At 37.3% G+C, this 52,997-nt stretch overlaps 4 protein-coding genes across 5 annotated transcripts; 1 reads left to right on the forward strand and 3 right to left on the reverse strand.

Annotated features, from left to right (window-relative positions):
• Nucleotides 1-11,486: 11,486 nt before the first annotated feature.
• On the forward strand, nucleotides 11,487-13,493 carry LOC114827014 (F-box protein At5g49610-like). The gene is made up of 2 exons (XM_029108327.2): nucleotides 11,487-11,751; nucleotides 11,993-13,493. Exon 2 carries the CDS (start codon nucleotides 12,031-12,033, stop codon nucleotides 13,270-13,272), a length of 1,242 nt encoding a protein of 413 aa, XP_028964160.2. The 5' UTR covers nucleotides 11,487-11,751; nucleotides 11,993-12,030; the 3' UTR covers nucleotides 13,273-13,493.
• Nucleotides 13,494-13,731: 238 nt separating this feature from the next.
• Nucleotides 13,732-16,912, reverse strand: LOC114827013 (uncharacterized). Its single transcript, XM_029108326.2, has 3 exons — nucleotides 16,671-16,912; nucleotides 14,082-16,507; nucleotides 13,732-13,962 (listed from the first exon to the last, which is right to left on the reverse strand). Exons 1-3 carry the CDS (start codon nucleotides 16,759-16,761, stop codon nucleotides 13,882-13,884), a joined length of 2,598 nt encoding a protein of 865 aa, XP_028964159.2. The 5' UTR covers nucleotides 16,762-16,912; the 3' UTR covers nucleotides 13,732-13,881.
• A 15,538-nt stretch (nucleotides 16,913-32,450) lies between these two features.
• LOC114827012 (uncharacterized) lies at nucleotides 32,451-36,014 on the reverse strand. Its single transcript, XM_029108325.2, has 3 exons — nucleotides 35,793-36,014; nucleotides 32,862-35,611; nucleotides 32,451-32,748 (listed from the first exon to the last, which is right to left on the reverse strand). The coding sequence occupies exons 1-3, from the start codon at nucleotides 35,881-35,883 to the stop codon at nucleotides 32,668-32,670; spliced, it is 2,922 nt and encodes a 973-aa protein (XP_028964158.2). The 5' UTR covers nucleotides 35,884-36,014; the 3' UTR covers nucleotides 32,451-32,667.
• Nucleotides 36,015-44,069: 8,055 nt separating this feature from the next.
• Nucleotides 44,070-46,519, reverse strand: LOC103443739 (protein IQ-domain 26-like). 2 transcript variants are annotated; one of them, XM_070805579.1, is made up of 4 exons: nucleotides 46,345-46,428; nucleotides 45,799-46,258; nucleotides 45,017-45,223; nucleotides 44,070-44,926 (listed from the first exon to the last, which is right to left on the reverse strand). In XM_070805579.1, exons 2-4 carry the CDS (start codon nucleotides 46,210-46,212, stop codon nucleotides 44,315-44,317), a joined length of 1,233 nt encoding a protein of 410 aa, XP_070661680.1. In that variant the 5' UTR covers nucleotides 46,213-46,258; nucleotides 46,345-46,428; the 3' UTR covers nucleotides 44,070-44,314. The 2 variants fall into 2 exon arrangements, with proteins under 2 accessions (XP_070661680.1, XP_008380848.3); XM_008382626.4 differs by having other exon boundaries at nucleotides 45,799-46,519.
• Nucleotides 46,520-52,997: the final 6,478 nt, after the last annotated feature.

Genomic DNA, 52,997 nt, shown 5'->3' on the forward strand with positions numbered 1-52,997 from the left:
AATAAAAACTAGTAATTATATGTTTCTCCTAAAACTTATTGAATAGCATTCCCATATCCATTTGATCTTCAAAACTGCTATGTTTCCACTTTTTATTGTAATGTATATGTCTTGGCGCAGTTAGTTAGACTCTTGCTCCAAGGCAATTAAGTATTCATGATCAAGCTACATCTTAACCCTAGCAAAGAAAAACTCCAATGTAGCTCTTCCTCTTTGCCCTTCATTGCCGCAACTCCTATGTAGACTTGTGCTTTTTTCTAGTTGTTGGCTGACTCACTCAAAAGGAGAATGAATCTCCTTATATTAACACCCACGGCAACATTGGAAATACCAAGAAGAAATGGTCAAATAAATGACCACTAATCCTAGCTCTAATGGACTTTTAAGTCCTTATCAAACAAAATGAAAAATAAACCAAAATAATAAAACTAGTAATTATGTTTCTCCTAAAACTCATTGAATAGCATTCCCATGTCCATTTGATCTCCAAAACTGCTTTGTTTCCACCCTTTATTGTAATGCATATGTTTTGGCGTAGTTAGTTAGACTCTTACTCTACTGGAATTCCTCTAGACACCCAGAAAGCTCGTTTTCCACTTCTTTTTCATGTAACTCCAATATTGAATGCCTATAAAATAAAACAATAGATTTTAGTGCATTTAGCCCATTCATATAAACAAAATCTAAAGGAAATATATGATAATAATATATGAAAATATGAGCACATCATCTTTCACAGTTGAATTAAGATTAAACAATTAGACGACCATAATTTTTTTTTCCCAAAAAGGGGGAAAACTGGTGGCAAGCCACAGTTACCCTGGAAAGATCACAATTTTTTTTTTTAATTCTAGGATCAAGGAGAACAATACAATTACTTCTTACTATAATCCTTCGATCATTTTAATTGGGAGCAACTCCCAAAAAATCATTATGAACTTCTCCTTGGTCTTATTTATCTCCTAAATTTCTTCATGAAAGAGAGTGAAGATGACTATTTTGTAGTGTTAATAATAATACTATTTTAATCTTCTAATTATGCTAATATAAACAAATAAATAAATAAAGGCAAAAGCCAAGATTTTCCCTTTTAAGTTTAATCTCTCATTTTCCGAATTCGATACCAAATTAGGTTGCTCATTGTGTGGCTTAGCCGAATGCCCCCTTCCCTTAGTTTAAAAATATCGATGTACTAAAAAAAAGATTAATCTCTCATTTTCTTTTATTCAAGCGATATGCAAATTATTAACCAAATCTAAAGTACAGGAGAGGAGCCACTTAATACTACGGTTTAATTTAATGGTATTCCTCTTCACTTGTAAGTGAGAGGTCTTAGGTTCGATTCTCGCCAAAGAAAAATTTGAAGTACATTATTGCTAGCTCATTATGAAGCTAAACCCACTTCCTCCCCTTTAATGTAAATAATATTATTTCTTTAAAAAAGACACACATAAGAGGAATATAAATTTGGGTGTTGAGCGAGATTCATACTGCTCTAGCCTAAATCCATGTGTCATTCCTATATTGGGCCTTTATAACTATTAGCCCACACATGGCCCAATAGCACAAAACATGACATGCACTTACTTCTAGAGGATTTATTACTTGAGTTGGTTAGGTTACATATCTTCCACACTTCAGTCTCAAAATCACAGAGAAAACAATTTGACATGGAGTGATTCCAATTTCCACCATTTTCCTTATTTTTCCTACGATTTCTGTTTGGGTGCTTAGCAAGATCATCCTGTTCACTCTTCTTCACCAGGTAAAACCCTAAATTTCCAGCTTTTTCCATTCATATTTTTAGTATCTTTCTATAACCCTAAACAACAAACCTTAAACCCTAATTCTTCTCTGAAAAAACCCTGCTTTTAGGGTTCGGAAATTCATCGAGTCAATGTAGTTTCCTATATATTATGATACGCTAAACAATATGGGCTTTGTGTACAATGGAGTGTTGTATTGGTCGGGTCACCGTGATGACTGTTTTTTGGTTCTTGGGTTTGATCCCTTCACTGATTATGAATGTAGTTTCACTGTATTTGATGTGCCTATACATGAGAAATTTGTAGTTGAGTGCCCAACAGTGAGTGGAGGGTTGGTGCGGATGAGTGACTATGACAGAGTTACTAGAACCTTGTTTGTTTGGAATTTGAAAGAACAAGATGTTGATTCTATGGTTGAGGGAGATAGCAAATTGTGGTTAAGTAAACAAGAGGTTTATTCCCTAGATCAAAAAATGTATCCAGATGATGCTAAAGTTGTTCAAAGGCTACCTTTCTACCCAAACAATGAGGATATTTTTTTATCTACTGGTGGATGGAAATATTATCATGTGCAACATTCATACAAGAAAGTGGTCAAAGATAGTTGAAAAGGTTACACTCAATGCCCCTTTTTACTTCTACCTATTCGTGCTCCCATGGTGGCTAACACCAGTTCCTAGCCTATCACAACCCCATGGTGGAGGAATCAGTATTTTGCAACAACCCCCTGGATTAAAAATGTCATTATCAGCAAGAAAAATATGGAATCGATGAATATTAGTATCAATGAACTTTCAGAATCCATATTGATGGAAATACTTTGTCAACTTCCTTGTGGTAAATTTGTTTTTCAATGCAAGGGTGTGTGCAAGCGTTGGTTTAGTCTCATATCCAGCCCTTCTTTTATTGACCACTTTTTTCATCTTAGGATTGATAACCAAACACCAGTAGTACGAACTTTGATGGACCGCAATGGGGAGGAATTCCTTGACAGGATTCATTCATCATCCAAAGTGATACCAACTATGTTGAAAAGACTCCAGAGTTTACTGGGTTTGAAAAGAGTGCCAGTTGTGGTAGGTACTTACAATGACTTGATTTTGTGCTCTGCTGACTGGTATTATCAAAATGATTACTACATTGCAATCCATACACTATGCAATGGGTTGCATTTTCTCCTCCCCTACCCAATGCTTCCAAATTATGCGAGCAATAATCATCTACCACAGTTCTTACTATAGGAAAAATGATCAGAATGGATATACTATGTATCTTAATGGGAAGTATAGGTGCAAAGTTGTGAGAATTCTTCCACCTAATGATGAATTTGACTTTGATCCTGATGGATATTCCTACGATTTCAATGCGAAGATTTTCTCTTCTAAGACTAGTAAATGGAGAGAATTAGTTGTATCATCCCCACAATGAATTGTATATGATACTCTCGATAATATGAGTTTTGCATATAATGGAGTGTTGTATTGGTCAGGTCACCGTGATGGCTATTTTCTGGTTCTTGGGTTAGATCCATTCAATGTTCATGAATGTCGTTTCATTGTATTTGATTATCCTCAAGGCGAGACTTTTGTAGTGGAGTGTGAAGGAAAAATTTATGAAAACTAGTTCATTTGAGCAACATCTATTCATACAATTAACAATTAAATGAGAAATCATGCTTGTAGGCACTCAAAAACAAAACTTTACCTATGAAATTCAAGGCCTAGTAGCTGTTGTGAACCAAGACTCAACTCAAATCTTGAAGAAAATAGTTGAGAAACTTTTATACCTTTGAAGTACCTTTTTGCTTAGCAAAGGACATTCACCCATGTGAATTGCCTTCTTTCCTTAGTCTCCTTGCTCCTTGGCTCCATGGATGTGGAAGGAGGAACTTTGCTTCTTAGCTCGATGAATTCTTGGATATAGATGAAGGAATGGATTCTCCAAGTTCCCAAGAAAGGAAACCTCTAAGTTTCCACACCAAGGAGAGCATTGAGGAAGAGACGAGCGACCTAGGAATAAATGAATGCTAGTGCATTCTTCCTAAGGTGGCCGGCCTCCTAAGAGAAGAGAGAGATTTTGTGTTTTTCTCTTTCTCTCTCTAGAAAACCCCTTAATGAGGGAATGGGTTATAATTTCCTTTCTATAGCCACTTACATTAAGTGGCATAATTGAAATTAAAACCAACTCTCCCTCACACTCTTTATGGCTGGCCATGTGGGTTCATTGGGCTTTCATGGCCTTTGGGGTTTTTTTCAAGTTGTCATACAACTTGAGTTATTGAACTTGACATTCGAAGCCTATTAGGCCTTAAGGCCCAAAACTAACCCGAAGTCTAAACCGAACTTATTCGTTTGATTAATTAACATATTAATTAATACTACCCATAAATAATTAAACAATTTAATTATCCTTACTCATATCCGCTGTTTCTTCAATATCTACCTTACACGGTGTACGATCCATTAGGTTCCTTTTAGCGAGGTAGTGGGTGATTAGAACTCTTCAAATCGATTGTGAATTGAAACTTATTTTCAATTCTCCCTTTAGTGATTATACACCTTTAGGGCTTCCACAAACCATGAGTGACATCTAGCAGTAAGTTATGGCTTCCTAAGCTAATCAGAAGAGGTGGATAACCTATTCAATTTGAGATTACAATGCAATACGATCTTTCTCTAATACAATAATCTTGACCACATTGTTTGGTTTGATAGTTTATTCATGTCCATTATCCAATGTGATTCTCTTACTTATATGATTACCTTGAACATGATTTGGAACGACTTCCTAAATCTCATTCATACTCTGGCTAGAGATTCTTAATTATATCATAGAGAATTCTCCCTCAAACGGTTTGAAGGTTAGAGGTCCCTTGTTGTGCATTCACTTGCCTCCATGGCTAAGTGGCTTAACCCCAACTATGTCGTAGACACCCTTTGACAAAGTGACTTTGACATAGTCAAAGATCAAGGACCTAACCATAAGACAACTATGATGCCTCAGTTCAAAGGACTACTGTGCATTATCCCAACCATGAGTTCGCATGTGACATGAGTATGAGAACTCCTTGTTGATCGCGTTCAGTAGACTCATTCTATACTGAGCACCTACATGCTTGTCTTGGTGTCAGTCACACCAATAACTTGAGACCAGTCACTCTCTCTAAGAGAAGACATAGCACGTACTGATCTTAACGGACTGTCAATGCCCAATTGGCAATCCTATGATCAGGAACGTTTAAGATATGTATACAAAAGAGAATGGTTTCATGAATCTAACTTCTTTAGATCACATTCTCCCAATTACATATTCATTCTTATCGTTTAAGCATATAACGTTTATATAAGACGGTTTTAAACAATAATATGTGCCCTTTATATTAAACCAGATTAGTTTAAAATGTGAAATGTCCATAAAGTATCATCATATGATTGACTTTAGGGCACATTCCCAACAGAGTGCCCAAGTGTGTGTGAAAGGCTTGTACGGATGAGTGACTTTCACAGAGATACCATAACTCTGTTTGTTTGGGATTTGAAATAACAATATCATAATTATAAGGTTGGGGGAGCTGGAAAATTGTGTTTGAGTAAACACGAGGTTTATCACCTAAACCAAGAATTGTATCCGGATGGTGCACAAGTTATTCAGAGGCTACCTTTTGACCCAAGTAATGAGGATTTTTTATCTACAGGTGGATGGAGATATTATCATGTGCAACATTCATACAAGAAGTGGTCAAAGATAGTTGAAAATATTACACTCAATGCCCCATTTTACTTCTACCAGTTTGTGCTCCCATGGTGGCCAACACCAGTTCCCAGATTACCACTCCATGCCCCTTAGCTACGCCATGGTGGAGGAGCTAGCAGCTCACTAGCATATGGGAAGCATCAAAAGTACTAAACTTTTCTTTATTAAAGTTGGACTATTTAGCTTTGATATAGTTTCAGCTAGCAGTAGCTGTGCACTTGTCATAGTTTGCTACAGTGACATGTTTCTTTTTATTACATTTACTTGGTCTACTGTGGCTTCCATCTTACGTTTCTAGGTTTGTTGTGAATTTCAGTTTATTCTATATTATATGCACCGGTTATTTAGTAAAGCGGAAGTTTCCTATCTATATCAATGTATTAAAAGGTGGAGATGTAGGCAAGGCATTCCATGGATAGCACTGCCTAGGCGTGAGGCGTGAGGCGAAGATTGATGGGACCTTAAATAATAGGATTTTATTGAGAAAAACAGGGGAAACATGGGACTCTTGTGGGTTTTAAAAATAAAAGAAAAACAGACTTGGCCAAAACATGTCGTTTTGGGCTGTCTTTAAAAAAAAAATTCCTCTTCTTCTTCCTAATCGTCTTTCTCGTGAAGACGCTGCACACCCTGCAACCCTAAACCTAGATGACAAAGCCTTCAACTTCGATTTACCCAGACAACAGAGCTATTCAACTTTGATTTCAGGTTGCAGATGGATCTAGGAATGCTCGCCAACCACCTTTAGGCATGCCTTGACCACTGGGCAGAGGTGTTATCACTCTCGCCCCACCTCAAAAGCCACCAAGGTGCGCGTTGGGGCGCGTCTTTTAAAACGTTGATATATATGCACTATGTTTGGTGGGATTGGACTTGCTATATTGGTCATGATGTGTTTTGTACTATGCTTGGTTGGATTGGACTTGCTATTGGTAGTGTTCTGTTTTGGCTTCGGTTTTGTTTCCGATTTCTGGTTTCTGGTGCTTATTGAGCTGTAGAGCAGCTCATGGTTTCCTTTGGTTTTTGGTTTGTTTAGTTGTTCTGGTTATGGCCCTCTTGTGGTCCTCGCAATTCATTTTTTTGTCTTCATGATCTTCTAGAAATCAGACTACAATTGAGGCTTTTGTAGTTAAGCACTCGTGTCGTATTTTGTTTTAATTTTTTTTTAGCCGAAGGTATAGAATATCATAGGTAGTAAAAGGAAGGAAAGAGTGGAGGAGGAAGGACAGAGAAATGGAGAATCCATGAAACCAAAATTTTGAAAAGAAAAACTATTTCAACTAGGTTTCGGTTTTTAATTTTGGCTCGACTTACATTTAGGGATAGGCAACGGTTATGGTGGGCGGGTAACCGCGGTTATTTATCCATAACTGTTTATTCTCATACCCACATAACCGTTTACCCGTTGGGTAATTGTCTAAACGGTTATACTCATACCCATAACCATTTATAAACGGTTAACCATACCCATAACCGTGTACCCATTTAACCGTAACTGTTTAGTACCCGTTTACCCATTTATCATTTTTAAACCCGTTTATCCTTTCTTTTTTACCATTTACTCCTTTTTCACCCTTCTACGTGTCTTTTTAACAACTTGAAAATTAAAAAAGAAAAATTTGTCATAATTTTCTTTTTCTAACAATTAAAAACCGTTATAGGTACATTCATCATACATTTTCGCATTTTAATTTTTTAAGTCCTTATATCATTCCAATAATTGAAATAATAGTTTATAGACGATATTTTTAACTGTTAGCAATGAAGGTAATATAAAATTTGCTAAGTATTCTTGGGTTACGAAAACTGTTAAAATATAGTATTCTTGTGTTATTTAACTCGTAATGTAAAATATTAACATCATATATATATAATGGACCATGAAATTTAAAGTGGTTAAGGAAAACTATATTATATTAGCTATAGAAATCATGCACTATATGTAACATCCCACATTGCCCAGGGGAGTAATCCTTATATGTATATTACCATCCCTACCTAGCACGAGGCATTTTGGGAGTTCACTGGCTTCGGAGTTCATCGGAACTCGGAAGTTAAGCGAGTAGCGCGCGAGAACACTCCCATGATAGGTGACCCACTAGGAAGTTCTCATGTGAGTTCCCAGAAACAAAACCGTGAGGGCGTAGTCGAGGCCCAAAACGGACAATATCGTGCTACAGCAGAGTCGAGCCTGGGAAGTGATCCCGCCCGGGCCAGGATGTGACACTATAATCAATAGCATTGATCTAATTTTTGTTCGATAAGGAACATGGTTTGTGTTATAATTTTACAGATATAAAATAAATGGGTAAATGGTTATCCGTTTATAACCGCGGTTAATACCCATAACCGCCAATTTAAATTTTGCGGGTAAACGGTTATATCCATAACCGTTTATTTATCTAAATGGTTATCCATAACCGTAACCGTGAATTTTAAATGGACGGATAACTGCGGTTACCCATAACAGATGGGTATTTGCTAGGCCTGGCGATTCCTGACACGACCCGATAACCCGACACGACACGACACGAAATTAACAGGTGTTCGGGTCGATACGATAACAAATCGGGTCGTTATCAGGTAACCCAATAAGCACCTGTTAAGATAACGGGTTGGTTCGGGTATACACATGGGTAACACGATACACGATAAGTAGAATATTAATTTAATAATTTTATAACCCTAAACAAATACTATAATTATATATATATATATATATATATATATATATATTAATTTAACAATTTTATACCCCTAAAAACTATAATAATTATATATACTATAATAATTATACCCCAAAAAATATTAACTATAATAATTATATATATATATATATATATATATATATATATATTAAATTTTATACCCCTAAAAACTATAACAATTAATATGCATCTGTCATCCGCCCTTTGAAAGAAAAAAGGGAGGGAAAAAGTTTTCAAAAAAAAAAAAAGGAGGGAAAAAAGAAAATGATAAGAAAAGGAAACAATAAAAAGAGGGAAAGATGGGTGTACCAGTACCACTGTACCATGTAGTATAGGTGAGGTGAGGTGTCCGTCCTTTGAAGAAAAAGGGAGGGAAAAAGTTTTCAAAAAAAAAAAGGAGGGAAAAAAGAAAATGATAAGAAAAGGAAACAAAAAAGAGAGGGAAAGATGAGATACGCATCCTACGAAACTAATTTCAACGATCCAACCGTTAAACATGTTTGTATATGTTTAGAGATCGTATACACTAAAAATTGCAAAAAAAAAATATTCAGAGATCAAGTAACGGGACAAAAAATTTTGACGATTATAAACGAAAAATCACGATTTAACGGTTATTTTAACTCCGATTTTGATAATTTTTTACAGCTACACTCCTTGACCCTATATGAATACAATGAATGAACTCGATCTTCAATTTAAAATATTTACACTAGTGAATACCATAAAAACTTATGTTATACTTAATGAAAGTATAAATAAACTCTTAAGTATTAGTGAATCTATTGTTTTTATGGGATATACATTCTGCGAAACTAGTTTCAATGATTCAACCGTCAAACATGTTTGTACATACTTTGAGATCACATACGCCAAAAATTGAAAAAAAACAAACATTAAGAGATCAAGTAACGGGACAAAACTTTTCAACGGTTATTTTAACTCCGATTTTGATTATTTTTTATAGCTACACTCCTTGACCCTATATAAATACAATAAATGAACTCGATCTTCAATTTAAAATATTTACAATAGTGGATACCACAAAATCTTATGTTATACTTAATGAAAGTATGAATAAACTCGTAAGTATTAGTGAATCTATTGTTTTTATGGGATATGCATTCTACGAAACTAGTTTCAACGATCCAACCGTCAAACATGTTTCTATATACTTCGAGATCACATACGCCAAAAATTGAAAAAAAAACATTAAGAGATCAAGTAACGGGACAAAACTTTTCGACCGTTATAAAACGAAAAATCACGATTTAACGGTTATTTTAACTCCGATTTTGATGATTTTTTACAGCTACACTCCTTGACCCTATATGAATACAATGAATGAACTCGATCTTCAATTTAAAATATTTACAATAGTGGATACCACAAAATCTTATGTTATGCTTAATGAAAGTATGAATAAACTCTTAAGTATTAGTGAATCTATTGTTTTTATGGGATACGCATTCTACGAAACTAGTTTCAACGATCCAACCGTCAAACATGTTTGTATATACTTCGAGGCCAAAAATTGAAAAAAAAAACATTAAGAGATCAAGTAACGGGACAAAACTTTTCGACCGTTATAAAACGAAAAATCACGATTTAACGGTTATTTTAACTCCGATTTTGATGATTTTTTACATCTACACTCCTTGACCCTATATGAATACAATGAATGAACTCGATCTTCATTTTAAAATATTTACAATAGTGGATACCACAAAATCTTATGTTATACTTAATGAAGTATGAATAAACTCTTAAGTATTAGTGAATCTATTGTTTTTATGGGATACACATTCTACGAAACTAGTTTCAACGATCCAACCGTCAAACATGTTTGTATATACTTCGAGATCACATACGCCAAAAATTGAAAAAAACAAACATTAAGAGATCAAGTAACAGGACAAAACTTTTCAACGGTTATAAAATGAAAAATCACGATTTAACGGTTATTTTAACTCCAATTTTGATGATTTTTTACATCTACACTCCTTGACCCTATATGAATACAATGAATGAACTCGATCTTCAATTTAAAATATTTACAATAGTTGATACCACAAAATCTTATGTTATACTTAATGAAAGTATGAATAAACTCTTAAGTGTTAGTGAATCTATATATTAAATTAAATTTAAAATTTTGACTAGTAGTGTATGAATGTTTTTTTATTAAGCTCTTATTTTCGAGTGTAGATGTAGTACTTAAACGATAAATATGTTTTAATGTTTTGAAGTAATATTTATGTGGCAATGTGTGGTATGTGCAAATTTAAGAAAAAAATATATTTTTCTTAACGGGTCGTAACGGGTCATAACGGGTCGGGTCACTTTACCGGTGACCCGATCTGTTAAGGACCCGTTAAGATAACAGGTGTGACACGACACGACCCGTTAAGTTAACAGATGTTACACGAAAACGACACGAACACGACAGATACGACCCGTTTGCCAGGCCTAGTATTTGCCCATCCCTACTTACATTTTCTTCCACCTCCATCCCTTCTCTCTTTCTTTCTCCAATACACCCTTCTTTCCAAAATGATAAAAACAAGGTGGTTGCCAAACGACCCCTAAGTCGTTAATTGCCAATCCTATTTCTTTTATATTCTTTTTAGGTTGGAACTTATCTGCTAATTTGGTTGGGTGTGGTTAGCTTCTGCAAAAACTGTCAATAAACTTTGAAAAATATTCCACTTGCGCTCGCATTCATTGCTCTCCTCTTCCCTCTTCGTACACGACACCAACAAACCTAAATAATGCTCCTTTTCCCGTCGGTCCTTGGACGTCGATTAGGATTGTCGACGACTGGCGTGTGAAAGCGATCGCAAAGTTTGTAGTTTCCAAGTATAACAAGACGGCTCATAATACTAATTATAACTGGGTTTGGAACGGGAAGTAAGTTTTTGAGGTTGTTATCGACGGTAATGATGTTTGAGCAAACACAGGAGAGGGAGTATTTTTGGAGGATGACAAGACTTACTGGGGAGTGACAATTTAAATCCCAACAAATTTTGAATTCATGCCGGGTACCATTTTAATTAAGTGATGGGTTATTTATGATCCGGTTTCATTTTAAGCTCATTATGCTGGATTTGTTTTCAACCATTCAATTTTAATCCAACGGCTCACATCTTGTTCACACGCACAATATGCACCTTAAAAATCGTGATGTTTTAATCAATCTAATCTAAACAACGAAGAAGCGAGTATCCGAATTGGAGCACATAGGGAAACAATGCCTTTTTATTAAACTATGAGCCCACATTCCCAAGTAATTATCCAATCAATTCACATTAAGGCCCAACAACCCAAATCATGACATGCAGATGCATTTACTTGTTGACGGTTTATTTACTTCTGAGCGTCGGTTACATTTTACCCTTCTCCAAACTCCACTCTCAGAATCCGTAGCGAAAACAATTTGGCTATCATGGATTTTGTAATCGTCTTTCTTTATATTTCTTGTGATTTTGCTCAACAAAATCATCCTCCTCAATCTTACTGACCAGGTAAAACCCTAAATTTACAGCTTTCTGTTTAATCCCAGTAGAATTTCTCCCCCTTAAATCCCAATTTCTAAATATACGGTTCATAAATCCATCGAGTTAAAGTAGTTTCCTGCATATTTTGATTTAATTTCATGTTTTATTTTCTGATTCTGACTATGGTTAATTTATTGCTCAATTTATTGTATTGAAATTTGAAACCCTAAGTGTATAACTCTGATTGTATGTATATGTTGTTGTATAGTGAGAGGAAGCAGTAGATCGTTATCAGCAAGAGAAAATATGTCGACATTGATGAACATTAGTATTAATAATCTCCCCGAGTCCGTATTGGTTGAAATTCTTTGTCGACTTCCTTGCGCTAATTTCATTTTTCAATGCAAGTGCGTGTGCAAGCGTTGGTTCACTCTCATCTCCAGCCGTCATTTTGTTAACCGCTTTTTGCGTCTGCAAATTGATAACAAAATGCCGGTGGTACGCACTTTGATAAACCGCAATGGGGAGGAATTCCTTAACAGAATTCAGCCCTCTTCGGAAGTGATACCTCATATGTTGAAAAGGCTCCAGAGTTTGCACGGTTTGAGAAGAGAGCCAGTTGTGGTAGCCACTTACAATGACTTGATTTTGTGCTCTAATACCTTGTTTGATCAAACTGAATACTACATCTGCAATCCATACACCACGCAATGGGTTGCTCTTCCTCGCCCCCGTTGGGGACGCGACACCATAGGCACCATGCCGGTGGGACTCATCTGCGACAGTCCTTACTATAAGGAGGACGGCCAGAATGACATTGTGGAGCTTAATGATAACTATAGGTACAAGGTTGTGAGAATTCTTCATCCTAATGATGAATTTAACTTTGATCCTGATGGATATTTCTACAACTTCAAGGTGGAGATTTTCTCTTCAGAGACAGGCAAATGGAGAGAGTTAGTTGTATCATCCCCACAGGGAATTATATATGACACTCTCGATTATATGGCCTTTGTGTACAATGGAGTTTTGTACTGGTCGGGTCACCGTGATGGCTGTTTTCTGGTTCTTGGTTTGGATCCGTTTGCTGACCAGGAATGTAGTTTCACTGTATTTGATTACCCTGAAGACGAGAATTTTGTAGTGGAGTGCCCAAGCGTATCTGGAAGGGTTGTGCGGATGAGTGACTTTCACAGAGATACCAGAACTCTGTATGTTTGGGATTTGAAAGAACAAGATGATGATTCTGTGGCTGAGGGCGGTAGCAAATTGTGTTTGAGTAAACAGGAGGTTTATTCCTTAGATCAAGAAATGTATCCGGATGATGCACAAGTCGTTCAGAGGCTAAATTTCGACCCAAATGACGAGGACATTTTTTATCTAGAGGTGGATGGAGATATCATCATGTGCAACATTCATACAAGAAAGTGGTCAAAGATTGTGGAAAACACTACACTCGATCAACCTTTGTGGTTCTACTTGTTCGTCCTCCCATGGTGGCCAACACCAATTCCTAGCCTACGACAGCCGGCCTCAGCTAGAGAATAGCAGAGGAACTATGAGGACTATTAAAGTACTAGACTCTTACTTGTAGTAGTTTTCCGCAAGGCGACTTGTTTCTTTTAAGAAGTGATGTGTGACCGGCTTGCTGTGAATTTCAGTTATTCCTTATTATCCGCACTAGTTATTGTTTGCAGGAATGTTAACATCAGTTAAATCTGTGAATCTTCTTGCTTTGTGCTTGTAGAAATTTAGTTTTAGTGCTGCTATTGGTCATGTTCTGCTTTGGCTTTGCTTTTTATTAGTTTGTTATGAATTTGTGGAGCCTTTTATGGCTTTGCAGTACTGGTGGTGGGGTTCTATACGCTCTTGAAGCGTTTTTGTATAAAACTTATAGTTGTCGGTGTCTTTTAAATGATTTTTATAATTTTGTGGCGTTTAGGAGGAGATATGCTGAAATATTGATTCAAATAAAAATATAGAAAATGCAAATGAAGAAGAACCAAATGCTAAAAGAACATATCAGATTCTCTCTCTATAAAAACTAGCATCACACAACCAAAATCATCCGGACACTCTTCAGTGGAAGAATGGTGAACTACAAAACAACCTAGCTGCTGTGTGTTAGGTCAGAATATAGATTTCCGCCCGGAAGATTCATGGAGACGTGACCGTTCGGTTGCGAAGTCTGCTTGATCGCCTCAGCGGAGTTGTAATTTCTCCATCTTTACCACCCTCCTAAATTGACACAGAGAAAGAACAAGAAGAAATAATTAATTTTCATGATACGAATAAATTAGTTTCAAACGCACATATTTAATTTAAGCAAAAAATTTCTGCAACCGAAAAGTTCTCACCTTTTTTTTCTTCATGGCCATCTGAGGCGTACTAAAGCTTCCGTAGGAATGGGAATCCATGGACGAAAACTCTGACTCCGACGGCTGCACTTGAATAGAAATTGACTGATCTTTGCTCCCCAACTTTTTTGAAGAAACAGAACAGTTGTTTTCTTCACTTTCTGTCATCTTGTTTTTCATATCACAGGTCCTTAGAGAGCTGCTGACCTCTCCGACCACAAGCTCGCTGAGCAATTCAACTGTCGGTGCCTTGCTATGGAAATACTCTCCGGAAGCTGCCCCGGTTGAGTGCTTGGAAGACAGAGACATCCTTCTGAAAGATGAGTAAACATGCTCAATGCTGTCGTCTCCCCTACCAGGAAATGCCAAGTTGTATCTCTCTGCTGTCAAGGGCTCATAATACGGCTTTGAGGGCGGAGAAGAAATGTTCCCGTTGATTTTCTTCTGCTCTATTGCCAGAGGTTTAGCAGAAGGACTTGCCATCACACGAGAATCCCTTTTAGTAGCATTCCTTTGCTTAAAGCGAAACACTGACACCAAAGAGGCAACAATCACAGAAAATACAGAAACCCCAATAGCAGCTGCGTAAAATGTTTTCGATTTCATGAAATTGATCAGCTCCTCCCTCCAGTTCCCTTCTGCTTTTAAATCGGAAGCCTCATCAAAGCTTATATCATCGTTATCCATGGTCTCTGGTATAACAGGTTCTGCTGCCATGTCCATTATTTTCTCAACTATTCCATCATTTTGCTCCGCTGCAACCTCTCCTTTTTCAAAAGCATTTGAAACATCAGACACTAAATTCTGATGATCAAAATCATCAGACATGGATGGTCCAACACCCTGCAACTCAGATTTCTCAACTATGTCACCAGAAATATCTTCAATATCTTCAAGTTGTGGCATCACCACTACTTCACCCAAACCATGAATTCCTCCTTCCTTTTCTTCTTCAATTTCTTCAGCTTGTGGCTTCACCACTTCTCTCATCTCATCAGCAAGTTCTACATCTCCCAAGTTCTCATCTTCAACCTTCGCTTCATCCTCAATATCTTCATCAATTTGCATCTCTTCTCCTTGAACGATAACCTCCTCGGTCCCCATTTCAATAGCTCCTTTAATTACTTCCACAAAACCCGTATGTCTTTCTTCTTTTTGATCCGAAAGATTACCTCTACTTTCAAGTTTCTTCAACAAAGCAGCTTCAATTGTAGAGTTCTGAGTGCAGCAATACGCATCGTCCATGCCTTCAAAGTGTGTTTGATGGTTCATTGGAGACATATATGAGGCAAAGAGAACTATAGCCAACAAAAGAAGTAAACTTTTTAATACCCCTTTCAATTTCCCGCCCTTCTCTTCCTCAACCTCCTCATATTCCTCCTCATCGCTTTCCTCATCACACCCCTCAACTTCTGCATCACTTGCTTCAATGTCTTCATCACTCAACTCAATTCCCTCATCTTCTTGCTTAAGAGTCCCATCCGGACGAGGTGAAGCCAAAGAACCAGGACTTGTAACAGCACCAACTTCCTCATCAGTGGCTTTCTGGTAATCAAAAGAACCACTATCACTCAACTCGATTTCTTCATCTTCTTGCTTAAGAGAGCCATCCGGATGAGGCAAAGCCAAAGAACCAGGACTTGTAACAGCACCAACTTCCTCATCAGTAGCTTTCTGGTAATCAAAAGAACCACTATCACTCAACTCAACTTCATCTTCTTGCGTAAGAGACCCATCTGGACGAGGTGAAGCCAAAGAACTAGGACTTGTGACAGCGCCAACTTCCTCACCAGTGGCTTTCTGGTAATCAAAAGAACCACTTGTACTGGTCCTGAACCCAACACCATTTTCTAGGCCAAGAAACAACTCTTGCCGCCTGTTGGGCTTGTAGCGGAGGAACTGAGGCCTCGGAGAGAGGTAATTGGTTACTGGGTCATATGGCCTTGAAGCCAAATCATTGGAAAGAGCCTCATCAACATCATGGGATTGAAAACTTGGAGGGGATTTTGGCAAGGCTTGAGACAAAGAATGACTAACATTATCAATAGCTTTATGGGATTTTTCAACATGGGTATTCCAAAAATCTGGTTCAGAGGCCTCCATTCTTTCCCCTAAGATGTTCTTTCTTGAAGCAATGGCCATGCGTTTGGAAGCTGCAGATATGGATATGATTGGTGACGTGTTGTTCTTTGTCAATGGTTTCTTGGGGGTTTGCAGATTGGGGCTCTGCGATTTTTCAACATGGGTATTTGAAAAATCGGGTTGGGAGGCGTCGTTTCTTTCCCTTAAGATGTTCTTTCTTGAAGCAGTGGCATTAGATTTGGAAGCTGCAGATATGGTTGGTGACATGTAGTTCTTTGTCAGAGGTTTCCTGGGGCTCTGCTGATTGGAGTTACCCACTTGCTGACAATATTGATCGTTTTCGTCTGCATATTCGTGAAAAACACAAGTCTTGATACAAAAACTAAAACATCTAAACAATCAGAAGACTTCTAATGCTTCGTTTCGGATACGGAGAAAACAGGAATTACATCTTTCTATTAAAAACCAATGGAGAGAGAGAGAGAGAGAGAGAGAGAGAGAGAGTACCAGATGCAGAGGGCTTTGGGGTTAGAGGACGCTTTGGGGGTGTCGATGAAGAAATCCTCCTCCATTCCTTATCGGAAGATTTTACCTCCATTTCTTGCACTTTGTTTTTCTGGGTAAAAACTTTGAATTGATTTAGAATACGTGCATAATTTCTGGGGCTCGAAAGATGACATCCACAATGTACCAAAGTAGAGCGTTGGAGATGCGATATGACCGTTGGATGAAAGGTAGAGCGCTGGAGATGCGGCGATATGACCGTTAGAGATTACAATATATAACTACAGAATCCACATTTTGAATTTTTGACCGGCGGAATGCCTGCTTTGCAACGGTACCAAAGTATTTCTTTTTTCCTTTTTTAGATCTTTTACTTATTTCTTTTTCTTTTGGGGTGTGATATCCACACACCTTTTTAATTTTTAATCGTCGGATCGGATGAATTGAAGAAGATTAACAAACATAAATTATCAAGGGGTGTAAGAAGTAAAATGGGGTGTGTGAATAGCACATCCATTTCTTTTTCGTCTAACTCTTATTATTAACTGTATTTTTTTCATTGTCGATTGTACACAAGTACCACTTAAACTTGTAAGCATGTGCACCAATATCACTTAACTTTTCAAATTCTTATCGAGGGAATTATCAAATTGGGGTTGTACAAACCACCAATTTTGACACCATATTGACTCAGGCAGTGTTATTTTGGAGCCAATTTGATTCTAGCCAATCCATGACTTTAATTGACAAAAATTTCCTTACAGGTGACATGTTTTAACGACAAAATTAAGGGAGATTTCATGAAAAGGGTTTGGGCTAATTTTATCTTAACAAAAAGCCATGCTATAATTTTTTTTAATGAAAAAAACTTAAATTTTAATGAAAACCCTTAAATTTTAATAAAGATTACAAAATAACTTAAATTTTAATGAAATTACACAATTTTAATATACAAAATTTTTTTAAAAAAAACCTAACCCACTAGATCCGCGCGTCAATCACATACACTGTTTATGGAACTCAACATTACTACATTGTTTATGAAATTTAACGATACCACACTATTTATGAAACTGAACGGTACTATACTATTTATGGAACTGAATAGTATTAAACTATTTATTGGTCCAGATTCATAAATAGTGCATAGTTATTGGGTCTAGTTTCATAAATAGTGTATAATAATTGGTACAGTTTCATAAATAGTGTCTCATTCTTAGTCCAGTTTCATAAATAGTGTCTAGTTCTTGTGGTCCACTTTCATATGTAGTGCTTAGTTCTTGGTCATGTGTCATAAATAATGTTTAGTTCTTGGTCCAGTTTCATAAATAGTGTATAGTAGTTGGTACCGTTTCATACACAATGTCTTCTTGGTTAGTTTCATAAATAGTGTCTCTTTCTTGTTCTAGTTTCATAAATAGTGTTTCTTTTTTGCTCTATTTTTTTGTTCAGTTTTAGAAATAGTGTCTTATCATGTTTCACTCAGTGTTCTAAAACGCGATCAAGGCGGCGCCTAGGCATTGGGCGTCGGACCGCCGTCGCGATTTTTCCAAAAACGTTCAATAAATCGGCAAGGGTATTAGGCGGTGTCTAGGCGGTCGACTGGGTGGGCTGGGCGGTCTCGACGGCGAGCTAGGCGGTCTCGGCGGTGAACTAGGCAATTGCTGGAAAAAAAAAACAAAAAATTTGACTTGGACTCTTCATATTTCTTCACCGGAGCCAGCAACGTTTTCAAGGATCTTTGTTGTGCTAGACTATATTTTGGGAAATTTGGCAGGGCAAGAAGATGGGGAATTAGGCAGAGAAGACGATGGAGAATTGGGTGGAGCAATCGAAGAAGTGGAGCTCGTCTCTGTGAACTGAAGATGAAGGAAGAAAAAATGTTGCTGGTGAATTTCTGCAGTCATCTATGAAGATGAGAGGAGAGAGAGAGAGAGAGAGAGATAAACATTTCAAATGTAGTGGTGCGGACTGGATCTCAAATCCAAGTCAAAATCTGATGGTTTTAATTAAGAAAACCATGGAATCTAGTGGTTTTAATAATGAAAACCACCCAAAGTGGACATATGATGTGAAAGAGCAGACAGGTTGATGGTTTTAATAATAAAAACCACCACATAATGGGCTTTTTATATTTTTAAAAGTTTGTTATATATATTGTGTGTGTGTGTATATAAATCTTATATAAATTATTTAGATAATTTTTTTTTCTAGGAAAGCATATCATATATGTACATAAAACAGTCACATATATATGTTCTTCTATAAGAAATAACATATTAATCAATAATTATTTACATTTGATATAGTAAATTTAATTAATTCATAAAATATATAAGAAATTTACCTAAATCCACCTAGGCCGCCTAGGCACCCGCATTGACCCCTCCTAGCCGCCTAGTTGCTAGGCGCTAGCCTGCCGCCTGACTAGTGTCTAGCGTTTTTTAGAACCTTGGTTTCGCTGCATGCCTTGAGTACCAACCACCTTCATGGTGGTGATGATGGTGGTGATGCCCATGCCCATGGCATTCTTCATATCCCAAATAAAATCCATTAGACCATATAACCTGCAAACAGAAACAACCACAAGCAACACCTCACTCGGCATAACTTGCATACCGATCCACCCAAAGAAAAATAACGCAATGGTTTTTTTTTTTTTTGTGTGTGTGAATATAATTGAAACTTGAAACGACAACAAAGAACCCAGATATGCAATCATCAAGGAGAAGGAAGAATCATACATTCACTTCTTTCTTAAGAAACTTTTGTTTGTATTAGATCCCGTAAGGAATGCACTCCAGAAAAGTATTGCGCAACACACTCAAAATCCACCTCAACAGTCTATGGAACAGGATAAATTTAGTTAAAGATAAAATGACCCATAAGGAGCAAATTTAGAAATCTTGATAAGAAGGAACCTTCATATCCACGGCAAAGGTTTGGTTTAATGATAAAGGGTTTTTATCACAAATGGTTCTTGAGATTAATCAAACTTATTATTTTGATCATTCACTTTCAAAATCAATAAATGTCGTCCTTGACATTCACTACCACACATCAACTTGGTCTTTCCGTTAATATTCAATCAACTATTCTGTTAGTTTTTATGTGGGACCCACAAATCCAATGAAATAGTGACACATGGATTACACAAAATAAGGGTTTTTATCACAAATGGTCCATGACATTAATCCAACTCCTCATTTTGGTCCCTAAGTTTCAAAAATCAATAAATTTGGTCCTTGACTTTCAATACCACACATCAATTTAATCATTCCGTTAAAGTTTCATTAATATTTTTTGTTCCACTAATCCAATCATATGGTGCTACATGGAGTAACTATAATAAACTTTTTTTTTTTAAGATTTAAAACTAAAAGTAAAATAAGAAACTAAAAACCAAAAAAAAAAAAGTCATCGTCGTCTTCATCAGGGTATGCTCAAAAGGAAAAGGAAGGCACCATGACACCACTAATGTGCTTGGCCTCCTAAACTCACTCCTCATTCTCTTTAGTTGGTTATAATCCTAAATACTATCAAATTTGGATTGAATTTAGATTGAATTTTTTTTTCTTCCAATTAGGGTTGTGGGATGAGAGAACAATGCCAACGCGGAATACTCTTCTTTTGGTTCACTCTTAAAAAAATAGTTTAGTTAATCCACATTGAGCCATATAATTGGATTAGTGGGACCACATTAACTGAGGGAATAAATTGATACGTGGTAATGAAAGTCAGGGACCAAATTTATCGATTTTTGAAACTCAGAGACCAAAATAAGGAGTTGGATCAATGTTATGGACCATTTGCAATAAAATCCCTTATTTTGTGTAATCCACATGTCACCATTTGATTGGACTTGTGGGTTTCACATACAAACTAACAAAATAGTTGATGGAATCTTAACGGAATGACCAAATTGATGTGAGGTATTGAATGTCAGAGACGACATTGCTTGATTTTGAAAGTGAGTGACCAAAATGATAAGTTTGGTCAATCTCAATGATCATTTGTGATAAAAACCCTTTGATGAATTCATAGCTTTCCAACCAACCTTTTGTTGGTCGTCTACATGGTTGGTGTGCAATTGCACGCACCTTTAGTCAGTGAATTTTTATTTTTATTTTTTTTTCTTGTCCTTATCATTAAATAAAGTTATATGATGATTTTTTGGTTAAAATTCAAAGTTTTAAAGTCATTTTTATTAGTTTTCCTCAAAATAAATGGAAGTAACGTAGCTTGTAGATCTCAATAGTTAAGAGAGTTTAGATAGTAAAAAATAAAATTGAAAGTTCAGGTGGTATTATTGCACATGCTTACAAATTCAGGTGGTCGATGCGAAAAAAAAACCCTTTTACATTTTCTAAAATTACTAGCAAATACGTTTTTTGGGATATCGTTTTTAAAAATCGTTCTTGGATTAAATTACCATATCTCACACTTTTAAAATGTAAAATTTTATTTAAAATTTGAAAATTATGTTGACTGTCGTTTGTCATTTTCCAAAACAATTTAATTTTTTTTAAACGTAACCTAATCCTTCAACTAATTGTCGATCTAAAATAATATTATTGTAAGTAAATTGGAAATAAATGTAATAAAACAAGAGATTTTAAATAAACTACAAGTATTTCATAAAGATTGCAAAAAAGTGAGTTCATTGCTAATAATTCTAAAGAGACCATAATTTTATACACCTATGATAAGTGATGTAAACATATAATATTAATTAGAGAAAATTAGAATGCCCCACTATGTTTCTACAATTTTTTTATTAAGCATTTGTGTCTTTTAAAATTTTGATTAAAACACTTTGACTAGTGACCACCTAAGCATTTTTAAATTTATTGTAATTAGTTTTTTTTTCTAAATGAAAAATGTTATATGTTGATTTCTCACTTAATGTTTTTAGTTAATAGAGGTTTTTTGGCGTGTCAGAATCTATGCCCCTATGTTGGATAATTAATAGATATTAACTATAAATCATCAATATTATCTCTTAATTTTTGAATTTTTAACGTTTATTTTTCTATAATAAAACTTCATTGATCACGGAAAAAACTTACAGTAACAGAAAACATGGAGATAGCCAATCCAACATGATGAAAACACCACGGATGCTACATTTATCTTGTTGAGTTCTAGTTTGATTGCATGGTTGTGTAGTATGCAACATAAAACAAGTGCTTTTAAAATATTGTAGCACAATATAATTTGCATAAAAATTGTTGACAAAAGGGATTAGTTGGAATGAGATTAATGTCATTCGGCATGAGATATATGAATATAAATTTTAAATTGAAACCAAATTTAAATATATAATTTCTAATTTGAATTGTACTCATGTCATGTTGAAATGTACTAATATAACTTGAAACGTACCAATGCCAAATTGAAATGTACCAATGCTGATAGGATATATACCCATGCCAACTTGAAACGTACCAACATATCGTCTGGAAATGTACTCATGCCAAATTGAAACATATTGATGCTGATATGAAATGTACCCATGCCAACTTAAAACATACCAACATATCGGCTAGAAACATACCAATACTAAATGGAAACATACCCCATATCATCTACCACTAGAATCTATTTTCCAAATGTACCATGGTACGAATACTCAAATCAAGAGGTTTGCATAAAATGAAAATAGAAAGGGAATGAACATGACTCACAAAGGATGATGGAAGAGTATCGACAAATAGAAAATAAATGGCATGAAAAGATTGTAGAATGGTCATGAAAGAAGAATATAAATATATATTACGTTAGAAGCATAAATAAATCAAATTTGATATGTTTTAGATTTGTAAAACATACGTCTACTAGATTCTAGGAGATTTGGAAAATTATTAGCTAATTGGTACATTATATACATGGAAAATTGTGTCATTTTGCATTAAAAATGCTACTTATAATATATTAGGAACCTAAAATGTAGGAAAATGTTTAATAAAAATTCTAAAAGGAATAGATGTTTAATCTAACAAATAGAACTATGAGACATTTATATCTAAACGCCCCTTAATTAGATCACTGGACGTTGGTTATATTCACTTAGCACATCATATAATATTAAAACAGGAAAAATTTTGAAATGTCATATGAATCTTTTCATATTTTTCAATTTGTTATATAAACTAAAATTTTAAGCAATTTGTCATACCAACTTTACAAAATCATTTACTTGTCATCTCACACCAACTCTGTTACGTGTTCCATCCAACTCACACATGACTTGTGTTTAGGGTTATTTAGGTTATTTTAACATCTTTTCACAAGTTTTTTACTTTTATTTAGAACAAACCCTTAATTTTTTTACTTTTCTTTAGCGCATATGCATCTACAACTCCATTTATGACACAAAACGTCAACATTATAGAGCCTGTATGAAATTATGTCTTTGTGACATGCTAAAATGCAAACTCCCACTTGTGTATCATAACATATTTGGAATAACCAGAAGAGAGTGCATTGCATGATCATTTCTTTGCTATAATATAGAAAATATTGTTCTATTGCTTGAGAAACCCTACAGTTTTTTGTCGAATACTACTTAATAAAAGGAAAGTAAGGTAGTAGAATGACCGAAATACCCTAAACATAAGTCATGTGCTCGCACATGATTTATATTGGATGGAAAACTTAACGGAGTTAGTGAGAGATGACAAATTAATGATTTCAAAAAGTTGGTATGACAAGTTGCTTAAAATTTTAGTTTATATGACAAATTGAAAATGAAGGAAATTTTGTGAAAAACATGTTCATTTAAGCAACATCTATAGCATGCAATTAACAATTAAAAGGCGGAATCATGTTTGGATGCACTTAAAAACAAAACATTAACCATGAAATTCAAAGCCTAGTAGATTGGTGAGCCTTGACTCAACTTAAAACAACATTTGTTAGTGGAGAAATTATACCTTTGTAGATTCCTATTTGCATAAGCAAAGGCTAATCACCCAAAGAGAGGGCCTTCATTCCTTGCATCTTAGATCTATGGATTTGGATGGATGAAATGGTTCTCCAAGTTCCCAAAATTGAGAACCTCTAAGTCTCTTCACCAAGGTTAGATTGGAGAAGAGATGAGTGACCTTGGAGTAGTAGGATTGCTAGCTAAACCCTCCAAGGAGGCCGGCCACTTTAGAGAGAAAGGAGAGCTTATGTTCTCATCCTTTTCCCAAAAGAAAACCCTAAATGAATTTTGGCTATAAAGTCATATTTATACCTTAATTCATTGGAGTGGCAAACTTGTAAATAAGTCCAAAACTCACTCCATCTCTAAATGGCCGGCCTTAGGGTATTATTGGGCTAATTGGGCCTTTGTGAATCATTATTCATTAAGTTGTCATACAACTTAATTCAATGGGCTTGACGTTCGAAGCCCATTGGGCCTTAAGGTTCAAAACTATCCCGAGGTCTTTAACGAACTTATTCGTTTGATTAATTAACATATTAATTAATCCTTTCCATAAATAATTAAACCATTTAATTATTCTTACTCATCTCCATTGTTTCTTCAATCTCCACCTTACACGGTGTACGATCCATTAGGTTCCTTTTAGCGAGGCAGTGGGCGATTAAAACCATTTCAAATCGATTGTGAATTGAAACTTACTTTCAATTCTCCCTTTAGTGATTATACACGTTTAGGGCTTTCACAAACCATGAGTGACACCTAGCAGCATATCATGGTTACCCAAGCTAATCAGAAGAGGTGGAGAACCTATTCAGTTTAGGATTACAAATGCAATACGGTCTTTCTCTAATACAATACTCTTGACCACATTGTTTGGTTTGATAGTTTATTCGTGTCTACTATTCAATGTGATTCATGTGCTTATATGATTACCTTGAATGTGATTTGGAACGACTTCCTAAATCTCATTCATACTCTAGCCAGAGATTCTTAATCATATTATAGAGTATTCTCCCCCAAACGGTTTGAAGGTTAGAGATCTCTTGTTGCGCATTCACTTGCCTCCATGGCTAAGTGGCTTAACCCCGACGATGCCGTGGACACCCTCCTGATGGAGTGACTTTGACATAATCAAAGATCAAGAACTTAACCACAAGACAACTATGATGCCTCAGGTCAAAGGACTACTTTGCATTATCTCAACCATGAGTTCTCATGTGACATGAGTATGAGAACTCCTCGTTGATCGTGTTCAGTGGACTCATTCATTATTGAGCACCTACATGCTTGTCTTGATGTCACACACACCAATGACTCGAGACTAGTCACTCTTCCTGAGAGAAGACACAGCACGTACTGATCTTAACGGACTATCAATGCCCAATTGGCAATCCTATGATCAGGAACGTTTAGGATGTGTCTACGAAAGAATGGTTTCATGAATCTAACTTCTTTAGATCGCATTCTCCCAATCACATATTCTTTGGACTTATCGTTTAAGCGTATAACATTTATATGAGACGGCTCAAACAATAATCTTTGCCCTTGATATTAAACTAGATTAGTTTAACATGTGAAATGTCCGTAAAGTATCATCATATGATTGGTTTTAGGGCACATTTCCAACAGAAAAATGCTAACAAGTTCATATGACATTTCAAAAATTTCCTATTAAAATATCGTATTAAAATGTGGTATCCTACCAATACTCGTAGTATTTAGTCACAGTTTTTTTTAGAAAGATTACATTTTTTAAGAAAACGATCTGTAATGGATCCTTTTCCAGGGGATCCTAGAGATCCCACGATCGTGACCGTTCATCGTACATTGTGCGGTCAGTTTTCATTAGGTACTATTTATATTTAATTTTAAATTTTAAATTTTAAAAAGATTTCTAACCGCACGATGTACGATGAACGGTCACAACCACGGGATCCCTAGGATCCCGGGAAAAGGATCCTTTTCCCATTTTTTAGAGTGCCTTGAGCTCCCCAAGCCTCCTTTCTTTGTTCTTTTGAAACCCTAGCTGCATACTCATTTTTATGCATTAAGTCTTGTGCTAACTCATCTACATCATCTCTGAACAAGGTTTGCATTGTTCATAGTCTAAATTGTAGTTTCAAATCTTCATATAGGTTGGATTCTCAATTAGTTTCTTCCTCTCTCGAAAGCCAATTCCCCACCACTGCAGACTTGCAGTTGGAAATCAAATGAAAAGCCATCTCACAATTCCACAATTGCATATCAACAAAAGCCAGTTTAAAATCAAAACCTAATAAAAAATCAAACCCAAATCAAATCAGCAACCCCAGCTCCCGACGGAGAACATGCATCGGCGATCCCAAGCTGCTATCGTTCCAATCCAACTAGGTCATCTCCAACCGAAAGGATTAAACATAACCTCGTTTAGAATTATAGTCTTCTAAGAAATTATTTTTTAATAAACAATGTCAGGCCGTATTCATATATCATCTCCAATTGAATAAGCTAAACATAGCCTCTCAATCATTAAAATTATTAGTTTTAAATTTATTTTTTAAATTAAGATTATCTGTACGTGATTTTGAAGTGAATAGAATGTGAAATAAGATGAAAATGAGGTAACATAGTATGTAAAATGTGTTAAAATATTTGCAGAATGTCAAACTGCCAAATAAGTTGATCAGATACAAATAAAAGCAAGTCCGTGCTCCAAAATCCTACTTTTCCGAAATCCCGTGATAATAAAATTCATAGGACTTCCTTGTCTATATTTAAAATAAGGTTTATAGGGCAGGTTTTAATCGAAGTTCCTCCAAACTGGTTCAGGGACCCTTCTCCGCAACCTAACTTCCATTTCTGCGTATTTTAGACCTACCAAAAGTTTTCCGTTCAATCTGAAATTTTGTCACGATCTTTCTTGACATGTTAGCTACCTACTCTAAAAATTTCAGAATCAAACGACCTCTCTAGCTACATTTTTCAGATTTTACAAAACCACTCGTCGAGGCTGCACAGTTCCACAATCACTTGTGGGAGCATCAACCTGTCCTCTGTAGCACACCTCGCAAGCTCCCTCTCTTCCCCTCTAGTGCCTTGATTCACCGCTGGTTTCCCTCTTCTCTCTCGGTTTTCACTGGTATTGGGTTTTGGCGTGAACTAGAACCATCCTATTTATCTCTTTCCCACGTTGACCAAGAAGTTTGGGAAAGGATCAGATGAAAAGTAATTCAGTTTTCCACGTTCAAAGGGGCTGGGTATCAGGCCAAACTTGGCCAGTTCCATAGCCCTTTGGCCATGTTTTGACCTGGTGGGCTCCACTGAATTTTAGCCTATTTTTCAGTTGGAGATCGGTTTTGTCCAAATCAGGCCACATTTTGGCCCTTTAGCCCTTTAGCCCTCTTCATTGGGGATGGTGTCTTCATCGCCTGGGCTGGCCGCCTGGGCGCCAGCGTTCTTAGCCTCCCATATTCCTCCAAGTTCACAAAGATCCCATCTTTTGGGAGTTTGGGTTTCAACAGAGACCATCGGCAATGCAGGTATATTGTCAATCGTGCGAAGTAGATGTTGAGGTCAAAGCGAACCACGGTCTTAGCCAATCCCGTGCTTTTCATTGGGTCTTGCTAAGACCTTCTAGTGAAGGTTTTTGTCGAGGCTAGTCCTGGTTAGTTCTGTTAAGGGTAGTTAAGTAAAGTTGTGAGAAGTTTGTTTTACTTTACTTAGCTAGTAAGATAAGTAGTGAGGATATATGTAAATGATGGTATATATATATACCAAGTGTAATATTATTCATATATACAATTCACAATTTTATTTCTTCTCTCTCTAAACTTTCTTACTAAATCTCTCTCTCTCAACTCTTACATGGTATCACTCGCCGGTGTCTAACGACCTCCGACGATCCTTCGTCTCTCTGCGTTCTCTGTGTTCTCTCCTTTTGCTTCTTGTCGCTACCACCAATGGCGGTATCGTCTCCCTCTGATTCTACCTCGCAGCCATCTCCTGCAGATTCTTCGGCCCCAAATTCGTGCCCTAATTCGGTCAGTTCTTCGATCACTATTCAGAATATTGGTTCGCTGGTTCCGATTAAACTCACAACTACAAATTGGATCACCTGGAGTGCTTTATTTGCACCAATTTTTCGTCGGTACAATCTCACCGGCCTCATTGATGGATCTCTGGTGGCGCCGCCCATGTATCTTCTGGATTCTTCAGGAAATCGCACTTCGACTGTGAATCCTCAATATATCACCTGGTTTGAGAATGATCAAAACATTCTGATCTGGATCAATTCAACACTCTCGGATTCTCTGATTCCCTACACTGTTGGTGTTACCTCTGCTCGAGATCTGTGGGCAAAAATGGAATCTCGTCTTGCTACAGCGTCGCAATCACATATTCATGAACTGCGCTCTCGTCTTCGCACGATTACCAAAGGTGATTCCACTGCGGCTGCTTATCTTCAACAAATTGAAGAAATTACGAATGCTCTTGCGACTGCTGGTGCTCCGATTGCTGATTCGGAACTCATCTCTGTTCTTCTTCATGGCTTACCGCCTGAATATGATGCTTTTGTTGACACTATTCAATTTCGTCTTGGTTCCACTACTATTGATGAGTTACATGGCTTATTGCTTAGTAAGGAGATTCAATTGGCAAATCGCAAGAAGGTTTCTTCATCAGTGCCATTTCAAGCATATCATTCCTCTGCTGGCATTCTCCCTACACCACCTGCTGATTCTCCTTCTCAGGCGTACTTTGTTTCTTCTCATGGCCGTGGCTTCGATCGGAATTTTTCTCATCCTAGAAATTTTCAGAATTTCTCTCGCCAAGGTCAGACTTTCAGTCGCCAAGGCCCGAATTTCTCTCGCCAAGGTCAACATTTCTCTCGCCAAGGTCAACAGAAGAATAATCGTGGATCCAAACCAAATTTCCACAATTTCAACCGAAGAACTTCCTGTCAAATTTGCCGTCAATTTGATCATGAGGCTATTGATTGTCCGCATCGTCTGAATCCTAACTATGGTACCAAGCATTCACAAACTGCATATCATGCGAATACTGCTTCCAATGCTTTCACTTCTTCCACTGCTTCCAATGCTCCCACATGGCTTCTTGATACCGGTGCCAGTTCTCATATGACCAACTCGTATACAAATCTTCAAAGTCCTGAACCCTACAGTGGTCCCGATCAAGTTTATATTGGCGATGGCAAAGGTTTGCCTATCACTCATTCTGGTTCTTCTTGTCTTCCTACCTCTACTCATACTTTTGATTTGCACAATGTGTTGCATGTTCCTGATCTGAAACAAGATTTGATTTCTGCCAATCGTTTTATAGTTGATAACTGGTGCTCCATTCATCTATATCCTTTTCACTTTCTTGTGAAGGATCTTACTTCGGGGAATGAGCTTTTTAAGGGTCCTGTCAAAGCTGGCTTCTATCCTTTTCTTGCACCTTCTGTTGCAGACAATCATCAAGCTTATGTGACCAGTACTACAGCTTCTCAGGGCATTTGGCATCAACGCTTAGGCCATCCATCATTCAAGATTTTACATAAACTAGGCTCTCAGTCTCATATCTCTTGTTCATATCACATTCATAAATTTGTATGCTCTAGTTGTGCTTTAGGCAAATGTTCTCGCAAACCATTTACCTCTGTTTCTTGTACAACAACCAAGCCTCTTGAGCTGTTGCATACTGATGTATGGGGTCCTGCACCCGTTCCTTCTGTTAATGGATTTCGGTATTATCTTCTATTGGTTGATGACTTTTCCAAGTATTCATGGTTCTTTCCACTGAAATATAAATCTGAGGTTTTCAGTACCTTTGTTCACTTCAAATCTGTGGTTGAAAATCTCTTGGGTTTCAAGGTTATTACTCTGCAATCTGATTCTGGTGGAGAGTTTGTTAATCATCAATTTTCTGATTTCTTGAAGACACATGGGATCTCTCATCAACTGAGCTGCCCTTATACTCCAGAACAAAACGGGTGTGCTGAAAGAAAGCACCGGCATTTAGTCGAAACTACTCGGACTCTTCTTACAGCATCTCAAGTACCTCATTCTTATTGGGTTGAATCCTTCTCCACGGCTCTTTATCTCATCAATCGCATGCCTACTGGTAGTAAACTCTCTCCTTGGGAAATCTTGTTTCATAAACCCCCAGATTACACAACTTTGAAAGTTTTCGGTTGTAGGTGTTATCCTTGGCTCCAACCTTACACTTCCTCTAAACTTGATCCGAGAAGCAAAGCTTGTGTCTTTTTAGGCTATAGCCTTAATCATAAAGGTTATCGTTGTTTGGATGCTCAAACTGGGCGAATTTATATCTCTCGGCATGTTATCTTTGATGAAACCACATTTCCTTTTCATTCTTCTTCACCTCCTATCCGTCCTTCCTCTCCAGTTCAATCTCTTTTCAATTCCCCCTCCATTCCAACCTCATTAACATTTACTCATTCCTCTCCTGTCTCGTTACCTATCTCTGATTCCATTCCCTTATCTTCTTCTTCTTCTACAGATTCCTTACCACCTTCTTCTCTACCTAATATTCATCCTATGACCACTAGATCAAAATCTGGTATTTTAAACCGAAGGCTCTTCTAGCAACTAAGCATCCTCTTCCCTCCTCTTTATCTCTTGATTACACACCTTCCACCTACCTTCAAGCCTCTAAACACTTACCCTGGCGACAAGCTATGCAGGAAGAGTTCAATGCGCTTCTTCAAACTGGTACCTGGTCTTTGGTTCCTCCTACTTCCTCTCAGAATTTAGTAGGTTGTAAATGGGTTTTTCGTATTAAACGGAAACCTGATGGCTCAGTGGACAGATACAAAGCCCGTCTGGTTGCCAAGGGATTTCATCAGCAACAGGGCTTAGATTACAATGAGACATTCAGTCCGGTTGCCAAACCAGTCACTATCCGCATTCTCTTAACCCTTGCAGCTAAATTTGATTGGTCTATCAACCAGTTGGATGTGAGTAATGCTTTTCTGCATGGCATCCTCACTGAGTCTGTTTTTATGGTTCAACCTCCAGGGTTTGAAGATCCTACTCAACCCCATCATGTCTGTCACTTGCATAAGTCCCTGTATGGTCTCAAACAGGCTCTCCGAGCCTGGTATGCCAAGTTAACAACTGCATTACAGTCTCTTGGTTTCTCTGGATCCAACAATGATCACTCTTTATTTGTTAAGAACAGTGATTCAGTGGTCTATGTCTTAGTCTATGTGGATGATATCCTTGTCACTGGCCCTGATTCTGCAGCTTGTCAATCTGTGATTTCTCAACTCTGTGCATTATTTCCTGTTAAGGATTTGGGACTCCTGCATTATTTTCTTGGTATTGAAGTCAAGCGATCTTCCCAGGGCATCTTCATCAATCAAACTAAATATATTCTGGATCTTCTCAAGAAGGCACACATGGATGGTGCTAAACCTTGTGTTACTCCTCTGAGTACTTCTAAATTGGATCATTCTTCTCCCTTACTGTCCAATCCTGAAGACTACAGATCCTTAGTTGGCGGCCTTCAATACTTAACCTGGACCCGACCCGATTTGTCCTTTGCAGTCAATCTCGTATGTCAGTTCATGCACACTCCTCGAGAATCACATCTTCAGGTTGTCAAGCGTATTCTCCGATACTTGAAGGGCACGATTACTCTTGGTCTTTGGTTTCCCAAATGCTCTGCACCCCTCAGTATTAATAGTTTCTCAGATGCCGATTGGGCTGGTTGCACTATTGATCGGCGTTCCACAGGTGGTTTTTGTATTTTTCTGGGTGATTCTCTTATTAGTTGGAGTGCCAAGAAGCAACCCACTGTTGCTCGATCCTCAACTGAAGCGGAATATCGTTCTTTAGCTAATACTGCTGCTGAGTTAACTTGGATCTGCAAGCTGTTAGTTGATATTGGTCTCCTGCTTCCGTGCCCTCCTAAACTTTGGTGTGATAACATATCTGCTTTTTCTCTTGCTAAGAATCCTCTGTTTCATGCTCGAACCAAGCATGTGGAGATTGATTATCACTTTATTCGTGAGAAAGTTTTGGCCAACTCCATCACTGTGCATTTTGTCTGTACACAGGATCAAACTGCCGACATATGTACTAAGGCCTTATCCAAGGATCGGTTTCTTTTTCTCCGTGACAAACTCTCACTTCGGCTACCTCAGCTTAGTTTGAGGGGGGATGTTAAGGGTAGTTAAGTAAAGTTGTGAGAAGTTTGTTTTACTTTACTTAGCTAGTAAGATAAGTAGTGAGGATATATGTAAATGATGGTATATATATATACCAAGTGTAATATTATTCATATATACAATTCACAATTTTATTTCTTCTCTCTCTAAACTTTCTTACTAAATCTCTCTCTCTCAACTCTTACAAGTTCCACTAAACTTAGTCCTGCGCTCAACAAACACCAGATTAATAACTAGTCCAGTCCAGTTCAATGAAAATTAGTGAGGGCAAACAAACTCACACTGAAGGCACTAGACTCTTATTTTCAGCTAGCAGTGCACAAGTAGCAGTTTTCTGCAAGGTGACTTGTTTCTTTTAAGAAGTGATATATGATCGGCTCGCTGCGAATTTCAGCTATTCCATATTATCCGCACTGGTTCTTGTTTGCAGTTATCAGTTGAATCTGTAATCTTCTTGCTTTGTGCTTGTTATTTGGTTGGATTGGACATTTAGTTCTAGTGCTGCTGCTGGTCATGTTCTGTTTTGGCTTCGCTTTTTATTAGTTTGTTTTGAATTTCTGGTGCGTTTTTTGGCTTCCAAGTACTTGTGAGTTTTATACGCCCTTGAAGTGTTTTTGTATAAAACTTATAGTTGTCGGTTTTTTGTTTTTTTCTAAATAATTTTTATAATTTTGTGGCATTTCTGAGGGAGACACTGAAATATTCATTCAAATAAAAATACAGAAATACAAATGAAGAAGAACCAAATGCTAAAAGAACATATCAGATTCTCTCTCTATACTAACTAGCATCCCACAGCTCAAATGCTCCAGACACTCTTCAGTGGAAGAATACTTAACTACAAAACAACCTGGCCGCTGCGTGTTAGGTCTGAATATGGTTTTCCGCCTGGAAATTCATGGAGACGTGACCGTTCGGTTGCGAAGTCTGCTTGATCGCCTCAGCGGAGTTGTAACTTCTCCGTCTTTAGCACCCTCCTAAATCGACACAGAGAAAGAACAAGAAGAAATCATTAGTTTTCATGATACAAATAAATTATTTTCAAAAGCACATATTTAAGTAAAATTATCTACAACCGAAAAGTTGTCACCTTTTTCTTCATGACCTTCTGAGGCGTATTAAAGCTTCCGTATGAATGGGAATCCATAGAGATAGAAGAAAACTCTGACTCCGTCGACTGGGCAATAGAAACTGACCGAGCTTTGCTCCCCAGCTTTTTTGAAGAAACAGAATAGTTGCTTTCTTCACCTTCTGTCATCTTGTTTTTCATACCACAGCTCCTTAGAGAGGTGCTGACATCTCCGACCACAAGTTCGCTGAGCAATTCAACTGTCGGTGCCTGGCTTTGGAAATACTCTCCAGAAACTGCTCCGGTTGAGTGCTTGGAATACAGAGACATCCTTCTGAAAGATGAGTCGTCCCCCCTACCGGGAAATACTGAGTTGTATCTCTCTGCAATCACAGGCTCAGAATACACCTTTGAGGGCGGAGAAGAAGGACTTGCTATCGTACGAGACTCCTTTTTAGTAGCATTCCTTCGCTTAAAGCGAAACACAGACACCAAAGAAGCAACAATCACCGAAATTATGAAAACCCCAATAGCAGCTGTGTAAAATACCTTCGATTTCATGAAACTGATCAGCTCCTCCCTCCAGTTCTTTTCTGCTTTTAAATCAGAAACCTCATCAAAGCTTATATCATCGTTATCCAGGGTCTCGGGCATAACAGGTTCAGCAGCCATGTTAGTGGAAGACTCTTCTGCTCCATCCATTTTTTTCTCAATTATTCCATCACTTTGCTCCGCTGCAACCTCTCCTTCAAAAGCATTTGAAACATCAGACACTAAATTCTGATGATCAAAGTCATCGGACACGATTGGTCCTGCACCCTGTAACTCAGAATTCTCAACTATATCACCAGAAGTTTCTTCAATATCTTCAAGTTGTGGCACCACCACTACTTCACCCAAATCATCAATTCCTCCTTCCTTTTCTACTTCGATTTCTTCAGCTTGTGGGTCTACCACTTCTCTACTCTCATCAGCAAGTTCTACATCTCCCAAGTTCTCATCTTCAACCTTCGCTTCATCCTCGATCTCTTCATCAATTTGCGTCTCTTCTCCTTGAACGATAACCTCCTCGGTCCCCATTTCAATAGCTCCTTTAATTACTTCCACGAAACCCGTACGTCTTTCTTCTCTTTGATCCCAAAGATTATCTCCACTTTCAAGTTTCTTCAACAAAGCAGCTTCAATTGTAGAGTTCTGAATACTACAAAACACATCTTCCACGCCTTCAAAGTGTGTTTGATGGTTCATTGGAGACATATATGAGGAAAAGAGAACTATAGCCAACAAAAGAAGCAAAAATTTTAATCCCCCCTTCAATTTCCCGCTCTTCTCTTCCTCATCCTCCTCGTATTCCTCCTCATCACTTTCCTCGTCACTTGCCTCAATGTCTTCATCCCTCAACTCAACTTCTTCAACTTCTTGCTTAAGAGACCCATCCGGACGAGGCGAAGCCAAAGAACCAGGACTTGTAACAGCACCAACTTCCTCACCAGTGGCTTTCTGGTAATCAAAAGAACCACTATCAATCAACTCAACTTCTTCATCTTCTTGCTTAAGAGATCCATCCGGACGAGGCGAAGCCAAAGAACCAGGACTTGTAACAGCACCAACTTCCTCATCAGACGCTTTCTGGTAATCAAAAGAACCACTATCACGCAACTCCACCTCTTCATCTTCTTGCTTAACAGACCCATCCGGACGAGGCGAAGCCAAAGAACCAGGACTTGTAACAGCACCAACTTCCCCATCAGTGGCTTTCTGGTAATCAAAAGAACCACTATCAATCAACTCAACTTCTTCATCTTCTTGCTTAAGAGACCCATCCGGACGAGGCGAAGCCAAAGAACCAGGACTTGTAACAGCACCAACTTCCTCATCAGTGGCTTTCTGGTAATCAAAAGGACCACTATCAATCAACTCAACTTCTTCATCTTCTTGCTTAAGAGACCCATCCGGACGAGGCGAAGCCAAAGAACCAGGACTTGTAACAGCACCAACTTCCTCATCAGTGGCTATCTGGTAATCAAAAGTACCACTATCAATCAACTCCACCTCCTCATCTTCTTGCTTAAGAGACCCATCCGGACGAGGCGAAGCCAAAGAACCAGGACTTGTAACAGCACCAACTTCCTCATCAGAAGCTTTCTGGTAATCAAAAGAGCCACTTGTACTAATCCTCAACCCAACACCATTTTCCAGGCCAAGAAACAACTCTTGCCGCCTGTTCGGCTTGTAGCGGAGGAATTGAGGCCTCGGAGAAAGGTAATTTGTTACCGGGTCATATGGCCTTGAAGAAAAATCATCGGAAAGAGCCTCATCAACATCATGGGATTGAAAACTTGAAGGGGTTTTTGGCAGGGCTTGGGGCAAAGAGTCCCTAACATTATCAATAGCTATATGGGATTTTTCAACATGGGTATTCGAAAAATCGGGTTCGGAGGCCTTGTTTCTTTCTCTTAAGATGTTCTTTCTTGAAGCAATGGCCTTGGGTTTGGAAGCTGCCGATATGGATGTGGTTGGTGACATGTAGTTCTTTGTCAATGGTTTCTTGGGGCTCTGCAGATTGGGGCTCTGCGATTTTTCAACATGGGTATTCGAAAAATCTGGTTGGGAGGCCTCGTTTCTTTCCCCTAAGATGTTCTTTCTTGAATCAAGGGCCTTGGATTTGGAAGCTGCAGATATGGTTGGTGACATGTAGTTCTTTGTCAATAGTTTCTTGGGGCTCTGCAGACTGGAGCTGCCAACTTGCTGATAATATTGATCGTTTTCGTCTGCATATTTCATGAAAAACAGAAGTCTTGATACAAAAACTAAAACATCTAAACAATCAGAAGACCTCCAATGCTTCGTTTCGGATACGGAGAAAACAGAAATTACAGATGGAAATTGCATCTTTATATTAAAAACCAATGTACACAGAGAGAGAGAGAGAGAGAGAGAGAGAGAGAGTACCAGATGCAGAGGGCTTTGGGGTTAGAGGGCGCCTTGGGGGTGTCGATGAAGAAATCCTCCTCCATTCCTTATCAGAAGATTTTACCTCCATTTCTTGCACTTTGTTTTTCTGGGTAAAAATTTTCACTGGATTTAGAAATATGTGTATAATTTTATGGGGCTCGGAAGATGATATCCACAATGGTACCAAAGTATAGCGTTGGAGATGCGATATGACCGTTGAATGAAGGTAGAAACCAGTGGAGATTATAATATATAACTACAATATCTACAGTTTGAATTTTTTTGACCGTTGGAATGCCTGCTTTGCAACGGTACCAAACTAGTGGTTGGTGATAAAAAAAAACTTACCTTTTCCATTTTTTTTTTCTTTTCTGGTCAGATCTTTTACCTTTTTCTTTTTTCGTTTTGGTTTTCTTTTTCTTTTTCATTTTTGGTGTAAAAAAATCTTACAAAAAACGTGCTAGCGCTACAGTGTAGTGCTAACTTATAAGTAAGAGATCTTAGTTTCAATATTCGTCAAATACGAATTTGAACCACTTTATTATAGTACGCCTATCGTGAGGCTTAACTCACTGTTTCATCCTTTATTATAGATAATTCACTTGTTCAAAAAAAATCCTATATTTTTTCATTTTCTAAGATTACTAGCAAATACGTTTTTGGGATAATCGTTTTCATAAGTTGATCTTGGATTAAACTACCATATCTCACATCTTGAACATGTAAAATTTTATTTAAAAAATGAAAAAAATATATCTATTGACTTTCGTTTGTCATTTTCTAGAGGCTTGTAGTAGTTAAAGTTGTTGAGGGTACTTATTTCTGCATTCAAAAATTTTGGTTTGATTTCTTCTCTCAGTATTGTTTGTATTAAAGAAACAAATAAATTATGTGACAACTTATTTCCTCTTCCTTCCTCCCTGAGCAGGGCCAACCTTGGGGTAAGGCGACCGAGACAGCCGTACAGGGCTCCAAATCTTGAGGGGCAAAGAACTAGGAGGGCAGCATGAAGAATAACAGGAAGAAGAAAAAGAAAACAGCTTGTTTTTTCTCTTTCTAACCCTCGACCACACGGTGTCGTGTATTTGCGACATGTCGTTTGTCGTTTGGCCAAAACAGTTGTTTGACCTTTAAAAACAAGAATATTTTTTCTCACCACTCTAAAATGATGGTGATGCTCATCTCATATTTATCGTCTTGGGTTTGAGTTTAAATTTTGAACTAAAATATATTTGACGTATTATGCCAAAGGCAAAGAAGTTTTTTCTTTTTCCTTCTCTACTGATCCCCTCGTCCTTTCTTTATTATTTTCATTGCTGTCAATTTCATCGTGGTTTCTATGCATGTTCTTCTCCTTGGTTCATTTTTTGTGTTTTTATTATCATTTGTTTGCTTCGTTTTTTTATTACAACCGATAATACTACACTAGAAAAAAAGAAATGTTTAAACCTGAGACGCAGTAGGTTGAAGAAGAAGACCCTAGCCACTAGGTGAATCCACCCCTTGCATTGTTTATTTCATTTCAAAACCATTGAAGTAAAAACATTTAGACGTAAACTGCTGAAATTGTAACCTTGTAATGCATTTTGATAATTACCATCAAACTATAGTATTTAGCTTGTAAAATGCACTTTTGACAAATTTCTTTACTGTCCTTTTCTCATGACAAATTAAATAAGTTTATCTTTTATTCTAAAGTATTGACTGATAGTTTTAAAGGAAAACTAACCAAAAGTCCAAAAAAACTTTTCTTTTAACGAAAAGCAATTTTTAAAGGTATAGTGAATAGTGCCAGTTAAAGGTAAAAATGTGGTTTTTCGTTAAAAATGAACAGTACCGGGGAGTGTTTTGTTAAAACTCCTTAGTTTTAAAGTGTTTTTTTTTTCTTTTTCTAAGTATATAATTATCAAGAGTTAATTTATGGAGACCAATTTTTCATGGCTGCATATATGAATAAACAACATAATTTATGGAACTTGGGCCTTAGCTCATATCCAACGTCCGTTTACGGATGGTGGGCTTGTCCATATGGGCTATTATTGAACTTCGGCCTAGCTGTTGGGACTGTTTCCCCTTAAGTTGCCCACCTTCTTTCGGGAAATTCTACTTAGGTCATTTCCAATTGAAAGGGCTAAGCTCATAGGGTCATAGGCCGAAAGATATTTATTTTTGACACAAAACTCACCTCTAATAGAGGTCTAGGCCAAAATCCAGCAATATGGCCAACCATTCGACTCCTTCAGTTGAGCTCAGCTGAATTTTTTTTAAGACGAAATTAAAAAAAAATTAAAATTTTTAATTTTTTTTCCTATAAATACCAAAGACATTTCTACACTATTTCTCACATCATTTTCATTCTTCCATACTATCTTATCTTATTTTATTTCAATTTTTCACATTCTATTCACCTTAAACACTCTTTTCATACACACCCCTCTTACATCTTCCAATAATCTTTTCTTTTAATTTTTTCAATAATTTTCAAATGGCCACATCTTCAAGTGGCACTCAAATATGTCAGTAAACCTTATTTTAATATGGTTGTTTAATTCAATTAACCAATAAAATTAAAGAATAAACTTAAAATATTGAAGGGGCTAAAAAATAGCCCCCTTCGGTTGGATATGGTATATAAATATGATCTAATATTGTTCATTAAAAAATAATTTCTTGCAGGGCTATAATCTGGACAAAGGCTAAACATAACCCCTTCGGTTGGAGATGGCCTAAACATAGCCCCGTCCAGAATTATAACCATGCAAAAAATTATTTTTAAGGAACTACCATACTCATATACCATCTCCAACCAAAGGAGCTAAATATAGTCCCCTCAATAATTTGTTAGTTTTAAGTTTATATTGTAAATTTTTTTAATAATTTAATTAAACTACCATATGATGTTTTCAAATTTACTCGTTGAATTTGAATCAATTATTGCAACTGAGAAACTGGGCCCAAAAAAAGGGCTAAGTGGAAGGCTATGTTTGGCCAGCCTAATGCACGTTTAGCCAAAAAAAGGCTAAGTGGAAGGCTCTATAATAGAATTATATTACAGTCATCAGTTGGAGATGAGTTTTTTGGCAAATTAGATCATTTATGGTTTTTAGACATTTAACCCTCTCCATTGGGGATAACCTTAGGGCTAGATCTTGGACCCATTGTACCTTTTTTATTTTTTATTTTCCTTAGTCCCCTAACCCCCGTTATACTGGAACAAAAAAGACAAATCCTGCAAAACATAAGTTCACATAATCGTAGATTGTTGTGTTTTTTCGGTAAACAAGATTGGATCAGTTAAATTTGGTCAATTTTCATCCTTAATGTCAAAATCTGATCCACTAAAGTCAAATGGAATTGTGGTTTAATTGCTATGAAGTTAAACAAACTGGTTGGAAATCTATGTTTCTCCTCCTCTGAGGGTCTGCACGTTGAGAAAAACATGTGAGTCTCAACCTGCCATTGGACAATGTCTAATGACACTATGACTTAATCAAAATTTGACACGTGGTAAGATTTAACTACAATTTTGTATATACATAAGAAAACTGAAAATTATTATTTCCATAACTAAAACCAAAATAAGACATCCACTTAGTACTACAGTCTAGTAGTATTCCTCTTTACTTGTAAGTAAGAGGTCTTAAGTTCAATTCTTGTCAAAGGCAAATTTGAACTACTTTATTCCTAGCCTAGACTTCCTCTACCAGAAAAGCCTCAATTGCAAGTCTAAAGGTGGGAAAAGAATTCTAATATGGGTTGATCAATTTTCTAAGTAAAGGATGCTTGTTGCTTTCATCCGTCCCTCCTGTTTATGTATTAAATTTCTCTTGTCTTCAAAGAATTGAAATCCCATCACTTCATATTTTCTCTCAATGGATTAATTGGAACTGTATTGACTTTGGTCTTGAAAACAACAACGTATGATTGAACCCAGATTTGTTTTCTCTTGTTTTTTTTTCTGGTGATGAACCATTTTTTTCATTTTTCAAAGAATTGTGCTAACCATGGCAAGAAAATCTGTGAGAATGGAAAATATAAAGCTTATTCCCTCAAAATTTAGTCAAATGATACTGAACTCGGCGCCAACGAGAGAGGTGAATTCTCAAGTGGAAGAGGGCTCTAGTTGGGTGATTGAAGTGTATTTTCTATTTTTATTTATCTTTGTAATCTATTTTTTGTTTCTATGTAATTATGAAAGCTTTAAAAGGTAAACTATAACTAAGAAATAATAATTAATTTTTACCTCGTGTCAATTTCGATTGAGTCGAAATGCCATTAGACATTGTCTAATGGCACGTTGAACCTCACACAAATCTTTCTCCTATAGGCTATAGGTGCAAGTTTACACCATTAAAATCCTCTTCAAACATTTACCAAAGCAGAATCATGTTAGGAAAAAGATCACTAGGGTTTACCAATCAGAAGGTGTAGATTAATAGGCCAAAAGATTATTAGGGTTTTTACAAGTGAAGTTGTTAGGCATCGAGAACCCAAAATCTTGTTAAAGTCAGAAAAACCCTAACGTACCGACAAAAGGATGATTAGGGTTGAGTGATTCCAACTTTTGATTTTGAATAGTGGTTAGCACATGAGAGATTAATGCTAACCTTTGACTAATCAGCTTCAAACCACAATACTCCAGACAGTAACTCTAATCCAACGTTAGCATTAACTAATCACGTTTAAAGGATTGATCAAACCAAGGACCTGAAGGAGGATTATCTTAATGGTTTTGAAATCTTAAGATTTTTTTATTGGTTCAAAAGCGTAATGAGATAAGATGACGAAAGCATAGCCGCTCAACCAAACATATTCGAGCTTGTTGGTCTCGTGGCAAGAGCTTTTTTTGAAACAAAACGTATAAAGAATTGTGTTGTCAGTGTTTGAATCAGAAGAGGCATACTTACTACTTCATTAGTTAAATTAATCTTTGGTTCCACTTCACGTCTTCTTTTTGTGTTCAAACCTGTGGCCCTGTGGCCTTCTGGTTAATTCTTGTTTCAAAATCTGGTGTCATCTCCATTCCACAAACAAAATGGTTTGCCCTTACTTCAAATTGGTCATGTAACTGGTTTGAGAAACCTCCGGACCTCGTCTCAGATTTACTTTTTGAAGAAGCTGTTTGGTAATTGATGTAGGGCTTTGTAACTGTTTTTCAAATGAATCTATCGAGTATTTTTTTCAAAAAACAAAAAAAACAAAATGGTTTCATGTTACATATAATACAATTCAAGTAAAATGTTAAGGAGGTTTTTGAAAATGAAACTTTTTATGGATTCTCTGTTACCTTACAATTGAATGTTGATTTATATGTCAACATTATAAAATATTATGCAAAAAACAAGAAGTGGAAAGAAGTTCATGAAAAATCTAATTTTAAGAATGTCTCAGTAGCATTTCTCGTAATACAATTCAAGTAAAATGGTTATTAACACTTTAAAGTGGTTATTCTGTACTTTAATATTATAAAAACATAAGGCAAATTTGTCGTAGAGGAAGCTATAATGACATTTTTAGGCCGTCGACGTTAACGTTTTAATTTAAATGTATTAAATGAAATAGTTCAATTAACTTTTACGTCACTTCGAATTAAGTGATAGTACGAGAGAACTGATGACTGTAGTTTTTTCTTTGAGCGATATTTTATTTTAATTTAAAACACACTTAATTAAAAAATAAATTAATCTACTCACATAAAATAGGAACACATTACTGTAGTTAAGGAGACTCTTTAAAAAATGAGACATTTATAAACTTTTAATCACCTCATATTTTTGTTACAATTCTCATACCAACATTGTAAAATGATGTGCAAAAAATATGAGATGACAGAATTTCAATAAAAAGTTTCATTTTAAAAAAGTCATCTTAACATTTTTCTCTACTTCATTACTTCAAACCAAAGCATTATTATTTCCTTTTTGGGGGCAAGACCCAAAGCATTATTTTGTCTCTAAAATCATGTTGGATAATCTAGATTTGTATCAAAATAACGAAATTAACGACCTAACAATCATATCACACATCCATGCAAAGAGAACAGGATCCCCTCTGGATCTTTCAAATATGAGCACACTAATCAATGAATCTGGATCATTAAAATTTGATCAAACGGTTACAAACAGGTAACTCTCTAAAAGTTATAATAATTGTAGCTGTTTGATCAAATTTCAATGACTCGAATTCATTGATTAGTGGACTCAGTTTTGAAGAATCCGAAGAGGATCCGACTCCCATGCAAAGAAGCACATGATAATATCATATATCAGCCGTTGGATCGTCATGATTATAGGTCTGGAGGGAAGGACAAAACAACCTACACGCTGCACGAAATATTCATATACACTCGATGATGATGGAGTATTGGCTTAAGCAAACGTAGGAAGGAAAAGGATTATTCAGTCAAAGACCGGCTCAAGCACCCAAACTACCCTCCAAGGACGTTAATGATGTTTTTATTTTTCTGGTAGTAAAGCTACATTTAACGTTTAATTATATTTTTATTTGTGCTATCTTTTTAATAATGATAACATCTGTCAACGTATATAAATGATATTTTTATTAAAAAATTAATACAATTAATAGTATTTGTAGTAGAATAGTATTTTTGTTTTTCTTAATCAACTTTTTACCATTTGAGCTCGTGGGGCCCATCATATCAAATCACATGATAAACCATGATGCAATCAATCAAAACCCATCAATCAGATGAAACCCCCAATCATTTCTGATAAGAAATTTTGAAAAGTTTCACGCTGGTCTACACTACAAACACTAATAGCATAGCCTTTCCTTGTTTTCTAAATTTTAAATTAAATAAATAGCATAGCAGTGGATAGCCTTTTCCCCCTCCCTTTCACTTACAGAATTACTAGCAAAGGTTCTCACATGATAACATTACAAATCATATACTTAGATTGATTAACAATATATAGTAGAAAGTCAAGCGTAAATTATTTTTATTGATATTATATTATTAAATCGTGACGTCACGTAATTGTGAATTCGTTAAATAAATTTAAGATAAAAGAACATATCATTATCAAACTTATTAAATTAGGCTATGCTACAAGCCTAAGACAGAGAGAATCAAACATTGATTTGTAATCTTCTCAGAAGCTAAGTTTTTGGTGGGAAAATAAAATGGAGGTTTCAAATCAATTCAAATAAGATTTCCAATTTTCTTGCATGGATTATAATGTGGCCGCTGCTTCTTGCCTCGCCTAGCTATTATAAATTTTAGCAACGGTTGAAACCGAGATGTTTTTGTCCATTTCTTTTATCTGTCTAGTGCCTATGCATTACAAACAAACAAACAGAGAGAGGTGCTTTTTGTCCCTTTTGTAATCATAGTAAATTCCTTTTTTATCCAATACATTTGATGGCATGTTGGTTAAACTCTCACATATGTTTTTGGTAAGGTCAAACAGTTAATGGTTTTTGCAATCATACTGTTCAGTGTTTGACTGGTACAAGCGGTGGGAAATGAGACTCAAATACAAGACAATAAATGCAGTGGTAATTGTAGTAAAGGTATAATTGTCCATTTGTCTCCCAAACTTGTATAGAGCGATCAATTTCTTTCTTGAGCTTTAATTTTAGCTGATTCTTCTTCAAATTTTTATAATTAGTTAATTTCTTTTTGAACTTTAACCTTAGCCAATTACCCCCTTAAACATTTATAAATAGTCATTTTCCCCCTCCACGCTAGATTTTAGAATATTTCATCCAATTTTCCATCCATTTTGATCACGCAGATGACACATGACAACTGTATGGAGGCAAAAAGAATAGAAAATTGGATGGATAAAAATTGGATGAAATTTTTTAAAACCTAACACTAAAGGGGTGAATTGGCTATTTATAAAATTTTAGGGGAGTAATCGACTAAAGTTAAAGTTCATTGAGAAATTGACCAATTATAAAGTTCAGAGGGAACCGCTAAAATTAATGTTTAGAGGCAAAACGAAAAATACCTCCTGTAATAAATTGTTTTTTGCCACTTTAGTCTTGGTTATTACAAGTGACATTGGAAAATGGAGACTTTAACGGAAGAACTTGAAAGATGACAAATGATACTGGAGAGGGGAGACTCGAACACAGTACCTCAGATAAAGTCATAAGCGTGAGATTCGATTTTTAACCATTTTCGTTTAAATGCAAGCAATACTAAGGAGGCAACACTCAAAACAAGACCCTTATTAACCACTTTAGCTTTGGAAGCAATCACTTTGGTACCTCTGTGATCATTGAATTGCAAACAAAACATTTGGATTATCAGAAAATAACATGTAGAACCTCTTTCCATTTCATTGACTCATAACTCAAGAAGGCACAATTGGAAAGAAAGAAACTTGAGGAAAATAAAAAACAAAAGAATTTACACAAGAACTCTGTGTTCTACTTCTACCCTACTCATTGATGCTAAATTGAAAAATAAGGCATGGAGAAGTTGTTCTCCTCTCTCCAATCTGGTTTTTTTTTTTTTTTTTTTTTTAACCATCTGCTATGCAGATTTCTCAATCATTCGAGACTTCTTCTTCTTCTTCTTCTTCTTCTTGGACTTGATTGCACGATCGATGCATTCGAATGCTGCTGATGCTGTTTCTGGCTGCCATCATTTCATTAAGCGAAAGCCTCTTCTTAGGCCCTGGTTCCGGCCTTTGCTTCGGGGCGCTGTGGGATCTCGACTTGGCATTAAATGACTGAGTGCTTGACATGTAGTTTGGGAAGTTTGAGTAAGGCCGAAAGAAGCTGTCTCCACAAACACTTTTAGATGGTGTGCCAGGAGCATTAGAACGAAAAGAGGTGGCAAACCGCGGAGTGTTATGGGCAGTCAAGAACTTGCATTCATCACCATTGAAGTACCATTCAAAATCTTGAGGTTTCTGGCTATCAGGTATAGAGATACGAGTTGGCATTGGACAGGGCAGCGGTGAGGAGATTGTTTGGTAATGCAGGTCTTCGCCACGATCAGATAATATGGTGTTGAATCTACGAGACCTGGATCTCGGCTTGAATGTATCAATTTCCACAATTTTCGGGCTTTCATCAAAGCTATCAACCGAAGTTTCATAAGTTGCAGATAGCCTCCTGCTATAAAATTCACTTCTTGCATCTTCAAATCTTTCCTGTAATACATTAACGAATCAACCACATAAGTAAGAAGCCAAAAAGAAAAAGTTAAATGGTGATTCAATTTGGTGAAATTAAAGACTTACAACACACTTCCGGGCATTGATTTCGGGCAGGAACCTATTCTCTTTATTGAAAGAACGACGCGCACGCTGGTATCGGACAGTAGTCTGTGCTCTCAAAAGAGCTTGCATACTGTAAAGAGTAGCAGCAGCCCGCTTCCGGACAAGAAATCCTCTAACAAGAGCCTGCAACTTAACCAGTCCTCTAAGAGCACGGTGCGCCTTCCTCGCCTGAAATCAAATTCGATTCAAGATTCAACACAACAATGCGCATAAATAATCATTTCACAGAAAAGGCAAGAAAATCGATATCATAACAACAAATGGGGTACATAAGATGAAAAACCAGGCCGAAAAATCATTACCAGAAATAGCAAGAAAACCGAAATCATTAACACAAATGGGAGGCAGACATTAAAATCATTATCCCGTTTTAAAAACAAGATTTCAAATTTCAAACACTTCACATTCGGATATACACAACGATCAAGGAAGAACAAATGTTGGCCGTTCGATTGACACACGGAAACAAATTTTTCTACTGTTCCATAGGATTTCGAAGCAATTCTGACAAGCTCTTGGGAGCAGACACAAACGTAAGATAACGAACGTAAACGCAAATCTAGCAGTTCCATTGACTGAGGAAGCAGATATTTCTACTCTACTGTTCCATTAGGATTTTGGAAAACGATTTCACAACATCCTGGGAGCAGACACAAAAGTAAAAATCAAAACCAACCGAAGCATACATTAAAATTTGTTAACTTTTCACGTAACCAACATTCTCAAAGAAAAAGCAAACATACCAAATAGCCTCTGAAAACTGTTTGAATCTTCATTGCAGCCCATCTCTCTCTTTTCCCAAACATGATCCCGCCTCCACCGCCATGGCCGCCTTGACTTGTCAACCTCACAACAGCCACAGCCGCCTGTGCGGCAGCCACGGCGGCATCAGCAGCGGCTGCGGTGGCCGCAGCCACTGCAATTGCGTGCTTGTTCTGCTCCTTCTCCGACTCGGCAAGATAGGATCTGAGCCAGGCAGAGTCAGCAAGGACAGGAACATTCGGCGGAAGATTGGTGGTAGTGTCTTTCCCTGACTTGGCAAAGCTCCACCTTTTCTTCTCCTTCCGGTCGCTGGACACGGTGCTGGTGTTGTCGACGTGGTGTTTCTCTCTCTTCATCCCCAGCAAGCCCTTTAACCATTTTGTAGCTCTCCCCATGTTTTTTGCTATCTCACTTTCTCTCTCTAGAATCTGAAGTTGAAAGCTGGAGAGAGAATGTTAAAAGGAGGCAGGGGTTAAGTCAAAAGGATCCAGATGTAGTTTATGAAGAAGCAAACACCTACAACGCACCAAATGTAGAGAGAGAAAATGAGGAGAGAGAAACAAGTGAGAGTGAAGAAAGAAAGTCAGAGAGAGAGAGAGGGAATGTTGAGTTTAAAGAGCAAAGTGGTGAGTTGTGCACCTAGGCTAACCCCATTTTTAGTGTCTAGAATTTGGATGAGAGAGAAAGTAGAGGAGTGAGAAAGTTTTGAAAAAAAACTAAAATCCAAAAACAAAGGTGGGTGTGTGTGAGCAAAGAGAGCAGAAAGGGTTCTGCAAAATCTTTACAGGTTGCAAGCAGAGAAGTGTGGAGCAAAAGATTAACAAACAAAATGCATCAGAGAAATGCTAAGGAAAAGATTAACAAACAAAACACTTGAGTTAAAGATTAAACATTGGATTTTTTATTTTAATTTTCTTTGTGAATTCTGACAGCTCCTCGTGAAGAACTGTATTACAAGACAAAATCCGTCGCAGAATGATGCAGATATTCAAAAACAAATTTTAAAACAAAAAAAAAAACAAAGTTTCAAAAACTCAAAAACTTCACGTAAACAAAACAAGAATTTACAAACTCTCACTCACCTCCTTAAAATCTTTAAATTCAAAAAAAGCGCCGGGTTTTACAGTCCCCCGCACTTTGTCCTCTGACTATTCTTGGCAAAACTACAACGACAAAAGACAATACCACCACCCCCTCCACCGCTTCTCTCTCTCTCTCTCTCTCTCTCTCTCCACTCTGCTTTCTCTATATAAATTTCAACTTTCTGGTGCAACGTGTACTCTGGATGAAAGATACCCACTGACAATCCCGTGAACCGCTTCCAATTTGTTTTAAAAAGCCTCTCCCTTCTTCTCTTTCAAAACCCTTTTGGGTAATAATAGTACGCTTCTCTCTCACTCCTCCCTCTCTCTCTCTAAAAAGAACAATACCCTTTTGCTATCTTCAGCAACTGCAAGCCCCTGACCCTTCTATAATTAAAGCCATAATTTTCTCTGATCTCTCTCTCCTCTCTCTCTATCTCCCTCTCTCTCTCTCTCTAGAAGTAGACTCAGACTGTGTGGAAGTACTAGAGAACTATAGAGGAGGACTATAAAAAGAGCTGTAAAAACAGAGCAGGCATTAAAAGCCCGCTTACCCACCAAAAAATACTTCTTTTTATAGCTTCTCCTTTGCCCCCCAAGGACCAGTACTACAGACGAGTGAAAGAGAAAGAAGAACCCAAAAAGCCTGAGACTTCGCCTTCCTTCTTGGGTTGGAAGCGTTTCCGTATCTTTTTTTCCCCAGTGATTCCCTCTCTCTCTCTCTCTTTCTCTCTCTAGGATTGTTTACTGAGTCCTCTCTGGCATTCTTTCTGCATCACAATCTCTGAAACAGAGCTCTCTGGCATTTCCCAAATCAGCCCATATCAAGCAGATCTGAATCCATTTGGTGGGTGCAGGCATTGCTTATTAAGTTAGTGGGGAGAGAAACAGAGAGAAGGGGACGGGGCAATCTTGGGATTTGAAAATCCATAAATGTTGGGTTTTTGAATTTTTATTTTTTTTCTTCTGATATTTGGGATATACCAAGTTAGAGTCCGTGTTAAAAATGGCACTCTGCCATTGACTATTTGAAAAAAAAGGGTTTTCTTTTTATGTTTTATATTAATTTTTCCTTCAAAAAAATGTTACTGAATGCAGATTCCTTCTTCTTCTTCTCTGCAATCTGGTGTGATGAGTGCTGTCACAGAGTTTTAATTTTTTGTATTATACGCTGTCACATGATGATAAGGAACCTGAAAATAGTATGGATCTTACTTATTCTTGTTCATTGTTTGGCCAAAATCCAGTACATAATTAAATACATAATGTTTAACAATAATATTTTGGCATTAATTCAAATTAAATTTCAAAGATTTGGGTGAGATCATAGGTAGAATTTGAAGAGAATGGATTGTGTATGGACGCATCTAGAATTAAAAAAAAAAGGATTGTGCATTTCCTCCGCTTTACATGTTACGACTCGTTCTTAAAGTAAATCATGCCCCCGAAGTTATGAATTTACAAACATGCCTCTAAAGGGTTAAATGTAAATCTTACGTGGACATCTAAGCTTATTTCTTATGATGTATATTTTCTTGTGTTATTTGAATAGCATATGAACACATGAGCATAAACTGAATGTATAAGATCACTTCCAGTGTTGGAAGGCCCCCCAGGGCAACTGCCTATTAAATCCCCTCCAATAAATCGTACCTGCTTTTAATGAACAGTAATTGCCTTTTGCATTTCTACCCCTAAACTGAATAGCCATGACAATAGTCAATAAAATATTACTATTTTTTATTTTATAAAATAATAAAAAATAATTTTATTTGTAATTTCGGATAAGATTTTTTATCGGTCTCGTTGCGCCACATGTCATTAAGTAAGAAATTACAACTCAAAGTATTTGAGAAAATATAAAATTGTGGTGTAAGGTGGAAGATAATGATAAAATATTTAAAGAAAAATTAAATCAATTTAGTTTTTAATTTTTAAAAAAATTCTGATTTTTTATTAATTTTATTAAATTATTATTATTATTTTTTTTTACATTTGTATTAATTTTTTAACGTGACTGACGTCGGCCTTGCATCAATGCGCCCTCAGGCGCTCGAGCCCTGGATTCATCCTTCCCCTCTCACACGGGCCTTCCCTTAGCCCAATCGCCCACATGGGCTAGAGAAAGGAAGGGAGGGGATTGGGTTGAATTAGTCCCTTGTCCACATGGCTTTAACTCCAGTGGAGCTGCTCTAACGAACAAGTTACACACATTTCAAGGCGAGAGGAAATTTATGGCTTGTTTGGAAGTGCTTTTAAAATGACTGAAAGTACATTTGATGAAAATATTTTTGAAAACAATAATTTAGTAAAAATCCAAGTAGATCTTAGAAAAACAGTTTAAGTGCTTCCTGCAAGAAGCATATACTTGATGCTTCTTCCAAAAAGCACTTTAAGTACTTTTGGAATTCAAAATTAATTTCACCAAAAGCACTTTCAGTTATTTTAAAAGCACTTCCAAATGAGCCATTAATAATTTTGCACCCTCGAGTATTAGCTGTTAGAATCTTCCAAATTGCAATTGGATTTTATTTTAATGTTTCTGTTTAGGGTTAGTGCTGTATTGACTAGGGGTGGGCAAACGGGTACAAGAACCGTGGGTCGGGGCGGGTAATGGCAGTTCGGGGCGGGTATGGGCTGGTTCATAATTTTAAAAAGGAGAAACAGGGCGGGCCTTTGTGATTTTCGGTTCGAGCCGGTTCCTGGAGTATAGGAACCGCGGGTACCTGGACCGGCCCTTTTGTAATTAAAATGAACGGACCAGATTGATGAATAAGCTACCATATGTAATTTGAACCGTCAGTTTTAGTTTTATACCCTAAGTTCTCTATCTCTTTCTCATCTCATCTCGACTCTCAGTCTCAGTCTCAGACTCTCTCTCAGTCCTTCCTCGACATCGACAGTTCCCTTCCCTCGACTCCAATCATCCTCCCCCTCACCAACCGTCGATTCTCCTGGGCGAACACAACGGCACCACCACCCATCATCCTCTTCGACAACATCCCAGAGAACCCAGGGGCCAGGCCATCACCCCTGCCGTCGATTCTCTCCTCTTTGACAACAACCCCATCATCGTCGTAGAGGATACTAGTACCAGCCATCATCCCTCTAAAATTTAGGTAATTCTGAATTAGGGTTTTGTTATTAATTTGAAATTTTGAATTTTGGGTGTAGGGATTTTAGGGTTTTTGAACTAGGTTACCAGAGTTAATTTTGCAGTAGATTGATGATTGTCTATCAGGTAAACAAAGTTCCCAAAAAGAATCAGACATGCTTAGGTGGTTCATGATTAGATTTCAGTATCAACAGATTAATATATACATAGCCAACATTTGATATTCACTATTCATGCATATCCCGAAAAATATAAATGTCTTTGGAAGTTTGGTTGCTTTTAAGTTTAAACATTAAGGTGATATAGCTGAACCCTAAAATATCATGTCAAAACTCACCTAAAAAACAAACATATTCTTTTTGTAATTTGCTACATGACCAGATGTTTCCCAAAGTTGCATATTGTACATGTTTGGTGATATAACCTACCAAAGAAATGCAAATTAGGTGAAAATTATTCAAGATTAATAGAATGATGTAAAAACAGAACATTAAAAGTCACCTCTTTATAGCCTCATTCTCTGTATTGATTCCTTATGAACTCCATTAGTTTGTTATAAATCTGGGTCCCATTAGGGAGGAAGAACCAACTTCCTGGACTGAATTTGACAAGAAGAAATAATCAAATGGAAATCATGGGGAATCTTGATCTATTATACAATGAAGAAGTATTAGCTCCATCCATACCTAAGTGGGTGACAAAAAAAGAGCTCCTGCTTTGTACCTAACAATCTATGGTCATACTGTAGACATCGAAATTTCGGTAAATAAATGTTGACCAATAAATCAAAGTGTCAACGCTCATGTATTACATAAATTTTACACGTAGCGTGTGACTCAACGAAAATTGAAATGAGTTGGAAAAGTCATCAAATAGGACACGTGTCAACACCTGGCAGAAACGACTTATTTCATCTGGAATATTATATTCAAAGTTAGGCCTTGGAAAATTCTATAAATACAAGCCCATTTCATTCATTTAAGGGGGGAATTGATATTACACCTTGAAGCTCTGAAGCTCTGAAACTCCGAAGCTCTCAAGCATCCAAGTTCCCGAAGAATCAAGAAAGCCTTTTTCGTTCTTCATTCATCGTTCTTCCAAGATCAAGCCCCGACGGCCCTTGAAGAAAGTGTTCTTCGTTCATCGTTCTTCTAAGATCAAGCCCCAACGGCCCTTTGGATCAACAATCATCCACCAATTCAAGATCAAGCCCCGACGGCCCTTGAAGAAAGCACCATCGTTCATCATCCGTTCATCCAAGATCAAGCCCCAACAGCCCTTTGGATCAACAACGTCGACAAATCCACACATCCAACCGTTCTTCAAGATCAAGCCCAAAAGCCCTTGGAGATCCGTTCATCACTGTTCTTCAAAGATCAAGCCCAAAAGCCCCTTTGAAGATCCGCTCAAATCCACCTTCAAGATCAAGTCCACGGCCCTTGAAGAACGTTCATCCTTAGATCAAGCCCAACGGCCCTTTGGATCAATCGCACATCCACAAATACACACCTTACGGAGATCGAATCAGAGGATCAAAATAGAGAGAGATTGTAACCCAAAATCATCAAATACAAATATTTGTTTGTGCACGTCGTTCTTGTCTCTTTCGTTTCAGGAATTTTCCGTGTTCACAAATTGGCACGCCTAGTGGGACAATCTCTGCCTCTCATCTCTTTCTCCGTTCAAGAAATTCAAGCGCGCTTCCAAAATTAATGGCATCAAGGAAGGCTCAAACTGTTCCCGCAACCGGCGCAAAGAACAAAAGCGTCCTCGTCGCAACTGGTGTCACTTTGGGCATCACGACTCGAAGCATGGCAAGAGCTACTTCTGCCGCCTCTTTCACCTCTGCATCAACTCTGCCAAGGGAACAAAAGCACCCAAGGCACGAGCCTTGGATCACCTTAGCCTCACTAAGGGCACCAAGGGGGGAAAGCCCAAGGAAATACTCCGAATCCATGCTCTCCGATGCCGATTCAAGCGACAGTTCAGCCATGCAAGTCATGACCATTGGAGCAACTTCAATCGATGAGCAGCTGGCTCAAATGAATGAAGCAATCGCAAGGCTAACCCGAACTGTGGAAGAAAAAGACTTGCAAATTGCAGCACTAGTCAACCGATTGGAGGCGCAAGACGGCGATAAACCTGACCCAGAGGATGATCCACTAAAGGGACGAGCTGACGTAGACGAAGAACCCCCGGTGAAGAAAATCGATGGGAAGCCGGAGCCAGACCAAGCAGCGGCACTCATGGGATCTCTTTCTATCCAGCAGCTGCAGGAGATGATCACCAACACCATCAAGGCACAATACGAAGGAAGCTCACATACCTCATTGTTCTACTCGAAGCCCTATTCCAAGAAGATTGATGCCCTAAAGATGCCAAGGGGTTATCAACCACCAAAGTTCATGCAGTTTGATGGAAAAGGAAACCCAAAGCAGCACGTTGCACATTTCGTCGAAACTTGCAACAATGCGGGGACGGAGGGAGACTACCTCGCCAAGCAGTTTGTGCGCTCGCTGAAAGGAAATGCCTTTGAGTGGTACACAGACCTAGAGCCTGAGTCCATCAACAACTGGGAGCAATTAGAACGGGAATTCCTCAACCGCTTCTACAGCACCCGCCGCACTGTGAGCATGCTAGAGCTAACGAGCACAAAGCAGTGGAAGGACGAGCCAGTCATTGACTACATCAACAGATGGCGCACTCTAAGCCTCGACTGTAAAGACAAGCTCTCGGAAACCTCTTCAATCGAGATGTGCATCCAAGGCATGCAATGGGGTTTGCAATACATCCTTCAAGGCATTAAACCACGGACTTTCGAGGAATTGGCCACTCGCGCCCATGACATGGAGTTGAGCATCGCCCATCATGGGAAGAAGGAACCGATCTCCGACTACAAAAACGACAAAGTTCTTGGGCCAAATGTGGAGAATGCTACGTGGAAACCCACCAAGGAAGCAATGACGGTCAACACAGCTCCCGT

This window comes from Malus domestica, chromosome 09 (assembly GCF_042453785.1).
Source record: "Malus domestica chromosome 09, GDT2T_hap1".
Lineage (NCBI taxonomy): Eukaryota > Viridiplantae > Streptophyta > Magnoliopsida > Rosales > Rosaceae > Malus > Malus domestica.

Coding starts and splice junctions, on each gene's coding strand:
- LOC114827014 (XM_029108327.2), top strand. CDS start 12,031: ATGTCGACATTGATGAACATTAGTATTAATAATCTCCCCGAGTCCGTA.
- LOC114827013 (XM_029108326.2), bottom strand. CDS start 16,761: ATGGAGGTAAAATCTTCCGATAAGGAATGGAGGAGGATTTCTTCATCG. Junction 16,508..16,670: donor CCCAAAGCCCTCTGCATCTG/GTACTCTCTCTC, acceptor ACGAATATGCAG/ACGAAAACGATCAATATTGT. Junction 13,963..14,081: donor TGGCCATGAAGAAAAAAAAG/GTGAGAACTTTT, acceptor GTGTCAATTTAG/GAGGGTGGTAAAGATGGAGA.
- LOC114827012 (XM_029108325.2), bottom strand. CDS start 35,883: ATGGAGGTAAAATCTTCTGATAAGGAATGGAGGAGGATTTCTTCATCG. Junction 35,612..35,792: donor CCCAAAGCCCTCTGCATCTG/GTACTCTCTCTC, acceptor TGAAATATGCAG/ACGAAAACGATCAATATTAT. Junction 32,749..32,861: donor AGAAGGTCATGAAGAAAAAG/GTGACAACTTTT, acceptor GTGTCGATTTAG/GAGGGTGCTAAAGACGGAGA.
- LOC103443739 (XM_008382626.4), bottom strand. CDS start 46,212: ATGGGGAGAGCTACAAAATGGTTAAAGGGCTTGCTGGGGATGAAGAGA. Junction 45,224..45,798: donor CAGTTTTCAGAGGCTATTTG/GTATGTTTGCTT, acceptor ATTTGATTTCAG/GCGAGGAAGGCGCACCGTGC. Junction 44,927..45,016: donor TCAATGCCCGGAAGTGTGTT/GTAAGTCTTTAA, acceptor AATGTATTACAG/GAAAGATTTGAAGATGCAAG.